Raw genomic sequence first — 70,854 nt, forward strand, 5'->3', positions numbered from 1 at the left:
AAATGACCCAGTTTCGTTCCTTTTTGTGGCTGAAAAGGAATCAATGCCCGTGGCTGTCCACGGGCATTTAGATTGCTCCCATGTCTTGGCAATTGTCACTAGTGTGCAGACTCCCATTCTGTGTAGAACACTCCAGATCTTCTTTTTTTAACTGAAGTATAGTTGATTCACAATATTGTGTTATTTTCAGGTATACAGAAAAGTGATTCAGTTATATATATATACATTTTTTGATTCATTTCCATTATAGGTTATTACACTGTATTGAATATAGTTCCCTGTGCTATGCAGTAGGTCCTTGCTGTTTATCTATTTTTATATATAGTAGTGTGTATCTGTTCATCCCATACTCCAAATTTATCCCTCTCCCCTTCCCCTTTGATAACCATAGTTTGTTGTCTATGTCTGTGAGTCTGTTTCTGTTTTGTTAATAAGTTCATTTGTACTATTTTTTAGATTCTACATGTAAGGGATATCCTATAATATGTATCTTGCTCTGCACCCCAGACCTTTTAATATTTTATGCTCTTCAAAATATTTTCAAATCCATGATCCAATATAGCCTCAAAACATCCCATTTTACTGGGTGGGAAACCGAGAGACAGAGAGAAAAGTGTCTTGCTTAAGGTCACACCCAAGTTAGTGGCACTTGAACCAGGTTCTCGGACCCTGAAGCTTGGGGCAGTCTCCCCAACCCAAGCTGGTTCCCTGTAGCAATGTTCGAGTGCCTCGTGTGAATGGTGAGCTCTCGAGGACTGACTGGGACTACTTAATGAATCCCGCTGCCTTGTCTGGTGCCTGACACAATGGAGCAGAGCCCAGTGTAGACGGTGTCTGAAGTGTGCTTCACCACGGTTCCACGGAACCCTCATATTCACTCATGAGGGAAGTACTGTGAGTGCCCCCATCCTGTGTGTGAAGAGATTGAGGCACAGAGAGGTCAAGGAGCTTGCCCCAGGAAGCACAGCTGGTAAACAGGGCAAAAGGGTATGAACCCCAGAGCCTGCCCTCTTTGCCCAGGAACGGTGTGCTGAATCGATGTGGCTGCCCCTTGCTCACATGATGCTCAGGGAAGATTTCAGTGTAGACCTCAGCCAGCCTGCCTGCTGTCCCCAGACAGGAGAGTTACCTGTCGGTATCAACCATAGGCTGCCCCTGGCCCCCCAAGCCACTGTGACTGCCGTCGACTGAAAAAAAGTGCGCAACCTAAAAGCTGAGGGTTATGTTTTATTCAGCAGACATTCTTAGGACTTCAAGCCCAGGAGGCAGCATCTCCAGCAACCCTGAGAAAACTGCTCCTAGGAGGTGAGGGGGGAGCTAGGATATATAGTTTTTCAATAAAGGGCAGGTAGTTAATACTATTATTTAGTATTAATTTATTATTATGACTATTATTTATTAACAGGCACAGTTAATAAAAGAAAACTAGATATCTCAAGTTAAGGAATTGAGCCCTTTTCTATATGGGAAGATGCAAGCGTCTGAGCTCACTGAAATCATTCCTTTGATATGCGCCTCAGCTATCTGGGACCAGTATCCTGTGTTTTCACATCCTGGGTTTCCTCAAGCTGCACCTTTGCGGGTGGCTGCTGTCTGCTGACTGCTAGATGGTAGGTATTCTTTGTTTCCTTCCTGAGTTCCCTCAGGCTTCACCACTGAGGATAGCTGCCTCAGGAAACTGAGGCTCAGAGAGGTTCAATGACAAAATCCCATGCCCAGGAGTCAGGAGACCCTTGTGTGTGGGACTGATGCCAAAAACTTGGCCTCTGTGCACAGGTGCCGAATCAAATCTCAGAGACAGAGTTTTGGGTGAACTAGAAAAGAATCGTTCATTCCTTTGCCAGGCAAAGGGGGACACGGCAGGCTCCTGCCCTTGAAAACTGTGTGTCCCATCCTGGGAGGATTTGTTGAGGAGTTTTATAGCAATACATCAAGGGTGGGGTTGCTGATAAGATTAAGGTGTGTGCAGGGCCTGCACTCCTTTTATCTGGTCTCAGGTAATTTCTTGATGAGCTTCTCTGGTCCCTTGAATCTGGACTCAGATGGTCTTCTCTGGAATGAAGAATGCTGACATCTTTCATTTGTTGGGGGTTTGGTTCTATAAAGAGCTTAAAGATATTGTTATATGTATCCCTTGAGGTGGAATCAGGACCGAGCCCCGAGGCTGCACTATTGTTTCTTGGCTGCCCCTCTCTTGTCTGTGTCCCCTCCCTTCCCTGATTAGCAACTGTTTGAATCTGCCCTTTGGGACTCAGGGAAGGTCATGGAGGCCGGAGTCTGTTCCCTACAAACAAGGAACGGAGGACACAGAAAAACTTCGGTGCCCAGGATCCCCACAGGATCATGCTCAGTTTCAGGACCCTGAACGCACACTTTTGACTACTATGTTAGAGCATTTCTCCTGCCAACCTTTCATGTGGCACATTTCCCCAATACAGTCAAGATGAACATACAGTTGTGCTTCTTGTTTTATTTTTCCATTTAACATGAGCTTTTTCACCTTGGTCACTTTGGTGTCAGTGGGGAATGGCAGACCAGCGTTGGTGAGGAAAAGCTTTTCCTCTCCCCTCTTAGGTTTAGTGCCTGGGGGTCTGCAAATTAAACTAAGAAAAGACAGATAAATAGGGGAAAAGGCACATGATATTTATTAATATTTACATGCACAAGAGTTCACAGAAAAGAAGTGAAACTCAAAGAAGTGGTTAGGCTCAGGGACTCATCTACCTTTTTTGCGAAGGAAAGAGGGTTTAGATTTCAAGGGACAGTAAATTGTAGGGAAATAACCTGGAAATATATGGGGGGGAAATGGAAGGTAAGAGCTATTTTAGTAAAGTCTGCTTATGCAAACTCATCTTGGAGCTGACTCCCCGTCTTTGATGATCAAAGTTGCATTTCTCTCCCTAGTTCAAGGGTGGTGGGCAGAGGGCACCTTCCTCAAAGGGAAATTTTTATCTGCTTTTAGGCAGGTAACAGGAGGAAAAAGAACTCTTCATGCATCTGTTAATTCTCAGTTGCCTTCAGCTCAAAATACTTCTATGCTAAAGTGGCATATTTTGGGTGGCATATTCTGATAACTTTCAAGGCCATGCAGCGGAGGAGTGAGAAAATCAGGCTTAACATTGGGGTCTTTTGTCTCCCAGCACAGTACTCCTTCCCTGCCCCCTTCCCTTGCCATGCTTGGGCTCTCCAGGAGCAGACCCCATGTTCCTCATCCTCCATTTCCAGGACCTTCTACAGCATCACCCGGCCCGGCATTTCCCCCATTGTGGGGCTTCCCAGAGGAGAGGACACATAACACTGGCCCACAGGGTGCCTCACTCTTTCCCTTCTGGTTCCTTCCCAATCCTTCAGACAACATCAAGGCCAAGGTGGTCTCAGCTTGGAGGCTGGGTGTCCTCAGCTCCTCTCAAGTGCTTGCTCTTTCACCCAACAACTATTGGTTGTGCATCTTGTCTGTCTAAATCTGTCACACAGAGTGAAGTACGTCAGAAAGACAAAAACCAATATCGTATACTAACGCATGTATGTGGAATCTAGAAAAATAGTACAGATGAACCTATTTGCAGGACAGGAATAGAGACCCAGATGTAGAGAAAAGACATGTGGACATGGCGGCAATGGGGAAGGGGTGGGTGGGATGAACTGGGAGATTAGGTTTGACATAAATACGCTACTATGTGTAAAATAGATAGCTGGTGGGAACCTGCTATATACCACAGGGAGCTCAGCTTGGTGCTCTGTGATGACCTAAATGGGTGGGATGCAGGGGGGAGGGAGGTCCAAAAGAGGGAGGGGATATATGTATACATGTGGCTGATTCATTTAATTGTACAGCAGAAACTAACACAACATTATAAAGCAATTATACTCCAATTTAAAAAAAAAAGAGTTTTATTTTCATGGTCACCTTCTGTTTATGACAATTGATGCTAGTTTTCCCTTTGCCAGGGTGCTGTAAGTTCCCTTCTTAAATAAATTTATTTAGATTAAGAAAGCTTTAAAAAAATAATAAAGTAGGAAAAGTGGTTAGGACTCTGCGCTTTCACCGCTGAGGGCGTGGGTTCAATCCCTGGTCAGGGAACTAAGATCCAACAAGCTGCGTGGTGTGGCCAAGAAACCTGAAAAAAATAGAGTAAAAATGAAATATTAAACCAAACGCCAGGAAAGGGATGTGTGAAAGGCTGGGGAATGTGTGAAAGGCCGTGTGCACACGTCCGTTCTCTACCCCCTCCTGTCTGACAGATGATGCAGTGGAGGCCCATAGAATGGGGTTTACACAGAGTCTGAGCTGAGATGTGGGTCTCCAATCTTTCAGTCCAGTGAGCTGGGCAGGCACAGGAGGAACAACCTTGGTATTAATGGGCTGGTCAGCCCTTGGGTTGGTCATGGGGATGGACTCTACCTGCTCTAGGTGCCAAGCATAGGGAATGTGAGGGTCATGGAGACCCACTGAGAGAGGAGAGGGGGAGTGTGATTCTCATCCAGATGCATCAGAATCTCCAGGAGCACTTGTAAAAAAATGCAGGTCTCTGGGCCCCGCCCCAGACCTACAAAATCAGATCCTCTGAGTGTGAGGCCCAGGAAACTGCATTTTAAGCAAGCCCCCAGGGGATTCTTGTCCGCCATAATGATTTAGAAACACACTGCCTTAAGCAGTGCCCCATCTGGGCTGGAGAAGGCGGCGCCAGGATGGCTTTACTTCCCGCCCCCGGCCTCTGCCACTTCCTGCTGAGCGAGTCACCTCTGGCAAGATATTTAACCTGTCAGAGCCTGTTTCCTCATCTGTACAGTGAGGCAGGGCCATGTATAACGAGGTGTAAATGAGAAAACGTATGTGAGGTTCTTAGCGCAGGGAAATCCAGAAAATGGCATCTTCCCATCTCCCCTTCGGGAAGCCAGGAGCTACCACAGCTGAGTTTTTTCTTCTACACTGTGGTTCCCAGACCTGGGGTGTTTGGGGCCTGGGAGGGGCAATCTGCCATAGCAGAACCAGGAGCACAGGCGGACTTCATCTCAGGGCTGGATCCTCAACAGGAGGGGACAGCCTTAGCTTCTGCTGGCCCCGGCCCAGCCCGGCCCCTGGAAGGGGCTCCAGATGAAGCGGCCCACCTGGAGAATGACCTTTGACCTCACTTCTATGGCCTTCTGGGAGTAGGGGAGTGTTCTTGGCAGAGAATGGGTGGCTGATTTCTGATAGTCTGAGGGAGGAAGCAGGGAGGTGATAAAACACGCCCCCTTTCCAATCTGGGCACCCCACCCCTTTCACTCTGTCTCAACCTTCTCACCAACTGGAAGCGCTCATCGGGAAAGAGATGAAGATTTGGTCAAAAATTCCCTTTCGTGGGAATCATAAACAGTCTTAAGAGGTAGGTGTTGTCACCCCCGTTTGATTGATCACAAAGTGAGGGTCAGAGGAGTAAAACCACTAGCCCGAGGTCACACGGCTGGGAAGTAGCCAGTTGAGAGAAACAGGGTAAGTTTCCCTATCAATCCTCATTCGTTCAGCAGCTATTTCACGTGCCTCTGGCGTCATTCTGGATCATTCTGGGTGCTGGTGAGGTGGTGGTCCCTCCCTGAGTTTGTCGTGTTTACGTCTTAGTGGAGCTCTGGGGTGATATAGGCAAGTGGATGAGGAAGTGACGAGGAAAACCATCAGAAACTGTGAAGCAGAGAAGATAAGGCAGGAGACAGGGAGCAAGTAAGGGCGGAGAGGTGGTGGCTTCAGGTTGGCAGGGCAGGGGTAGGGGGGGGCTTTGTCTGAGGGAGTGACTATCAGCTGAGCTTGGGGTGACAGAAGGGGCCAGTTTTGCAAAGAGCTCGGGAAAGTGCCTTCCAGAAGCCCCAAGGTGGGCACGGCTTGGCCAGGAACCTACAGCAGAGGGAACAGAGAGGCATCCCCCGCACCGCCTTCTCTGACCTGCTTCGAGTTTTCACAAACTGTCTTAAAATCTCTTCTTTATTTTAAGTGAAAAAAATGAGAGGGAGAGAGACAGCAGGTCCTGACTCTGGGTCATCCAGCTGGCCCGGGGTCAGGTCAGCTCTCGGATTGACTTTAGCAAGGATGTCAAGGACCCCAGGTGGGAACACCCTCATCCCCCCTTCAAGGCGAGGGGGCAGAGACAGGGGCCCCAGCCCCACCTGCACAGCCCAGGAAAGAAGGAAGGAGCAAGATCCAGCAGAAAAAACTGGCAGAGACATGGAGAAGTCGTCGGCCCATCACTGCCCTGGGCTGGGCTCCTGCCCTATGGAGGTGGAACCCGACATCCAGGTGAACAGAGGACCAGCCCCTGGTGGGAAGGGGATTAGTGCAGGATAAAGTGCTCCAAATGTGAGGGCTCGAACTGAGAGCAACTGTTATTGTCAATACGATTATTACTCACCATACCTTCCTCCAGGATCCCTCCTTGCCATACCCCAACCTCGCTTCCTTGTCCCTGGGGGTAGCTGCTCCCCTCTGAGGGTCACGGAGGGCTGAGTCAGCAACTGTTCTAATAAAGGGTGTGGGAGGCAGGGTGAGACATGGCCCTGGAGCCAAAGAGAGCCGGGTTCGGATACCAGCCCTGCCATTTATCAGCAGGTGACTCACCCTCGAGTTTCAGTTTCTGCAGCTGGAAAATGCAGGTGACAATCCCAGTGTTCCGAGTGAGCTAAGAGGACCGCGTGAGTGGGCGCCACAGGCGCTCAGCGCCAGGGGTTCATTGTCCACCGCTCCCAGCCCCTGCCTTTTCCGAGTCTGACTCTGGAGGAAAGAGGAAGCATGGCGTCTGTGTCCTTCCATCTGCTTCCTTCATCCTGGGGTCTGTGAGACACGAGGTGGAGGACAGAAGCTGCCTGTGAGCCTCTCCTTCCTTTGTGCCTCTTATCCAATTCCAGTAGCTGGAAATTGGCCCAGAATGAGAACTCACAGGGCAGGAGGTTCTCCCCTTACTTTGGGGACTCTGTCCTGGCTACCCTGAGACCCCATCTGCCCATCCCACCTCATGGTCCAAAGTCCTATGTCTTTACCAACCTGGGATTCATTCATTCATTTATTCATTCAACAATCTATTGATCACCTACTATGTGATGGGCAGGCACCAACACTAAGGTGCTTGGCTCACAGAGGGTTCTCCAGGCAGAGTCCTCCTCCTGACCCAGCCCTGGACTTGCCCGTCCAACACCAATCCCATCAATAACCCCAACAGCCCTGATTCTGGCAGTTCTCCTCCCCTCAGGGACATTGACAGCCCTGATTCTGGCAGTTCTCCTCCCCTCAGGGACATTGACCTTGTCCCTTCTCAGGAGTAAATAAATCCTGAGGAATCTAAACCAATCATGGTGATTCCATGGTGGTCTGGGGCCACCATGGCTTAACGTGGCCAGTCCTGAGCCAGAGGTCTGCTGGGTGGTGGTGGTAGGGCTTACTAAAGAGAGACACGGAACAGACAACACTTTCTCCTCTGGATGTTATCCTTCCTTGGCTTGAGGGCTGAATGATGGCTGCCATCTTGGAGCGGGAAGGGGAGCCACCCAGAGGACAAAGCCAGCACAGTGAGGGTGGCCAGCCGAGACCAGGAAAGAAACCGGTGCTGATGACATCATCAAGCCACTGAAGGGCCACCTTCCTCCTGGATGTCTTGTCATGTGAGGTGATAAGTGCCCTCATTGTTGAAACCCATCGAGTCACAGTTTTTGGATGGAAGCTTCCTGATCGGTACAAATGGGAGGGGGTGCCAGGGAGCAGAGGGGGAAGAGATTGGGGTGGCATCCTGGCTCTGCCTTTTGTTGGTTGTGGGACCTGTGGAGGTTCCTGTTCCCATTCTGAGCCTCAGGTTGCTCAGCTGTAAAATGGGGATAATAATGTCCGTATCTGCCAACACTGATATTGTCACAAAGCCACAGAGCCTAGCACAGGGGACCTCTGATGGGCAGGTAGGGTCGCCAGCTCTTGACTGTGTGTCTTGAATAAATGGACCTCGTGTATCATCATCTAACATACACAGCTTTCATGCAGAAAGGAGAGAGGAATTGGGTGGAAAGAGGGCAACACTGATTAACTATTTTCTCCTCCTGTTTCATTCTGGGGGTGACTTCAGATCTGGCCTCTGCATAACGACAACAACAACAACAGTAATAACACAGTTAATTTTAAAAGAGGGATTACTATGGGCCAGGCACTGTGCTAAGGCTTAATATGCATTAATCTTGTTTAATACATTAGCCTCATCTTCTTTTCTTTTTAGTATTTCCATCTATACTTCACACACGAGGAAACCTAGATTTCTCATATAAGGTCACCTGGCTGACTAGTGGTATAATGGAATTTTTTTTTTTTTTTTTGGCCGCAGGGCGCAGGTTGCGGATCTTAGCTCCCCCACCAGGGATCGAACCCGGGCCCTTGGCAGTGAGAGAGTGGAGTCCTAACCACTGGACCGCCAGGGAATTCCCTGGAATTCGAACCCAGCACCCATAGTTCTTTATTCCTATTACGGTCTCCAGCATGAGCCACTGAGCTTCACATGGAAGGAAAACCCCTTGGTCAGCTGTTTCACAGATGTGTGTTACGGGCAGGAGGGTGTGGGTGGCTCCAGGTGCCCCAGCCGCGTAGCTGGAAATACCGCTAATCACATATGAATGACAGATTGTGACTCCTTATATGAAAATGTTATCCATCCATCCATCCATCCAAAGTTAGTTTCCCTAAAAGCCAAGCCTGAGATGGGAATTCTTGTGCAAGTGAATGATTTATTGAGGGAGTGGTCTCAGGAGAAACCTGTAGGAGAACAAGGAAAACAGGATAGGCCAGGGGACAAAGCAAGACATCTAGCCTGACCCCACGAGGAGCACTGGGGCACACAGCGTGTGACCCAGATGGTCCTGCACGAGGCAGGGGGCAGTTATGCCCTACATGGTATTATTCTCCCAACTCATTGGTTAGAGGTGGGCGGGGTGGGGTGGGCGATGGGCACGGTAGCTCCCAGCAGCCAAGGGCAACCCTCAAGAGAAGGAGGCCGATGTGAGCACGTGGCAGCCAACACCTGGCTTAGCTGGCACGAACGCCACCCGCCCCCACCACCATCTCTCCATTATGGGCTCCTTTGATCTCAAAGCATTGATTGAGCACCTATTACGTGGGGCAGCAGAGGAAACAAAGATGAAACTGATGTGGCCTCCATCTTCCGGGAGCTCCAGTCTGGCCCAGGGAGGTCAGAGCAGTCTGGACCATCATAGGCCACTCAAGCGAGAGCTTGGCAAGTTGTAGACCCATACAGTGCTGTGGGAGCTCAAAGGCGGGTGTGAGCCCTTAGGACTGGGGAGGAATCAGCCAGGGAGGACTCCTGTAGGAAGTTGCCCTTGGACCCCAAGGAGCCTAGCGTGGGCTTAGCCACCTGGAGACGGCAGGACAGTGGAGCGTCGCTGTAGAAGTCCAGGCTGAGCAAAAGCCTGGCAGCGGGAGAGGAACGGGTGCCTGGAGGACACATGGCCTGTGGACCAGGTGCCTGGAGCAAAGGGGGTGGGCTGCTTGGTCCAGCCTGTCAACAGCAAATTGACACTTGCCACTGGCCCTTGCCAACTACCTCTACAAGGACTCAATCACGAGCTGCTGCAGCCTCTGACCTTCAACACCCCTTGAAAGGAGTTCAGGGTGGAGAGCAGAAATGAGGCCCTCTGTGCTCTGGGAAACACTGGCAGAACAGGCCTTTAGATAGTTAGATATTTTCAGGAGCTGATTTTATGAGCCCAATACTTGCATCTCCTCAAATCTAGAAAAGCACTAAAATACTTCACGGTGATTTCTGTTCCTCGTGACTGGCCGTAACCTTCACGAGACTAGCAGCAAACTTCTGCAAAAAAATGTGCTCGATGGCCTGTGCTCCCCCTTCACCAAAATCACATATATATTGATCTTCCCCCCTACCTCTTTGGAGCAGTTTCTCAGAGCTATCTGAGGTGCTGTCTCCCAGGCTATAGTCCTCATTTTGCTCCAAATAAAACTTAACTCGCAGCTCTCATGTTACGTTTTTTTTTTTTTTAAGTCGACAAGCCCTTCCCTCAAGTATTTACGGAGTCCCTTCTGGGTTCTGGGCACTGCTTTGGGCACCAGGGATGCAACTGAGTCCAAGACAGACACAGGCCATGCCCGCAAGGATCCCCAAGCTTCCAAGGGAGAGGGACACAGTGCCAGACAGTGCAGGTCCCAAACTCCGCCCCTATCCTGGGTGGTGGAGGACCTTGGGGTTTTAAGAAGTAGAGTCATGCAGACAAAAAGATCAATATCACCCTTTAGAGAGGCCACTCCAGTGGCAGCTTGGACGGTGCATTGGACTGGTGGGGGGGGACCTGGGGAGGGGGGTGCCTGGAGCGGCAGTAGAGGAAGAATCTGCTGCACCTCGCCCCCAGACCCCACGCCCAACGCCCGCCGCTTTGGCCTAAACACCATCCCTGGGGGCTCCCTGGCCTTGGCTTTTCCTAAGACCCCATTCCACCCTCAGGGGAGACAGCTGCTGCCTTGGCTGGGAAGATTTAGAAGGTCCAAGAGGCAAGGTGGGGGGATGTGGGGGAAGGCCAAGACCCTCCCTTTTCCAGGGAGTGCTTTAAAGAAGCCAGGCTGGTTCAGGGGTTAGATCCTGGGGGGGTGGCAGTGGTCCTGCAGGACTTCCGGAGCTCAAGAAGCCAGGAGCGGGGTAGGGGGCGTGGCACGGTGCAGGGGGCTCCTCCTAGCACGTGGGGGTCTGGCCCTTGCAGCTGGGCCGCCAGTAGTAACGCAGGTGGTTCTTGTAGGTGTCCAGGTTCCGCTGCAGGCAGAGCGCCAGCTCCTTGTCACAGGTGCACAGCTGCTGCTCACACCAGCTCCCCTTGTCAGCTGCGGGGTGGAGGAGGAGGGCACTTAGCATCTATCCCTTCCCCAGCCGGGGCAGGGGTGTCTCAGGGCCCCTGGAGGGAGACGCTGATGGCAGCTCAGCCCTTTCATGGCTTTTGGTACACTTGCCAGCTACTCTGACTCTAGCTCTGTGACCTTGGGCGCGGGCCATGGCCTCCCTGTGTGCCATTGCTCCTTTGTTTATTCATCCCTTCAGAAAACAGTTGAGCACCTATCCTGTGGCAGGCCCTGGGGGGAAAGGACTGAACAGAATGGACAGGTGAGGTTCACACCCCCCTGGGGAGGGCAGATATCAGAGAACCACAGAAATGAGTGCCAGCAACTGTGCTACCCGGGAGTGAGGAACAATGCAGGGGCTACGAGATGGGAAACAGGTGGGATCTGACTCAGTGTCAAGAGCCATTTGAGCTGAGATCGGAAGGGTTTGCCCCCATTCCCGAAAGTCAGGGTGGAGGAGGGGACTGTTCCAGGCAGGTGGAACAGCATGCGCAAAGCCTCTGGGGAAAGGACCACGGTGCTTCAGTTTCATGATCTGTAAAATGGGGGTAAGAAGACCTGGACCTACTGTATAGCACTGGCAACTGTACTCAATATTTTGAATAACCTATAAGGGAAAAGAATCTGAAAAAGAATATATATATATATATATATATATATATATATATGTATGTATATATAAAAGATTAAAGCAAGAAGGCAAAGCCCTCAGCACATAGTAAGTGGTCAGTAAATGTTGACTATTACTGTTTTTATTGTTAAGTTCTCAATTAACAGTGACAGCTAATGAGCCCATTCAACTCCCAGCCCTGGGACCTGCCACCTTTCTCTGTGCATGAACCCAGGGGCCAGGTGACCTGGGTTACAGCCCAGGTTTCGACATTTACATCTGTGTCACCCTGAGCAAACAGTTCACTCTAGTCTCAGTTTCCTTGTTTGCAAAATAGAGATCACCAGGGTGGTGCTGCCTCCTGGCTGGGCTGCTCTGAGGACAAATGATGATGAAAAAATGAACAGTAACGTCGATAGCCTGTGTAATTTATCGAGCATGCATCTGCAGGGCCCATTGTGTCTGCTCTTATTTTAGTTCTTGAATTGACTTTATGGAGTAGAATACTGTTATCTTCCTGAGTTTCCAGAGGAGGTTCAGAGAAGTTAAGCAACGTGTTCAAGGTCACACAGCTAGTTAATGGTGGGTCAGGGATCTAAGCTGAGGTCTGCCAGCCTTCCAGATCCACAAGGGGTCAAAGCCCCTATTGGACCTCTCCATACTCCTACCCCCATTCCTGCCTCTCCTCCACAGCCCAGCTACTGCCACTGGACACATGAGAAAAACACAGAGGTTGAGTAGCTTGTGCATTGTCACACAGCACATTAAGGCAATGCAGGCTAGAACTCTCTTCCTCGGCCTCCAACTCCAACCCCGAGGCCTGGGCACTCACAGCACTGGATGTTCCCCTGGGAAGACTTGTAGCTGTAGCGATCCAAGTGAATATTGCATTTGTGGTGCTTCAGGTGAGCGTAGCAGCAGTCATGGATGTGGCAGCACCTGGAGGGAGAGGACACGGGGATGGTGGTGTTGATTCCTTGGCCAGCTCGGGTCTCTGGCTATCCCTGCCCCAGAGCAGAAATCGTGTGCCTATCTTGGAAGAGTCAAGGCCTGCAGGGTCTAGTCTTCTTTCTAGCTAACTCTTATTGTTTCCTGTGTACCAGGCACCTGTGCTATCTATGAATTCTCTCTTAAGCCTTTTGACCACCCTATGATGGAGGTGCTTGCATTATCCCCATTTCACAGATGAAGAAACTGAGACTCTGGGAGGTCAAGCCACTTGCCCAAGATCACACAGCCTGTAAGTGGTGGATGAGGGGACTGACCCCGGGCCTGGCTGGCTCTCATCCCTCCTCTGGCTGATCCCTAGGGTTGCTGTGAAAACCAAATGTGATCATGGCAAAAAGAGGTAAGACTTTTAAAAAACAATGTTCAACGGCACTGGGGAGTGTGTGGGTATTCTAACTAGTTTGGGGTTGAGAGTACAAGGGGGCCTTTAGAGATTCTGGGGAATCCTCCAGAAGGGCTGGGGCTGGATTGGAGCTCAGCGGAGTTCCTAGCACATAGTACCACATGAATAAATGGATGGAGAGGAAAGGGGAGGGTCCCTGGGTAGGGGCAGGGCATGATTGGGAGGAGTTACCAGTCTGTGGCATCTTTGGGTTGGCCTTTGCCACCAAATCCGCAGTGACAGCCATAGAGAAAATAGGAGAAGATGGGTCTCTTCCCCGTCACTCGTCTGATCATCTTGTTCAGGTCCAGCATCCCGCCCTGGGCTGGAATCACACCTGTCAAGGAGCCCAGCCACAAGGAGAGGACATGAATCTAAGTGGAGGCCAGTGGGCTGCAGGCCTGGCACCTGGATCAAACCAATGACCTTGGATAATAAAATGACAACAGGGCTTCCCTGGTGGCGCAGTGGTTGAGAGTCCGCCTGCCGATGCAGGGGACACGGGTTCATGCCCCGGTCCTGGAAGATCACACATGCCGCGGAGCGGGTGGGCCCGTGAGCCATGGCCGCTGAGCCTGCACGTCCGGAGCCTGTGCTCCGCAACGGGAGAGGCCACAGCAGTGAGAGGCCCGCGTACCGCAAAAAAAATAAATAAATGAAATAAATAAAATAAAATGACAACTAACACTAAGGTTATTGAAAATATAATGATAGTTGGTGAGTGCTTACCATGCATCTTTTCATCTAGTGACATATTGACTCCATCCATCCCATGAGATAAACACTTTTTTTAAAAAAAAAATAAATAATCCTTTTTCTTCTGGTGTATTCTAGGTGTATGGAAAAGTTGTCAAGATCATACAGAGAGTTCGTATATACTCCTCATTCAGTTTCCTCTAATGTTATTGTCTTCTTAGATAATCGTGGTATATTTATGAAAACTAAAAACCCAACATTGGTACTATAAGTACTATTTTTAATCCTCATTTTAGAGATGAACACACTGTGGCTCAGTAACTTGCTCCAGGTCATAGTAGTTGGTAAATAGAAGAGCCAGGATTGAAACCCAAGGCAGTCTGGTTCTGTTCTCTGTCTCTGGGAATTGAGTTCACATTCCATAATAGGAAGACACCCTTCCTCTTACACTCACCCCACCTCCCCAGACCCCCAGCACAGCCTGTAGAGAAATCCACACATTAAACAGCATGCATGGCTCTCGTGGGAAGCAGTGTGATTTAGAAATCAATGATCTTCTTTTCTTTTTTTTTTTTTTTTTTTTTGCGGTACACGGGCCTCTCACTGTTCTGGCCTCTCCCGTTGTGGAGCACAGGCTCCGGATGCGCAGGCTCAGCGGCCATGGCTCACGGGCCCAGCCGCTCCGCGGCATGTGGGATCTTCCCGGACCGGGGCACGAACCCGTGTCCCCTGCATCGGCAGGCGGACTCTCAACCACTGCGCCATCAGGGAAGCCCCGAAATCAATGACTTTCATGGATATTTTTCATTTCAGTCATAATATCTGCTGGTTAGAGTTGATCATAAGGGGAATTTATTTTATTGGGAGAGAGGAATACATTATGTTGAGTTAGGAGAAATAAAATATATTAAGTCAATGAATTCAGGGGAGAATTTGGGAGAAACAGACAAGGTAAGAGGGGACTGGAATGTACCTGTGTGCAAGCTGGGGAGATGATCCAAGGACACAGATGGAGCCCAGAGTCTCAGGGAGACTGGGCTGGGGAGGCCCCCTCAGGTGACCCTAGTTTTGGAGCCCCTCCCCGCCAAGTAAATGATGTTATAATGAAAGCGCTACACTCAAATGAAGTAAGTAGTAAACCAGGGATGAGCCCCAGATTGGGGAAGGTTGGGATGGGAAGAGGTGGGGTTGGGATGAACTCATGCAGCAGACCAAGGGTTCGATCACAAGCAGGGTGCTTGCCTTGGGCTGTAGGTAAAAGTGACTGGTGGTGTCAGGGACTTGCAGGCAGGTCGTGTCCCCAGCATGTGGGAATCCACAATGCCACTGCTGTTTGCCACGGTGGCTGTAGATGTACGGGTGTTAAAGAGAAACCTTGCTAAGTTTTGACCATCCTAAGGAATGACCCCAGGCCCTCTGGACTTCCGGATTCGGTGATAAGGCACCAGAAAGCAGCCCACTGCCAGGAGAGTTACCGTCCACCCTGGAGGCCAGCCAGGGACCTGAATTCAGAATCTCGCCTTTTTGCTGTACCTCTGTCCCCCCTAAGTCTAGCCCTTTCCATTTCAGCTTAGAAATAGCCACACAAATAAACTCACGCCTGAAGGATGCAGCTGTTCCTTGCCAGGCAAACAATAAATTCAACTTTGATTCAGAATGCTTTCGGGTGGTCTTATTTCTCATAATTTTACAGTGAGGTCAACCCAGCCCTGGGAAATTGAGGAGCTCAACTTGTGGTCATGAGGGCTTCAGGCACTGGCTTAGCTTGACAGAAATACCTGCCTGGGTTACTTTTTTCCATCCTCAGTTGTCACTGAAGGGGATGGAGCCCTTTCTCCCAAGGGTTAGCGGCAGTGGCAGGAGGTAACATCACTACTATCTCGTGAATGTGCTGTGTGTTAAACTATTGCTCGCTTACTATTACTTACACTTGCTAAACACTTTGTAAACGTTTTCTCATTAGAGTCCTTCTAACAACCCAATGTAAAGGTTGCCATTGTGCCCACTTTACAGATGAGGATATAGAGGGGTAGGGGGACTTGGCCAAGGTCATACGACTGGGAGGTGATGGGCCAGCATCTGAATGCAGGTTCATCTGTGTATTTTATCTCTATACTGTATTGCCTCTTTGCATCTGAGAGATGAATTTCTGCAGCTTGATTGCAATTTTCCTAATGGTTTTTACGGTAACCTTGGAGATGTGTTCCTCTTGAGAATTTGGAAGTCCCCAAAATAACACAAAACCACATTTAAAAATGCAAATCCTTTCTCAAATCACATATTTTGAGATGGCTCAAGAAACAAAAACGCCAGTTTGCCAGGAACCAGATTTGTACATTTGATCTGCTAAAGATCGGATGGTAACTGCCCCATCTCCCAGCGGTCAACAGAACACTCTTCCCAGGTTCAAGGGAGATAATGAACATGCAAGAGTTCTAAAAATGTAGAGTGCTGTACATAGGTAAGAGATTGCTATTATCTGGTCAAAGGGACAGAGGGGAGCAGATCCATTTCTATAATTTGTGTCCGAAGTACCAGAGGCATCAGTTCAGCTGGACCACAGTTTCTGTAGTTTCCCGCCTTCGTATGCCACACAGCTTGGCGGTCCAGAGCTCTCTGGCCAAAGCCACTGTTCCAGGGGACTGACAGCCACGGATGGCTCCTTGCAGGAGGCCAAAGAGTTGGGGACTGCGAGGCCAGGGCAGTGAGGATCAGAGCAACAGCTCAGCTTAGGAAAGAGATATAGGGCATCTCCGCTTCCCTCCCTGCCTTCCCAGCTGTGGGTCCTGTCCCCACTTACCAGCAAACACCACCAGCATGCACAGCGAGGCAAGTCGCATGATCCCAGCACAGAGCAGTGGAGGCAGCTGCTGGAAGTCCCCTTCCATGCTAGCAGCTCTTTATATCAGATGCAACCCTACTGGATGCATGTACCCCTCCCAGCTCTGGACGAGGTCACCCATACTCTTTGTTTCCTCTTTTCCGGCAATGAGGAATTTTATGATTTTTGTTTCTAATATCTGTTTTTTCAACTTTTTGATTGCAGTAGAAACATGTTCAGCGTAGAAGATTTGGAAAACATAAGCGATGAGAAGAAATTTAAAATCACTTGTGAATCCATTCATCACCATTCATTTTTTAAAAAAAATTGACATACAACATTGTGCAAATTTAAGGTGTACAACATATTGATACATTATATATTATAATATGAGTTGTCATGGCAGCAATAATTAGCACTTCTATCATGTCACATAATTACAATTTCTTTTTGTGGTTGGCATAATTAAGATCTAGTCCCTTAGCAAGTTTGGCGATTATAACACAACATTGTTGTCTATATTCACTCTACTGTCTCTAGGACTTATTTACTACTTGTTGCAAGTTTGTACCTTTAAACAACTTTGGTCCTATCCCTCCCCATCCCCTACTTCCTGGTAACCACCATTTTACTCTTTGTTTTTATATGTTTGGCTGTTTTAAATTCCACATATAAGTGATATTATACAGTATTTGTCTTTCTCTGTCTTACGTCTCACTTACCACAATGCCCTCAAGGTCCATCCATATTGTTGCAAATGGCAGGATATCCTTCTTATTACGGCTGCATAATGTTCCATTGTGTACATATATATATATATATATATATATATATATACTCACATACATGGCATCTTTATCCCTTCACCCGTTGATGGGAGCTTAAGTTGTTTCCACTATTAATACTTTGGTGTATGTCCTTCTGGTTCTATTGCTACATACATCTTTCCACACTTTTCCCTGACCGAATTAGGAAAATGCTACAGGTAGTACTTTGTAGTCTGTCTTTTCATTTGCTAAAATAACTCGAACATATTTCTATGTTGTTAACTATTCTCCTGCAGAAATGTTTTGAAAGGCAGCCTTGTATTCCATTGTATGACTATGCTCTTCATTTAACAAATCCCCTATTCATGGGCATATAAGTCAATTTCGTACTCTTTTAGACCATACAGTGGTGCAGTGAAAGAAATCTTTGTTGTTAAATCTCAGTTTCTGCCCAAAATTGTTTCTGTAGGATCTACTCCTTAAGTGAACTTGCTGAGTCAAAGCACGCACACAATTTGAAGGCAATTGACGTGTGTTGAGTGTGTTGACTACTTACCCTGCGGAAGGTCTGCCCCAGATTACAATGGGAATCCTAATGAGGCAAATGGTGTGGACCCAGCCCAACTAGGGTGGAGATGCTGATGGCAGGACACACGTGGCATTACAAAGGGATGGTCTGCCACAAAGGCTCCGCTGGTAACCTTCCAAGGTTTGGTGGAGAGTCCGTGAGACCAGAAATTGGGTTTCTTCCGTGCCCGTCATATAGCTGTTCAAGAACACAGTGCATAGGCTGACCTCTTTGCTGCTAGCTAATCAGTCCACCCAAAAAAGCGAGACACTGCTAGGTATTCTCCCTCTCCCTCTCCCAGCCCTCTTCGCTCTCTCTTTTCAATCTAATTTTCCTCTGTTCCTAGACTCAGTCACCAACTGATCATCTCCTATGTGAGAAAGCAATCTGCATGCAAAATAATGAAGCAGCAAGTAAATGAAATGTCTCTGGCATATTCTTTGACACTCCTCCCCTCTGTGTGCTCAGTAGTCATTCCCTGGTGCTCTTACCAATGTGGGACCTTACTGTACAGTCTTCTAGATCTGGGGTCTTGATGGGACATAGGACTTCTCTCCAGAGCCCCAGCTTCCCCCAGGCTGGTATCATTTCGGCAGGAGCAAAAGTAGCCAGGACCTCTCTCTGCTGCTTCCAGAATAGATGCTACAAAAAGTTCTCAAAATCTGCTGTCCCCGATACTCCCAGAGGCCCCAGCGCACAGCTGAAAGGCTGAGTTTGAGATCAAAGGGACTGTGTTAAAACTCTGGCTTCTTCTCTTACCAGCTGTGGGACCCTGGGCAAATCACCTGACCTCATGAGCCTTGGCTTCCTCGTTTGCAGAATGGGGACAATGTGGGGGCAACAGTCCCTCCCTCCTCTGATTGCTGTGGGGTTTAGAGAACACATGCACACAGCACACCACACCAAATCTCACCCACAGAGACGATGCCATTATGGTGATCACAACACGGGCTATGTAGCATCACGTGGAGGTGAAGAGGCCGAGACGTGGGATTCGAACTCAGGCTGCCTCCCCAGTGTTCCAGCTGCTTCACTGGGAGAAAGCTGCTCGGCTCCGTCTTCCATTTCCTCATGTGTGAAATGGGGCAGTGATAGTGTTACTGAACCGAACTTGGGTCTGCTTGCCAGCATACAGTAAAGCCAATCTACTGACCTCGGGCTGTGGTGAACCAAAGTGCACCGTGTATTGCAGGGTGCCAAGCAAGGAGTCCAGGCCGCTAATGCTCAAAAGGCTTGAATTCCTCTGGTGGCTTTCAGGGAAAGGTTTTTAAAGACAGGGTGAGGGAGAGGGGGTTGCAGGGTGTGTGATCAGCTCATGGACATTCTTCTGATTGGTTGGTGGTGAGGTAATTGGGGGTCAATCTCATTAACCTTCTGGTTCCAATCATTTGGAGTCAGCTGTTAATCCTATCCACTCTATCATCTCAGTGTATTTTTTTCTCCCTAGAAATGTGACCTGGGTTTTTAAAAAAATATCTTCTATGTTTCTAATTTAACATGCTCAAGCTTTCCTCTATCTTCTTAAACATATAGAATATAGTTATAACAACTGTCGTAATGTCTTTATTTACTAATTCTATCATTTGCATTGTCTCTAGGTCTGTTTCTATTGATTGCTTTTTTTTTTCTTATTACGACTTTTAGGTCACCATTGCTCATTGTTATAGAAAATACTATGGGGAATTCCTTGGTGGTCCAGTGATTAAGACTCCACAGGGGGCACTGGTTTGATCCCTGGTTGGGGAACTAAGATCCTGCATGCCTCCCAGCATAGCCAAAAAAAAAAAAAGAAAAAGAAAAGAAGAGAAGGCACTATGATAATAAAGCTTTGTCTATTTTTAAAAGGGGGTTTCTCTAAAGTAGGTTTCCAGAAGTGAAACTGCTGAATTAGAAGGTTGAAGCGTTCTTAAACTTCTTCCTCTTTCTGAAATTCGTAGGAATTTAGAAACTCCCTTGCTTCTGGTTCCATCAGCAGCATATAATAGTTAGAACTGGTCATTTCCTGAGACTTGCCAGAAAGTCTGTATTTTTACTTTCCTGGAAACAGTGGGGAGAACACTTGGTGATACTATTAGGCCACAGTCCATCAATATCTCCAAGTGGTGGACAGAAAGGAGCAGGAGAGGACTTAGACACTGAAGTGTAAATTCTATTAAGAATAGTTACCATCAGCTGGGGCTCAGAGAGGTTAGGAACCCGCCTAGCATCATACAGCAGGTACGTGGCAGAAATTGGGTTAGAATAGAGGTCTGCCAGAGCTGCCCTTACTACGTGCTAGGCACTGTTCTAAGTAAATGTAAGCAGGTAGTGCCCTAATCCCCATTTTACAGATGAGTCCTTTTACCCAGGGGCTACTTTCTTGCCCTCCCAACATAGATGGAGGTGGAAATGAGAAGAGCTGGCAGAGCCTGGAGACTGCTGCCCCCAGCCTCAGTGCAGAGAAGAAGGTGGACTCCCATCTCCTAAGAGACACCCCCATGGGTTGAGAACATGTCCTTTCAGCCAGTGACCAGCGTCCTCCACTTGATGCAGCCCTCCCTGCAAAGCCCCATTTACTGAAATGATCCCATTGCCTGAATTCCATTCATGATGAAACCTGCCAGAGGGGGTTAGAGATGCAGCTCAGGATTACTGAAGGTTTGCAGGGGAAGAGGAAATTTAAAGAAGCTGGGCTTAACTACAGATTATCATACTAAGTGAAGTAAGTCAGACGGAGAAAGACAAATATATGATATCACTTATATGTGGAATCTAAAAAAGAAGAAAAAGATACAAATGAACTTATTTACAAAACATAAACAGACTCACAGACTTTGAAAACAAACTTATGGTTACCAAAGGGGAAATGTAGGGGGAAGACACAAATTAGGAGTTTGAGAGTAACATATACACACTACTCTATATAAAATAAATAATCAACAAGCACCTACTGTATAGCACAGGGAAATCTACTCAATATTCTGTAATAACATATATGGAAAAGAATCTGAAAAGGAATGGATTTATGTAGAACTGAATCGTTTTGCTGTACACCTGAAAATAACACAACATGGTAAATCAACTCCACTCCAATATAAAATAAAAATTAAATTAAAAAAATAAAAAGAGGAAAACAGGTTAAAAAATAAAGAAGCTGGACTTCCTCAGGGTCTTCTGAACTTCATCTCTGATACCATCTGGCAGGGGGCGAGGAGGGAGGGAGAGATTTGAGATTCCTTTGTTGGGTAGTGACCCACTTTTCTCCCGCTGCACCCAAGCAGAACTAAAGTAAGTGAATTAAACAACCAGAAACCACTCAATGTCTGTCTGCTGCAGAATGGTAGATGGCGTGATTACACCACATCGACAAACCACAGCTACACATAACAACCCGGAAAAATCTCACAAACATAATGCTGAATGAAGAAAGCTGGACACAAAAGAGTACAGGTTGTAAGAGAGATTTATATGACCTTCCCAAATAGTCAAGCTAATTGGCGCTTTTAAAGATCAGGACAGGGGCTTCCCTGGTGGCTCAGTGGTTGAGAGTCCGCCTGCCGATGCAGGGGATGAGGGTTCGTGCCCCGGTCTGGGAGGATCCCACATGCCGTGGAGCGGCTGGGCCCGTGAGCCATGGCCGCTGAGCCTGCGTGTCCGGAGCCTGTGCTCCGCAACGGGAGAGGCCACAACAGTGAGAGGCCTGCGTACCGCAAAACAAAAACAAAAACAAAACAGAAAACAAAACAAACAAACAAAAAAGTCAGGACAGTGGCTACCCATTGAGGGGCATGGTGACTGGAGGGGTTTCTAAGAGGGTTTCGGGGGTGCTGCTGAGACCCTGTCTCTTTGGGTATTGGTTATATTGGTGAGTTCATATTCTGAAAATTCATCTAGCTGTTCACTGTTGTTTCTTTTGGCCACACCATGTGGCACGTGGGATCATAGTTCCCCGACCAGGGATCAAACCCGTACCCCTCCAAGGGAAGTGCAGAGTCTTAACCACTGGGCCAGGGAAGTCCCCAGGCTGTTCACTTTTGATTTGTATATTTTCATGTATATGTTATACATCCATAAATTTGAGTAATAACAATAATAATGAAGATCATGACAGTAAAAGCAAGTGGACTCAAACTTCACTAGGAAGTATTGGCTTGGCCAAAAAGTTCATTCGGGTTCATTTTTCCCGATTGAATTTTTTGGCCAACCCAACACTTCAGATACCCTTCTAGATGATCACATATCCTTCTGGACGATCAGATAATCTTTCTAGATAACGCAATATCCTTCTAGGTGATCCAGTATCCGTCTAGATGATCAGATATCCTTCTAGATGTTCAGACATCCTACCAGATTATGAACAACTGAAGTTGTGTAGTAGAAACAAATTTCTACTTTGATATCAGGCAAATCCGGCTTCGAATTCTAGCTTATTCACGGCATTACTTTGATTACATTACTTCATCTCCCTGAACCTCAGGTTTCCCATCTGAAACTGGGACCAGTCACGCTTCCTCTGAGGCTTGTTGTCATGATTACAGGTAGAACGGTTGGCACACAGTAGGTGGTCAGTAAATGCATGGCACCTGGTGACCCCTCCGCCCAGGAGAAAAGAGTTTAAAGTTCTGACCTCCCCTCACACCTCAGGCCCAGGGACTCTTGCTTCTAAAGGATGGAGTTGGTCACAGAGCAGGGAATTTCCACTTTGACCTCTCAGACAAGTGGCCATAGAATTATTTTCAAAATCACTCAAAATCCCCCTCCAGGCAGCTTCAAGATGGTCATTGCTTGAAGGTTCTCCTTGTTTTCAGACTTGGCCTGGGCCCCTGCTGCCTTCCTCAAGGTCACATCATCCTGGGGGGCAGCAGAGCCTGGGTGTTCAGGAGGTTAGACAGGCCTGGTGTGGATCCTGACTCCCCCTCTGCTTTCTCATCTGTTAAGTGGGCTGGAGGAACATGAGAATGTCCAGCTATCAGAGTTCTTGTGAGGATTCGGAGACATGGGGCACGGACGGTGCTTGTTGCAAACGGCAGGTGTGGGTGGGGCCTGGTACCACTTTGCACAAGTTGAATTGGGTGCAGGTGGTTTGACCTGCCTCAGGAGTTGGGGGGTGTGACTGTGGACCCCAAGAGATTTGTCTGGTGGCTTTGGCCGGAGCCCTGTGGAGAGAGCTCTGCAGAAACTCCAGGCGTAGTTTCTGCAGAAACTCTGGTCACTGGGAGGGGCTCTGCAGGGCACAGGGGACAGAGGGGTGCAAACGTGGTGCAGGATGGGTGTGGCTCTGAGGCTGGAGGGTAGGGAGACCCCACTGGGCCCCTGAAGGCCTACAGCTTTGGGGTGCTGAGGCCTCCAGGAACAGCTGTGGAGGTGGGTTTGGGGAGCAGAGCAGAAGACTGAGAGCCTGGGGTTCCCAAGGCTACCTTGGAGACTCCCAGAAATAGCGGCAAGATTTTACTTCGTGGGGACTTAGGGAGGGGCTGACTTATGTGGGCCAGACAAGAGGCCAGAGGCATTTCTTACTGTTAATCTGATTCCCCCAGGGGCCCACAGCCTCTTGAGAGATGGAGTATTTCCTGCCATATCAGAAAACAAAGGATGTCAATGTCATCAGCGATTGCAGCCCCCCAGCGTGAGCCGGTGAACCCTGAGAAAACTCAGGAAGGGAAGACTGCCTGCCATCTAGCAGCCATCAGACTGCAGCCACTCACTACAACGAGCCCTGAGGAACCTCAGGATATGAAAACACAGGATACTGGCCTCAGATAGCTGAGGTGCATATCAAAGGAATGATTTCAGTGAGCCCAGACTCTTGCATCTTCCCATACATAGAAAAAATGCTAATTCCTTAACTTGGGATATCTGGTTTTTTTAATTCACAATAATCTTTTGATCTTCCTGACTACCTGCGCTTTGTTGCAAAACTCCTATGTATTCTAGCTCCCCACCTCCGGGGAGCAGTTCTCTCAGGGTTACTTGAGATGCTGCTTCCAGGGCTTGAAGTCCTAAAAATTCCCACAGAATGAAACAGGACTCTCAACTTTTAGGCTGTGAATGTTTTTTTTTAAGTCGACACTCTTGAGACCTGGTGGAAGGGTATACCCAAGAGACACACCATTCACTCCATAGGAAATAGCAATGTTTTGCCTTTTACATGAGGTCTTTGATCTCACCATGTGTATGGTGGGTATCATCTGTCCCATTTGCGGATGGGGTTAGTGGGGCTCTGAAGGATCAAGCCACTTCTCAGGCAGAGCACCGGCCAGACCCAGTCTCCTCACTTTCAAGTCTGATTCTTTTCCAGTGGGGCATCGCCATGGGCTATATGCACAATGGGTGGTGTTATGGGCTGAACGTGTCCTCCCACCCTGTAAAATGTATATGTTGAAGTCCTAGGCCCCAGTATCCTATTTGGAGATAGGGTTTTTAAAGAGGTAATTAAGTTAAAATGAGGTCATTAGAGTGGGTCCTATTCTAAAATGACTTGTGTCCTTATAAGAAGAAGAGATTGAGACATAGACAGGTACAGAGGGACAAAACCATGTGAAGACACAGGGAGAAGATGGCCAGCTGCAAGCCGAGGAGAAAGACACAGGGAGAAGATGGCCAGCTGCAAGGCCTCAGAAGGAACCAACCCTACTGATACCTTGATCTCCGACTTCCAGATTCTAGAACTGTGAGAAAACAAAATTCTCTTGTTTAAGCCCCACACTCTGTGGTGTCTTGTTATGGCAGCCTGATCAAGCCAACACAGTTGTTAAGAGAGCCCAGAAATAATAATGGATGCATAGGCAGGCTTCCTGGAGGAGGTGAGCAGCTGCTAGTCATTGCCCTCTTTCTTCTGCTTGGTCCTCTTCCCCTCCCCACAATGTCCACATGCACCGTGCCTGCAGTAGAGACCTGGTCTGAGGGACTGGCCTGGTCCTCAGACTGCTGCCTGTAACCAGGCTTTCCCTGACTCACAAGGCTGAGCCCAGCTTGTTGCCTCAGTTTCCGCCTCCATAAAATGGGAATAATGTCCTTTGAAGCCTCCCTCTTCCAGGGTCAACTGCTTAATGATTAGGAATTATTTGGCGATATAGTCATTATATATGTGTGTGTATATATAAAACATTTTTGTTATAAATGTAGAAGCAGTATATGTTTCTTAACTTTTTGTTTCTTTGAAAGTCAACTTTATTGAGGTACAATTTCCACAAAATTTGGTATAGCCAGTCTTTTTAATTTCCGGATCTCCAATAAGTATGTAGTAGAATCTTGTGTGGTGTTCATTTTCATTTCCCTAATGACTGATGGTGCAGAGCATCTTTCTCCATGCTAATTTGTCAATCAATATCTTCTTTGGTGAAGAGTCTGTTCAAATCTTTTGCTCATTTTTAAAAATTGAGTGGTTTGTTTTCCTATTATTGAGTTTTGAGAGTTCTTATATATATTCTGCATACAAGTCCTTTATCAGATGTGTGATTTGCAAATATTTTCTTCTGGTCTGTGATGTGTCTTTCTGTTATCTCAGTAGAGTCTTTAGAAAAAGCAGAAGTTTCATTTTCCTGAAGCCCAATTTATTGTAGGCTTCATACCTTCTATATTCTCTTCTGTATATCATGCTTTTGGTGTTGTACCAAGAAATCTGCGTAATCCAAGGTCACAAAGATTTTCTGCTACGCTTTCTTCTAGAAATTTTATACGCTTAGGTTTTACATCTAGGTCTATGATTCATTTTTTAAAAAAAGATTTTTAAAAAGTTTTGGTAGAATATACACAACGTAATATTTACCATCTTAACTACTTTTCACACTGTCGTGCAACCATCACCACCATCCAGCTGCAGGATTCCTTTCCTCTTTGCAAAACTAAAACTCTGTACCCACTAAACAAGAACTCCTAATCTCGCCCTCCCCCTCCCCTCCTCCCTGGCAACACCATTCTTTCTGTCTCTGAATTCGACTCTCTAAGTACCTCATACGAATGGAATCATGCAGTATACGTCCTTTTCTAACTGACTTATTTTACTTAACACATGCCCTCAAGGTTCATCCAAATGGCATGTGTCGAAATTTCCTTCCTTTTTAAAACTGAATAATATGATCCATTAAAAGAATAGCTTGGGGCTTCCCTGGTGGCGCAGTGGTTGAGAGTCTGCCTGACAATGCAGGGGACATGGGTTCGAGCCCTGGTCTGGGAGGATCCCACATGCCGCGGAGCAATTAGGCCCGTGAGCCACAACTACTGAGCCTGCGCGTCTGGAACCTGTGCTCCACAACAAGAGAGGCCGCGATAGTGAGAGGCCCATACATCGCGATAAAGAGTGACCCCCGCTTGCCGCAACTAGAGAAAGCCCTCGCACAGAAACAAAGACCCAACACAGCCAAAAAAAAAAAAAATAGAATAGCTTTACAGAAATATAATTTGCATATCACATCATTCATTTGAGTGTATAATTTGATTTTTTTTGGTATATTCACCGTTATGCAACCATCACCACAATCTAATTTTAGAACATTTTCAACATCCCCCAAAGAAACCCTCCCCATTAACAGTTACCAACCTCCTCTACCCCACACTCCCTCCCCCAAGCCCCAGGCAAGCAGTAATCTGCTTTCCGTCTCTACAGAGTTGCCTAGTCTGGAATTTCATATAAAGGAAATCATATAATATGTGGCCTTTTGTGGCTGGCTTCTTTCATTTAACATAATGTTTTTGAGGTTCATCAATGTTATAGTTCGTATCAATATTTTATTCCTTTTAATTGTTGAATAATGTTCCATTGTATAGATATTCCACCTTTCATGTATCTATTTATCAATTGATGGACATTTGTTTTTCCCTGCTTTTTAGTTATTATGAATGATCCTGCTATGAACATCCGTGTGCAAATTTTTGTGTGGGTGTATGTTGTCATTTCTCTTGGGTACATACCTATATACCATATATATAGCCATCCTAGTGGGTGTGAAGTGGTAACTCATTATGGTTTTGATTTGTGTTTCCCTAATGACTAATGATGTTGAGCAACTTTTCATGTGCTTGCTGGTCATTTGTTTATCTTCTTTGGAGAAATGTCTATTCAAATCCTTCGCCTATTTTTAAATTGGGTTGTTATCTTTATTGTTGAGTTATAAGAATTCTGGACCCAAGTCCCTTAACAGACATATGATTTGCACATATTTTATCCTATTCTGTGGGCTGTCTTTTTATTTTCTTAGTGGTATTGTTTGCAGTACAAAATTTTTTATTTCGATGAAGTTCAATTATTTATTTATTTATCACTTGTGCTTTTTTTGTAGTATCTAAGAAACAATTGCCTAACCCAAGGTCAAAAGATCTACTCTTATTTTTTCTTCTAAGTTTCTTCTGAGTTTTATAGTTTTAAGCCTTACAGTTAAATCTATCATCCATTTTGAGTTAACTTCTGTGTATGGTGTGGGGAAGGAAACCAGTTTCATTCTTTTGCATGTGGATATCTAACTGTTTCAGCACCATTCAGCACTTCAGGTCTTTTTGAAGACCTCTTTCCCTATTGAATTATCTTGGCACCCTTGTTGAACTGTGATCCATTCTGGTTAATTTTTGAATATGGTGAGATGTATGGATGAAATTATCTTTTTGCCCTCCCTCCCTCCCTTCCTTCCTTCCTTCCTTCCTTCCTTCCTTCCTTCCTTCCTTCCTTCCTTCCTTCCTCTCTTTTCTTCATATTGATAGTCAATTGTTCCAGCACCATTGTTGAAAATCCTCCACCAGGGCTTCCCTGGTGGCGTGGTGGTTAAGAATTGCCTGCCAATGCAGGGGACACAGGTTTGAGCCCTGGTCCGGGAAGATCCCACATGATGCAGAGCAACTAATCCCGTGCTCCACAACTACTGAGCCTGCACTCTAGAGCCCACAAGCCACAACGACTGAGCCCGCGTGCCACAACTACTGAAGCTCGCGTGCCTAGAGCCTGTGCTCCGCAACAAGAGAGGTTACTGCAATGAGAAGCCCGCACACAGCAACGAAGAGTAGCCCCCACTCTCCACAACTAGAGAAAGCCCGCATGCAGCAATGACGACCCCATGCAGCCAAAAATAAATAAAAGAAACAAAAAGAAAGAAAATTCTCCACGGGATTGCCTTTGCACCTGTGTCAAAAATAAATTTTCCATAAATGTATAGGTCTAATTCTGGATCATCTATTCTGTTCCATTGATCTATTTGTCTATCTTTATACCAATCTACACTGTCTTGATTAAAGTAACTTTATAAGCCTTAAAATCAGGTAGTATAAATCCTGCAACTTTGTTCTTCTTTTCAAAGTTGATTTGATATTCTAGGTCCTTTGCATTTCCATATGAATTTTAGTATCAGCTTGTCAATTTCTACAAGAAAGGTCTATTAGGATTTTGAATGAGAGGGCATTGACTTTAGAGAGCAAATCGGGAGAATTGGCATCTTAACAATATTCAGTCTTCCGATTCATAAACATGGTCTTTCTTGATTTCTCTGGGCATTGTTTCATAGTTTTCAATGCACAAGTCTTCCATATATTTTGTCAGATTTATCCCTAAATATTTCATATTTTTGGATATTATTGTTAAAGTATTTTTTTCAATTTCATTTTCCAGTTGTTTATTGCTAGTAAATAGAAGTACGATTTTCTTGTATTTTCATCTTATATCCTTCTCCCTTGCTACTAAACTCAGTTATTAGTTCTAGCAGTTTTTTTGTAGATTCTACAGGATATTTTTTTTTACATGGACTATCATGTTTATGCCAATAGAGACAATCTTACTTCTTTTCCAATCTGAATGCCTTTCATTTCTTTTCTTGCCCTAGTGAACGGCCTAAAACCAACAGTAAAACATTGAATAGAAGTAGTGAGAGTGGAGATTCTTGTCTTGTTCCTAATCTTAGATGGAAAAGTAATCAGCCTTTCCCCATTAAGTACGATGGTAGCTGCAGGGTTTTTTTTGTAGATGCCCTTTTTCAAGCTGAGGAAGTTCCCTTCTATCTCAGTTTTCTGACAGTATTTTTCAAAAGTCAGGGACAGATGTCAGATTTTGTCAAATGGATGGGTTTTTTTGAATTTATTAAGGGGTTTTCTTTTTTAGTCTGTTAATAGGGTCTTTTTAGTCTGTTAATCATTGATTGATTTTTTTAGTATAAAACCAAACTTTCATTCCTCACTTGATCATTTTGTATTTTCCTTTTTATATCTTGTTGGACTCTGTTTGCTAACATTTTATTAAGAATTTTTACATCTATGTTCATGAGAGATATTTGTCTGTAGTTTTATTTTCTTGTAATGTCTTTATCTGGTTTTGGTGTCAGAAGAATAGTGGCTTAATAGTATGAATTGGGAAGTATTTCCTCCACTTAAATTTTCTAGAAGAATTTGTGTAGAATTGTGTCCTCCCAAAATTCATATGTTGAAGCTAACCCCCATTATCTCAGAATGTGACTGTATTTGGAGATAGGGTTTTAATTGAGTTTAAATGCGGCCATTAGGGTGGTCCCTAATCCAATCTGACTGGTTTTTATGAGAAGAGGAAATGTGGACACACAAAGAGACAGCAGGGATGTGCATGCACAGAGGAAAGACCATGTGTGGAGCCGTCTGCAACCCAAGAAGAGGAGCCTCAGAATGAACCCAACCCTGCCGACACTTCGGTCTTGGACTTCTAGCCTCCAGAAGCGTGAAAAAGTGAATTTCTGTCGTTTAAGCTACCCCGTCTATGGTCTTTGTAATGGCACCCCTAGCAGTCTGATACAATTAGTATTATTTCTTCCTTAAGTATTTGGTTACATTCACCTGTGAAGTCATCTAGACCTGGGGTTTATTTATGAAAAGGTATTAAACTGCATGTTCAATTTGTTTAATAGAGGTAAGGGTTATTTCCAGTTGAGTGAATTCATGTTTTTCAAGGAAAGTGACTGTTTCATCTTAGTCATTGAATATACTGCCTTACATTCATTTTAACACAAAAAAATGACAGACAGTAAAACCACCAGTTATTCTACTGTCTAAAAATAACCACGGCTAATGTTTTGCTGTATATCTTCCAGATAATTTTTATGCATGTGCCCATCCACCCCTCAACAACCGCCCCCCCTTTTGTTTTTAGTTTCCAACAGTCTTTTTTTTTTAATTGGGGTATATTTGCTTGACAATGTTGTGCCCACCCCGCTTTTCTTTTGTTTGTTTTACAGAATTGCCATTACCTTTAATATCCAGGTTTTTTGTATCGTTAAATCTTTGAAAACATAATTATGGATGGATGGTTAATCATTTGCTTAACTAATTCCCTGACTTAACGTGCTTCTGATGGAGGAGCGTCTAAAGAACGCCACAGTCAGCATCCTCTTTCATTGGTCTCTGGGAGCTACTCAGGTTTATATCTTGGTTTATAGTCCCAGAAGTGGAATTACTGGGTCGACCAGTCTATTGTTGACTTTAGATATTGAGCACTCTGCGATTGGGGGAGGAGGGGGGATGGAGGCGGAGGGAGGGGGAGGGAGGGGGAGGGAGCGCCCATCCTCCCCTCAAGGCACCAAGCCCAAAACCAACGCAGCCAGTGGGAGTGTGTGATGAGAAAATGGCACAGGACTATGCAGAGACTCTCAGGGCCTCCTCCACTGCTCCCCCCCCAACCCCAGCCATGGCCTCCTTGGCATAGATCTAAGTGCCTCCTGGTTACCTGCATGTTGGCGGCTGTATCATCAGTATGCGGACTGGACTGGGCCTTACTTCTTGGTTCTTCCTCCTTTGGAGTGAGTTATTAACAGGTATCTGCAAAAATCAAAGCGAGTACTGAACTGTGCAGGCAAGTGAAGGCAGAGACCAGCCTTACCCTTCCATCTCCACGCTCTGTTCTCAGGGAGCTCACAGTCTGATGCGGCAGATGCAGCCCCTGTCCCAGGAGAACCCCTGGCTTTTTTGGAGGAAATGATAGTCCCCTGTTCTCCAGGATCCCTGGTTTGAGTGCAATGTCAAGACCCACAGACCGAAACACATACAGGTGCCTACAAAAGACTGTATAAGCAAGCGCAGGTCAACACCTTCCACGCAGGGATGTGTGATTGGACGCAGGGGGGCTTTTCTAGGATAACTTCCTGGGAAAGAGAAGGGCCTGGACCCGCAGAGAGGAGGTTGGGCAAGGGAAGGGTGAGGGCTGGGAGAACGGGGAAATGACACGTGGGATTGGCCAGCCAGTTGGTTTGGTAGAGCCAGAAGTGCAAGCTGGAAAAGCTGGGGGTAGGAAGGGAAATGCTGGTGGGGGAGAGGGGCGGTTCCCGTCTGTTCTTTGCCAGCAAGTTTGGGACCATTGGGAGGGAAGGGCCAATGGAGACGATTTGGAGTTTTCACTTCCAATGCTACTCTTCTTCCCCCCTCCCTTTTTCCCCTCCCATCATCTCAGTTCACCTCAAGGCTGGAAAACAGGCCTCTGTTTGGTAACAAAGAGGTCTTTATCTGAGCACCTGCCGCATGCCCCCGCAGCACACAACACCTGTAATCTGTTATTATCTGCGAGCAGAATCCTTGCTCGGTGATGCCCGGTTATACACATCTTACAGCTGAGAACACAGAGGCCAGGGAAGGGAGCTATCCTCCCAGGATCTCAGAGTCAAGAAGTCAGGGTGCTGGGATCGGAGTCCCTGTCTGTGCAACGGTCCCCACTGCCAGGGGCTCCCAGGGCTCCAGCCTCCCTCTGTTCCTCCCTGCCCCATCTTTCCCCCACACATGCCACTCCCAAAAAGAGGCAAATGGCACTGACCCCCAGGCCACCAGGATCTCAACCAGAGGTGACTGGGCCCCCAGGGCACATTTGGCATGTCTGGAGATAACTTTGTTGTCACAAGTGGGGGTGCGGGGGGGAGGGAGGAGGAGAGGAGCATGGGGAGGGGTCACTACCAGGTCCAGTGGTGGAGGTTAGGGATGCTGCCCAGCCCCCTAGGATGCCTAGGGCGGTCCCCACCGGAGAGGTGTCGGGTCACATGACAGCGGTGGTGGCACAGAGTAGCCCAGATCTGCAGGCTCGCCCTTCCGGATGTGAGCTGGGGGCTTCCTGCTGGACGCGTGTGCCCGTGCCCCTCCAGTCTTAGCCAGAGGTGGGCACCAGCAGCTTGCAGATGTGGGTAGGCAGTTCTCTGCCGATTCTGGACTAAAGCCCTTCCAGATGTGAAGGGATGGCTTACAGATGTGCGCATATCCACACGGAGGGCCTTCCGGGCAGAGCCTCTCCTTGACTCAAACTTGCTTGGTCTCCTTGAACTCTTCTTCTCTAGGCCTCAACTTCTGGGCTTCCGTGTTCATCTAGGCGTTGTCCAGTTTTAGCATGCCATCTGCTAGGTCACTTCAGCCAGGATCCCTCATCCTTGATATCTGATGGGGTTCCTCAGCCCCCCGCCCCCACCAGCCCCAGGTGATGTCTGGTCACCCTGCCTCCCTTCAGCAAGAATCCTATTAGGTGGGTTTAGCCAGAATCTCCCCAACCCTGATGTTTCCTCCTGGGAATTTCCCATCCTCTGACCCCCACGCTGTTGCCTTGGCTACAAATTCCCACTTTTCTTTGTTCTCTTTGGAGTTGAATCCAATCTCTTTCCCTCACCGCAAGACCCCATCATAGCAGTCCCTACGCTATACAATGGCCCCCTTGAATAATTAGTCTGCCTTGCTGTCCTTTAACAAGTGTCACTGGATAATTTTTTCCTCCTTTTCAGATGGGAAGAGAGAGAACTTTGGGCTAATTTCCTTTCAGATGCCTGGGGAAGGGCCACCTCCTCTTCACGCCCCGCAGGCCCGAGCACCCTGGAGTGGGCGTTACCCGGCAGCTGTGGGCAGGGCCGTGGGGGGAGGTGGAACGTCCTTTTTCTAGGCCATGTGTCACCTGCATCCTGCCCTGGGGCATTGCCCCGGCACTACTCTGCCACTGCAACAACGAGAAGCTGGGGCCTGCTCCCCGGAGACTTCGGGGTGGATCGTGGCTCTCCTTGAGAGCCCTATGTTCCTGGCCCCCCAGAACCCGGAACATGGCAGATGGGGCTCAGGCCAACCCCAGAGAGTTCAGGAAGAAGGGGCTGGTTAGACACCCCTCTGGGTGGAGGGGCCCGAGCCTCAGGGCCTCTTCTCCTTTGAGAAACTCCAGGTACATGCCTGCTTCCCTGGGATGGAGCCCTCCTTGGAGAGCAGCAGGGATGAGGGTGGGGAACTGGCTCCTAGAATCCATTTCTTCAGAAAGGAGAGCTCTGAGTCTCTGATGGTGGCTGAGCTATGTCATGGCCTTTTTAGCACTACAAGGGCCTTTGGGATCATCTAGCTAATCCTTATGGGCACTTGAGGCCCAGAGAGACTAAGGGATCTATGGATGGTCACACAGCATTTTGGAAGTAGAGCTGCAGCTAGAACCCAGGGACCCAGGTCTCCTGGCTCCGGGAGCAAGAGGCAGCCAGCAGGTTGGGTCACGTGACTCCCTGGCGTGCATATGGAAAGGGGTTGGTTCTGATCTGTGACAAGGTCCAACTCCATGAGACAGGAGCTCCCTGTCTTGGAAGCTGATTCTTGCTCAGAGTGGGAGGGAAGGAGGCTCCTGGTGCCTGTGGGCTCTGCCATCCTGGGGTCTGTCCCAGGAGGTGGGAGGTGCTCAGATCTTCCTGGAGGAGCTAATCACAAGGCAAGGGCAGCAGGAAATGGGGCATCAAGAGATGGCGTTGGGCTTCCCTGGTGGCGCAGTGGTTGAGGGTCAGCCTGCCGATGCAGGGGACGTGGGTTCGTGCCCCGGTCCGGGAAGATCCCACATGCCGCGGAGCAGCTGGGCCCGTGAGCCATGGCTGCTGAGCCTGCGCATCCGGAGCCTGTGCTCCGCAGCGGGAGAGGCCACAACAGTGAGAGACCCACGTACTGCAAAAAAAAAACAACAAAAAAAGAGATGGCGTTGACCACACCTGTAACGAGGTCCAGGAGGGAGCCACAGGCCAGGAACCCCACACAGGGGGAAGGGACGGACCCAAGACCAGGGTTTCTTCCTCTCTCAGGTCCTACCTGGGGATGAAGACGTTCATCACCATCGCATCCTGGCCAGCTGAGGTGACTGAAGGTGCTGGGAAACTCCTCCTTCCCCGACACCCACAGCCTTTCTGCTGTGACTCACCCACAGGCCACAGGACCTCAGGCCTGCCACTGGGTCTCTGCTTCCTGGCTCCGCCCCTGCCTGGCTTCATCCCTTCTCTGGGGCTCTTTACTCCTCCAGGCACCTGTAAACACACCCGGGCGGCCGGCATTTACTATTTACGGGCCTCAAGGATGCAGGGCCCACAGCTGAACAAGCATCGTAAAGTGGCGGTGGTGGCTTGGCGTCAGGGCACTTAGGGACACCAGGGTGCTTGTGTACATAGGAAAACGTGTTTGTGTACGTGTGTACATGCAGAGCTGGTGAGCTTGCGTGCAGATAGCCGCATGTATCTATGTGTGTGTTGGTGTGTCTGAGCACGTGGTGATGTCTATGTGTGTAACACACATCAGGATGTTGTGTAAGTGTGTGTTCACAGTGGCGTGTGTGTCTCTAGAGCGTGTATGTGAAAGTAGGCTGTACACATCTTCACACGGCAGGTGTGTAGCAGTGTCTGGGTGTGAGATGTACCGGAAGACATGGAGCAGGTCTGGGGGCCTTCTTCCTTCTTCTTTCTGGGGGGCCCCACCCCCCGGCCAGCTGAGGCTCCTGACACACAGGCAGGCGTCCTGGTGGCAGTTGCCCTGTGTAGGCGGAAGATGGGCTGAATGTCCCACCGGCTTTCTGTCCCCCTGTTCAGCATTCCCTGAACCCAGCCAGGTTTGAGACGAAGGAAGAAAATATCAGAAACGAGATAAGGTTAAATGTGGCCAGACGTGAGAAACAGTTGGTTGAATTCAGGCGAAGTGACTTGTTATTTAGAACGTAACCCCTCGAGTTCAGCCGGGCCCAGGGGCCTGGGACAGAGGCTGCAGCCTGAGTGAATGCAGGTTTTGTTTCTTCCACTCGGAGTGGAACGTGCACGTGGCCGCTCTGGGTGCTGTGTGTGTGTGAGAGTGGGAGTGCGTGTGCATGTGTACGGGCATGGGGGGTGAGTGTGGGTCTGCTTGTGGGACTGTATGAGTGTGGGAGGTATAGGGGAAGGGCAGGCCTGGCTCAGGGGCACAACAATCCCTGGGAGGGGGCACCATGGGGGGAGCGAGGGTCTGGTGCGTGCCAGGCCCCGAGAGCGGGCCTGCCCGATCTCTGGGAGCTGGGATTGTTATTCCCATTTTGCAGATGGGAAAACAGAGCCCCAGGGAGCTTTAGTTCTGAACCTGCCTCTGTCTGACTCCAAAGTCTGTGCTCTTCTCACTGAGGCATGTGGAGGTGGTGAGTCCCTTGTCATCACTAGCGATGTTGGACAACCACGTCTCCAGAAACAAGTAATTTCGGTCTTTGGGTTTCCATCAAGTCTCCGTTTCTGAAATTCTTAGCTTCCTCCCTCTCCCAGTACATTTCCTCTTTCAGGCCGTGGAGCTGGATGGGGGATGTGGAGAGAGTTAGGATTAGGCTGAACTGGGTGCCTAGCCCCGGGCACAGATGGAGGAGCCCGGGTTGGGGAGGCATCCCAGCTCTGGGGCACACAAACTTGGGTTCAGGTCTGGGCTCTGCCACTTCCAGGCTGCATGACCTGGGCAAAGCTTCACCTTTCTGAGCCTCAGTTTGCTCATCCATAAAATGGGATGACAGCGGCCCTCCAGCCTGTGTGGGTGGTGGCCTCAACCAGGTAAGGACCCAAATGCCAGGCTTGGTGTTGACTCAGCAGTGAGCCAGCACATCTGGGAGCCCAGGAGGCAGGGAAGCAGGGGAGGGGAGAATATGTCCCTGGGGTGAGCTGCCTGAGGATGCCGGGAAGCTGATTTTGCTGGTGTAGGAAAGGTTGTTGCACTACCTGTGAGACAAGGACAAAGGGGAAGAAATATATACGTGTGTGTGTGTGTGTGTGTGTGTGTGTGTGTGTGTGTGTGTTCATTGAATGATGCACTGGCCCCAGGGCCATGTGGGGACGCTGAGTCCCTGCTGGGAGCTGAGGAGCCAGGCCAAGCCAGAGGGGCCCAGAATCGTGTTCAGAAGAGCATGTGGCATTTGTGAAGCCCCTTAGAGTATATAAGGCACTGGGCTCTCACTGGCTGGGTCCAAATTCTGCTTCACCTCTTTTCAACCATGTCTTCCTGGGGAAGTTACTATACGCTCTGGGTCTCAGTCTCCTCATCTGTAAAATGGGGATAATATCAGCACTCTATAGGGCTGCAGGGAGCCCTTGATGAGTTAATGCATGTAAGGGGCATAGGACAGTGCCTGGCAAATGCTATTATTATATTCTCAGGGCCAAAGGGCTCAGTGTAAGGATTGTGTAACGCACCATACCGGCTGCTTTGAAGATTGCACCCTCCTCCTGCTCTGCTCTCCCTCTCCTGCTCCCTCTGTCCCTTCCCCTTTCCCCAGCCCTGGGGTGTTGGAAGGACAGCCAGTCAAACAGGAGAGGCCACGCACAGGGCAGGGAACTCACAGCACCCCCTGGGTTCTCGCGCAGTCCTGCCCACGGCCCACAGCAGCCTGCTCAACCTCAGGTCCATGGTGGAAGCCAACACAGGGAGGAACGCCATCTTGTCCTTCGTGGGCTACGGCTGCTACTGCGGGAGGTGGGGGGGCGTGGCCTGCCCATGGGTGAGGTGTACTGGTAGGTCCTGGAGAGTCTGGTCTGCTGGAACCGGGCAGGGACAGTAAAGGTCAGACTGTCTCCATCTCTGAGAGGTGGGAGACGCCCCTTCCCCCAAGGAGGAGGCTTGTTTGATGAGTTAGTGGCCAGAAGCCTGACCTTTGACCCGTGTCCTCCTCAACCATCTTGGATATTTTCTTTTCTTTTCTTTCATTTTTTTTTAAAGTGTATAACATTGTGGGTTTTCTTTTTTTAATTCTATCATTGGCATGTTTATTTTATTTTTATTTCTTTTGGCCGCGAGGCTTGTGGCATCTCAGTTCCCCAACCAGGGATTGAACCTGGGCCCTCGGCAGTGAAAGTGCTGCGTCCTAACCACTGGACCGCCAGGGAAGTCCCATCTTGGACACTTTCCATTGTCCCTTTCCAAGGTCTTGGGCTTGGAGGCATTTGAACTTCCGTTCTCACCGGAAGGCGCCTTTGACCTGTCTCCAAATACACATGAGAGCAAAAGTCACACAGCTTATACTTGACAAAGGCAAGGGCTGTGACCACGGCCCCTCAGACTGGAGGCTCAGGTGGACAGGACTGTGCTTCCTCCATCAGACCGGGAGTTCCTGGAAGCCATGGCTTATCCTTTGCTCCTGTCTCCCCCCGAAGCACCAAGTCTGGTATCAGCAGAGGCTTCATAAATGCACGTTGACTAATTACCTGCCCTCCACTAGAGGGGGTGGGACAGCCACACCACATTTGCTTCCTGTCCCCCATCCCCAAGCCCCACTTAACTCTCCAGGCCTTTGTGTCTCCCTGGCCATCGTGCACAGCCAGGTATAGCCCCTGCATCTAGCCGGTCTCTTCCTACTTTGACTTCACTCAGGCCCCTCCCTCCCACCCTGACCCCTCCTGCAGCTGCAGCCAGGGCTCCAGGGGGTCGGGGGGAAAGCTAGGGCTCTGGGCGGAGGGCAAAGGGAGGGGATCGCAGACAAGAACCTGGGGCACTGGCCTGGTTCTGCCCGGCTGTGTGACTTAAGGCCAGTAACTGCCCTCTCTGGGCCTCAGTCTGAAGGTCTGACTCGTGAGGGACAGGAACAGATGATCATGATAGAGGTCACTGCCGGTGGGAGAGGGGCCAAGCCTGGCTATGCCTGCCTGCTCTCCTTTCCCCGCCCCTACGTGCTGCCATGTCCACGACTGCTGCTACCAGGAGCTCTTTAAATTTTTTTTTTTTTCCTCTCTGCGGTACGCGGGCCTCTCACCGCTGCGGCCTCCCCTGCCGCGGAGCACAGGCTCCGGACGCGCACGCCCAGCGGCCACGGCCCACGGGCCCAGCTGCTCCGCGGCATGTGGGATCCTCCCGGACCGGGGCACGAACCTGCATCCCCTGCATCAGCAGGCGGACTCTCAACCACTGCGCCACCAGGGAAGCCCCAGAAGCTCTTTGACCTGGGCTGCCACACCTATGTGGACCATTACGACTACACTATCGAGAACAACACTAACATTGTCTGCAGTGAGTCCCTCTCCCACCATCGCCCCTTCCCCTCACGGAAGTGTGTACTGCCAGCCCCCTCAGCCTGTGCTAGGGCCGTGGGCCAGGTTACCAGATGAAATACAGGATGCCCAGTTAAATTCAAATTTCAGATAAACAATGAAAGATGTTTTTATGTAAGTATATCCTAAATACTTTAGTTTTATACTAAAAACTAAATGTTAGCATAAAATTAGTAAGTATTAGTATGAAATGAAGAATTAGCATAAGTATATCCCATGCAATATTGGGGATATACTTATACTAAAATATTTATTGTCTGAAATTCAGATTTAACCAGGTACCTTGTTTTTCGTTTGCTTGTTTGTTTGCCGAATCTAATAACTCTGGCTGTGGCCCTGGCACATCTCCCTGATGTGCTCGGAGCCCCCGGGCCTGAACTGGCCCCCAGGTGCCCCAGTCCCTGAGATTCCTAAGCTTCGGAGAGCTTAGGGAGTGATCCTGATTCAGTGGGTCGGGTCTTGGTGGGGTCCAGGACTCTCTGTTTTTAATCAGATCCTCAGATGATCCTGAAACTTTGTGTCAGGCTGGCATGGGAGTCAGGGGACCTGGGTTGGAACCCATGTTCTCCCAGCATGTATGGCCCTGGGCAGGGTCTTTCCCCACCTGGCCTCAGTCTCCCCATGGGCACATTGAGGGGTTTGGATCTGAGCAGACCCATTCCCTTCTAGTTCTGTCATTGGGACCCCAGCAGATGACGTGGCCCCATCCTAGACACCCAGGGTTTCTGGGGATTCGAGGTGCCGGAGCCAGGCCTGGCAGGTTCCCTCCTTTACCATGGACGCATTCCCCACCTGAGGGGCGCAGCATCAAAGCTGATGGCCCAGGTGTCCCTGCCCAGCCCCTGCTAGTGCCCCACCCTGGGGTAACAGGTGCCCCTGGCCCAGCCCCGTGGGCAGCCCTGGGCTCCCTTTGTCTCCTTATCTTCACCAGGCTGTGTGTCATCCCTTACTAAGAGCTCACAAGCAATGCCAGCTTTGCAAAGATACTCAAGACTCCTGTTCTCTGGGAAGGAGTCTGGTGGGGAACTGGGCACATCTGGGGACCCTCGGCAGCCCAGGGCTGTCTGGTCCTCATATTCTGCTGTTCAGATGTGTGGTGGAGGGTCTGGCTTGAGAGAGGAGTTCATTAAGCAGTTCATGGAGAGGAATTTCCCTCCTCAACCCCCAAGACAATGGACTAACCCAAGCAGTGGTTTTCACACTGGGTTCTGGGGATTTCTGGGGTCATCAGGTCAACTGCTGTGAGAGCTAGTGGGGGGTCGGTTATCCCCGGATCGGTGGTCCAGCTGCCTCTTTAATGTATTTTGTAGCTCTAGTGGCTTCTCTTTCAGCTGTTTAAAAAAAATTTTTTTATTCTTTTTTATTTTGGCCGCACTGGGTCTTTGCTGCGGCATGCGGGCCCCTCTAGTTGCAGCTCTCGGGCTCAGTTGCAGAATGAGAGATCTTAGTTCTCCAACCAGGGATCGAACCCGGGCCCCCCCTGCATTGGGAACACAGAGTCTTAACCACTGGACCCCCAGGGAAGTTCCCTCTTTCGGCTGTTTGATATATTAGTCTTTGGCCAAGAGTTTCATGTCAGAGAAGGTATTCTGCTGATGGAGAGTTTGCAAGTTTGCAAACAATTGGGCTAGTGGGTGGTTCTCGAGAGGTGTTCCCCGAACCTGCAGCATCAACAGCACTTGTTAGAAGAAGCTCTACGGGTGGGGTTGGGCAGCCTTGGTTTTCAGGAGCCCTCCAGCTGATTCTAATGCGCACCTAAGGCTGAGAACTATGGGGTAGATGATTTCTGAAGGCCCATAACAACTACGACAGCATTTGCTCCCTGGGACGCACTGAGCTAAGCTCTTTATAAGTGTTTTTCTCACTCCGTCCTCACCACGAACTCCCTCCAGGGTGGGTGTGCTGTGATTCTGTGCTTGAGAGAGGCCTGCGATGGTAGAAAGTAACTGGGCTGGGGGGTGAGTTCCTGACGCCTGATTTCCGTCCCAGCTCTGCCTTGGGTTTGCTGGATGACTTAGACAAACGCACCCTTTCCTGGGCCTCAGTTTCCCCCTGTTGACATTGTTCTGTTGGGCTTCAGGGGTTCTCTGTTTCCCATGCACCAGGGGCACCTGGAGGGCTGTGAATACAGAGGCTGGGCCCCGAGTGTCTGAGCCTGCAGGCCTGGGGTGGGCCCGCTGACGGTGCTGGTGCTGTTGGCCCGAGACCCCCTTCCGAGGTCCACTGTGACCTCAGAGTCTGTGTCCCCACAGGCGAGCTCAACCAGACAGAGTGTGACCAGCAGACGTGCGAGTGTGACAAGAGCGTGGTCCTGCGCTTCCAGAAGCAGACGTACAGGGAGGAAGGAGCGTGGCAACTACCTCAACACCTACCGCCAGAGCCCCACGCCCAACTGCAGCATCTACGGGCCACGCCCTCCGCCCCTCCCTAGCGCCCTCTGGGGGCTGACAGAGAGGAGGGTTGGAGGTTCCGGTCCTGGGGACCAGCCAGATGGAGCAGGTGGAGGTGGGGGCGGGTCGGGGGCCCCTGGGCTGCCCTCCTCGGAGCCCTCCAGCAAGACCGGCCCCAGAGGACTCAGAAAGGCCGGGGCCCTGGCCACCTGGCTCCTCCAGCCCAGACCTGGGTGTGGCTTCATCCTGGACGTGGCAGGGGGCATGTGCCCTGTTGGGGTCTCTCCCGAGTGTGGAAGGCAAGACCTACGAAAGACTGGGGGCCTCTGAGGGAGGGGGGCCTCTCACTGGCACTAGCTTGACGTCCTCAGCCAGGCCCTCAAGGCTGGGGCCCGGAGTCTTCGAGAGCCAGACCTGGGGCGGCCAACATGGGCCCAGAGCTTGGCGTGTCCTAGGACCAGGTTCCCAGGCAGACAGAGCGCTGGTCACAGGCCTGGTTCTGGGGCCCCTCGGCTGCTCCCAGGGGATGACTCAGGGTGAGCCCTGCTTTGGGAGCCTTGCAGCCCTCCAAAGCCCCTTTGGCAGGTGGCCCCATCCTGGCCTTTGTCAAAGTAGCACATGAGTCCCAGCCCAGACCACAGGATGGTCACGGGGCTAACGTCCCAGGCCTGAAGTCTGGCCTCAGTTACCCAGAGGGCCTCAGAGCACTGGGCACTGGCAGAGCCCACATGCACCGCCCCCAGGCGCACACTCAGATGTGTCCCCACCACTCGGGTCCTCTGCCGACCCATTCATGTCAGAGGCACACCCTGGCTGCCGCCCTGCAATGCTGAACTGCTCTGAGGGGCGCCCCGACCCTAGGCTGCCCGGGTCCCTGACAAACGCGGGAGGGGGAAGCCCCAGGCCTCCAGGCGCTCCCCCTGCATCTCTCCCCGCGCAGCAACCAGGCCAGGGCGTGGAAGGGACCAGAGCACTCTTCCCCCGGGCAAGGAGAGGCGAGGCTGCAGCCTGGCCACAGAAGCCCTCTCGATGAGGAGGAAACCGGGAGCTGGGACCCACCTCCGTGAAGAGGAGACAAAGGCAGGAGAGACCAGGTCCAGGCAGGAGGCTGTGGGGAAGATTCCAGAAGGCAGCAGGATGTGAAGAGGGAAGGGAGGGGAGAGAGTGGGAGAAGTGACACAAGGTGAGGGCCAGACGTCCAGACCAGAGAGGTCGTGGCAGGAGAAGAGGGAGCAGAGGAGCCTTGGGGGTGGGGTCCCCCCTGGGGCCCAGGTTCCCGCTGGGGCTTGTGGGATTACGGGCAGAACAGGGGGAGGGTCAGGCCTCAGCGGACCCGCTTTCCTGACTCTGCCCCAGCACTACTGTTTCCCCAGCTTCCCAGTCCTTCCTCAACTCGCCTCTTGACCTCAGGGTCAGCGGCCTCCAAGTAGCCAGCGCGCCCTGCCTCGCTCCACCCTCTGCCTTCAGCCAGCGTGAACCCTGAGGGCCACTGACCCCCCGGGACACCGAGAACATCCGCCAAGAATCCCGACCCACCCTGCAGCCGCCGAGGACCACTGGCACGGAGGGAGGGACAGTCAAGACGAGCACAGGCGGGGAGGGACGTGGGGGTAGGGAGAACATCTACAAAAAAGACGGTAGGACTGGACAGAGCCCCGCCAAGCTGCAGCTTCTAGAAACCCGCCTTGGGCTCTGGAGGCAGCTGTCACTGTGTGTGGGAGGCCTCCCTGCTGCTCTACCCCTGCTGTCCTGCTGGCCGTGGGGTGATGGCTGTGGTCCCCCGTGGGCCCGCACCCGACCTGTCCAGTCACCGAGATGCTCTCAGGAGCCCACCTGCTCCTGAGCTGACCCCATAAACTCTGAGCTGAAGCCCCGCCCCCCAGCAGGAATGGAGCCAGGATGGGGCCCCCAGAGGCGGGGCAGCCGAGGCCTGGGCCCCTTGCCTGTGGGAGCCTGGGTCTCCGGCTGTGCCCCTCTACCCGTGCGGACAGCCTCCCCTCCTAAAAGTCTAGGTGTTGGGACGGGATTCTGCTGCTAAGGGGTCCTGCCTGCCCCCTGCCTCACCCCAGACTCTCCCAGATACTGCAACCCCCAGAGATTGTCCACAGGATGTGGCACCCCTCCTCAAACTAATAAAGGCCTCCTACTTCCACTGCCCACTGCTGAGTCCTCCTTGGCAAGGCACCCACTGGCCAGGGAAAAGCACAGTGGCTCCCTCCCGGGTCTCCAGCTCTGGGGAAAGTGGGTTCCCTGACCCTCAGCATCGGGCAGGGCCTATCCCTTTCCCGCTCCTGGTCTGGGCGAAGCAGCCCTCCTCCAGCAGAGACAAAACTGTTGGGAGGGTTGGAAAGTGGGGCTGTGGTCCAGCGGTCGGACAATGATAACAACTACTGGGCTGAGTACTTACTAGGCCTCCATCTCCACAATGCTCTCCCTCTGCCCCATCCTTTTCTGTTGAAAAAACCGAGGCCCAGAGAAGGTAAGTAACTTGCCCAAAGTCACACAGGTCATTAGTGATGGGGCTGGGATCTGAATCCTCAGCATCTGACTTTTAATGTCATCTCTTCGCACCTTCTTAATGATGAGTTGGGCAGCTGGGGTCAGTGGGACAAGTGACTGAGAGTCCAGCAGGGCGCCAGGTCCTGGGTCCTGGCCTTAGCCTCTTCCCTGTGATGGGCATCAGTTTCCCCAAGTGCAGAGAGACCAGAGCCAATGTTTCAGATGCTCCCCAAGGCCATGGGTTTTCCTGGGACTTCTAGGGGTGATCTCTGGGGAAGGGGAGGCTGAGCAGATGGGGGTCTGAGCCCCCCACCTCATTCTTCCATGAGCAGCCGTGCTTTTCCTGTGTTACATATTGATCCTTCACATGAGCTACTGTAAGAAGAAAAGAGAGTCTTCAGCTAACGTTTTGAAAAGCCCTGGACATGATCATCCATTGGTTCATTCATTCAATGGACTTATCCCCATGGTCTCCTATGGACCAGGCATGAGGCTGGGCTTCGGGGTAGACACCACTTATCAGACACAGCCTCTGCCCCCAGGACCCCACAGCCTGGGAGGGAGAGGCAGACACGTGGACCGATACCCTTGACATAGGGTGCGAGGTGGTGTCAGGGGAGCACGAAGGATGCAGCCAATCCTGGAAGGGGCCCCCAAGGGGATGGGGTGGAGGTGGGATGGTGTATTTGATGCCTCTGGAGGTGGCGAGGGGGAGTGGGGTCACAGTGTTTGAAGAAGGGCTCTTTGCTTCTACAGTATGCGTGGTCTTTCTCTCCTCAAGTTAGTGAGGTCTTTTATGCAGAGGCTCGAGGAGGGGGCTGGACTTGCTTCCCACTGGTCTGGGGGCTGCCACTAATCAAGACTCTCTCCTTGACCAACATTTAGTCAGGCTCCTCTGAGATCTTTTCTCAGCTAGGTCTCAACATTTGGGTTTCTATTGCCCCATTTTAGCAAGAATCCTGCCATGTCAGTTTAGTGAGAATCCCTACCCACCCTCAATACGTGATCAGATTCCTCATCCTCCACCAGCCCCTGGGTGATACCTGATTACCCCACCTGCCTTCTGCAAGAATCCAGTTAGGTCGGTTAAGCAAGAATTCCCCAGCTCTTATCAATTTTCCACCTCCCCCACCCCCTGCTATAAACCCTCACTTAAGAAATGTAAGGATTTGAAATTGTATTTGGAAATGAGCCCGATTCTATACTGGTCCCTATTGCAATAGTTCTTGAATAAAACCTGTTTTGGCCGCTTAAGCTACTGTCCGGCTCTGGTTTTCTAGGAGTTGTGACTCAGATGGAATCAGATTCATCATTGGACCCCGGGATCTCTGCCAACTAAAAGTTGTCGCTTGCTATTCTTGTTTCTATAAGAATGAACTCACCAGCCACTGCAGCCTCTGACCTTCAACACCCCCTGAAAGGAGTTAAGGGTGGAGATCAGGAATGAGGCCCTCTGTGCTCTGGGAAAAACTGGCAGAACAGGTCTTCAGATAGTTAGATATTTTCAGGAGAAGATTTTATGAGCTCAATTTCTTGCATCTTCTCATATCTAGAAAAGCACTAAAATCATTAACAGAGACATCTGTCTCCTTGTGACTAGCAGCAACCTTCTTGACTAATAGCAACTTTTGTCAAAATGTGTGCCTGACTGCACCAGAATCACACATATTCTGACCCCTCCCCCCTTTACCTCTTTGGAGCAGCTCCTCGGTGCTATTTGAGATGCTATAGTTCTCATTTTGCCCCAAATAAAACTTAACTCGCAACTCTCACGTGTGCATTTTAAAAAATTCAACACCTCTCACTTTCAGTGGGAAAGTATAGCACAGCCTCGTGGGTTATTACATTACAGTCCCGTTCATTGTCTTTGAGCTATTTTTCGCCTCTTGGCTAGATTCCATTTTCCTTTCTGCTTTGTTACCTGTCTGTAAACGGAATGAATCCTGCCATCCTGCACATTTGGTTAATTCTTCTAATTTTCTCCAAAATCTGGCTACAACTCTTCAGATGAATGTTTCCAATTTTTCTCCCACCCTCTTGACTTGGAATCACTGAGAACTAAAACCCAACTGCCCAGATCCTTACTGGGACTTTCTAAAGAAGCCCTATGAGCTGAAGATGGATGCGTCCACGCTCTTGTCCAAGAAACAAACGTGACCATGACACTGATGTCGGTGCCACCACCAGAGATGATGCAAACTGCAAGCAGGAAGACCGATGGATTGCCACTGCTCTCCTCACTTCACCATCCACAGATGCTTCAAGCTCAACATCTAGAAGTCTCAACTGGCTGTCCTCTGAACCCAGAAACTGGGTTTAGTTGCTCCGATCATTAATCTTTGTTTTTCTTTTTTTCATAGATATCCCCCTCATTTAAATGCTTGATGGTTCACACCATCGAGAAAATACCCTTTACTACCAAGTCTCAACAGATGGTTCCACTGGTCACTAAGGAACAAAAAATGACCAATCGAGAAAGGAACTCATATTGTTCAGAAGAAAGAAGATCTCCTCTTTCTCTGAACCAGAGGAGGGACTGGCAAAGACTCTCCCCTTGACCAAACTTTGGGCTCCTCTGAGAATTTTCTCAACTTGGCCTCAACATGTGGGCTTCTGTGTTCATCTTTGCATCATTCTTGTGTTTCAGCAAGAATCTCGCTATATCAGTTTAGGGAGAATCCTTACCCTTCCTCAATATCTGATCAAATTTCTCACCTCTCACTAGTCCCCAGGTGATATCTGATCGCCACAACCTGCCTTCGGCAAGAATCCTGTTAGGTCAGTTTATCAAGACTCCCCTACTCTCTTAGCGATTTTCCAGCCACTGATTACCCCCACCCACCCTGCTCCTTAGTTAGAAATCCCCACTTTTCTTTGTTCTATTAAGAATTGAGCCCAGTTCTATACTGTCTCTTTTCCCCCACTGCAATAGTTAATAAAATTACTTTTACTGCTTTAACTTCTGTCCAGTTCTGATTTTCTACAACACACCATCTCTGCCCAGACCTAGGTCAGTCTTCCATTCTCAGAGAAGCACTGCCCCTTGCCCCCATTCTTCAGACCCCCCCCCACCCCAGGGAGTGGCTGTCAACTCTTTTCTAGAACTTGGGCGACACCTAGTGGTCATGATAGGTCACCACCTATGCTTTGCTCCACACCTCCTGCCCCTCTGGGTCTGAACCCAAAGGGAGAGACCCTGCCCCAGGCTGGCAATGCCCAAGAGAGCACTAGGAAACCATCACTGTCACCTCCACCTTACCATTGCCATCGACACTGCCTCTCACAAGGAGCAGACTGGGTGCAACCCTGGCTCTGCCGCTCATGGGGCCACTGGCCTTGGGTTAGTTGCCTCACCCCTCCCAGTCTCCATCTCCCCCTTCTGTAAAATGTGTGTAATAATGAAGAGCGCGTCGTTGGGTCTGAGGACCACGTGAGGCCGCAGAGGAGAATGCTCCCAGCACAGGGCCTGTGCGGGGACTGGAGACTCAGTGCTGGAGACTGGGGCCCTTGACTGCATGTTGGGCCAAAGGTCCTCAGGGCCAGGCCGACAAAGGGCAGTAGGTGGAAAGAAGGAAGATTCTGATGAAGTGTTTGGCCTGGGACATTCTCCCCCAAATGGAAACCTGGCAGAGCAAAGCTGTGGTTTACCAAGAAAATCCGGCTCTCTACACGTGGGTGTTGGGGGGAGGGGAGGGGAAGGAGAGAGGCAGAAGGAGAGGGGAAGGGGGCAACTTAGTGCCCCAGCTGCACAGCCAGGGCCCTGGTGCCTGTCCGGCCCTGGTCTCAGCTGGGCCCGGGAGGCACCTCTCTTCATGCTCAGGACCGACTATGAATGCAGGGAGGCGGCCCTGTCCTCCCCAGCGGTTGTCATGGCAACACTGCTGTCAGCTTCCCCAGCTGTGACTTCTAACAAGCAGCTGATGCCAGCAACTGTGACAACAAGCAGAGTTGGGCGTTAGGAGGCAAGGGTGCACAGTACAGAGGTCTGGGCATGCGGCCCTGCAACCCTGCCAAACACCCTGCCTCCTGGGCTGGCCATCTGGTCCCTCAGCATGTCGGGGCCCTGTGAGTAGACCAAGATTTATTAAGCACTTACTGTATGCTGAGCACGGGGCTCAGAGCTCTGTGTGTGCCATCTCACTGAACCCTCCTAGCAGCCCTATGAGGTGGGGGCTGTTCATAGCTTTGTTTATAAAAGGTGGGAACTGAGGCCCAGAGAAGCCAAGTAAGTTACTCAAGGTCATGCAACACAAGCAGGGTTTGAACCCTGACTCCAGAGCCTTAGCTTCAGAGAGCATCCCTTCAACCCCTTCATTCTGAGAAAGGGAATGGGAAACAAGAAATTTAGAACTGGGACTTCCCTGGCGGTCCAGTGGCTAAGACTACGTGGTCCCACTGCAGGGGGCATGGGTTCGATCCCTGGTCAGGTAACTTAAGATCCTGCATGCCGTGCGGCGTGGCCAAAAAAAAAAAAAAAAGAAATTTAGAATCCGAAGGCATGGGTTCCCATTCCAGCCCCACCTGCCTGCTCAGACCCTCCATTTTCATCTGTGAAAAGGGAATGAATAATTTCTGAGGTCTCACTGATGATCTACAAGTTGGGTGAAAAAAAGCTTCAGGAAGGGTCAGATGTACACAAATAGGAACCTGGGGCCCAGGAAGAGGAAGGGGCTTATGTGAGGGGGTCCTCACCCCAGCTTCCTTCTCTCCGGCCTCCTAGCTCCCCTCCTTCCAGCCCGCTTCAACCCCACCCCTGCTTCACACTCATCTCAGCTACGGGCTGCCCCTCTCCCTTGCCTGCCTCCTGGCCTTTGCTCAGGCCGTCCCCTCTGCCTGGTGCCCTCTCCCTCCCCTCTGCCTTGCCTGGCTGCCTTCCACCTAACCTTCAGGTCTGGAAGCCTCTGCTGACCGGCAGGTCTGGATGCTGTGCCCCCCAGGTATGCCTGCGTCCGGGCTCCCTGCCCCTCACTGTCTTGTTATCACCTGGTTACTTGTCTGTCTTCAGCTCCAATGTGAGCTTTAGGTGTCAGGGGTGTGCCCTCCTATTCCCACTGAATCCAGTGCACACTGGATACTTGTGCACTGGGTGAATGAATGAATGAAACCACACAACGACTTAGCGGCTTGGCCAGAACCAGAACCTAGGCCTCCCTCTAGGGCAAGGGTTTAAACCCCGGGGGAACAGCCTCCTCCATTACCCGTCCCCCAAGTCTCGCCAGTACTGGATTCCTTCCCAGATGAGCTCGGAGAGGGGAACCGTAGGGCAAGGAGAGTCAGCCTGGGCTCTAGTCGCTGCTCTGCTATGCGTTAGCGGTGTGGCCTTGAGCCGCAGTCAGTTGGGGACTTAACAGCAACCGCCCGAGGAAGGTCGGGTGTACTATGCACAAAGGGAACGCTGTGCCTGGACGAGCTGAGCCTCAGCACCTGGAGGCCGCTTGTTGCAGCAAGCAAGGCTTGGGGGGCACATCTGGGTTCCCCTTCTCCCCGCTCAGGGTCCCGGGGCCTGGGCCTCGCCCCCTGCCCCAGCTCTCTGTTCTCCCACTGGATGTGATTTCGCTTCCGGATGAGCTCAGTAATGCCTGGCCCGTCCCAGGCACCCCGGGAGAGCCTCTGTACTCACTGACCCAGTCACCTCTCTCCCCGCCAGGCCAGCTGCCCCCCCGCCAGGCCCCCAGCCATGCCCACGCTGCTGCTTTATGCCAGACTCCCCACATCTGCTCATCCCCGCGCCTTTCACAGCTTTGCAGACACCCTGGCAGTGGGGATGGGGGACAATGGCTCTGCCTGCCATGCACACAGTCACTCCAAAGCGGTGACAGCCTTTCCCTGTGGGGCACTGAGCCCAAAGCCCACCCTTGGTGGAGGGCGTGCCCACTGCTCCACCCCTCCCTGACCGCCTGGCAGCTTCACCCAGACGGCAAGAAATGCAGCTGAGGAAAAGGTGCAGACGCAGAGCTGTCGCAAAAACGCATCTACACTTGACTGTCTGTCCCCTTTGAGGCAGGGCGTTCACTCCTACAACAGTGCCGAGGTGGAAGGAAGGGACACGACTGCGTCCCCGCGATCGCCACAGCCCTCCCCATGTGAGTCATCACGCGCCCTGGTCTCCGCCGTCCACCGTCTGCCTGTTTTCCCCTGAGGACACTGAGCTGCCCAAGCTCTCCCAGGTGGAAAGTGGTGATGGCTCAGAGCACTGGGAGCCCCGCTGCTCCCAGGACCGAGCCCAGACCTCTTAGAGTGGCCGCAGGCTCTCCTTGACCTGGCCTTGCCTGCCTCATCTCCTGCTCACTTGAAAATCGACTCCCACATTCCATGCTCCCCACTCTGAGCTAATGCCATCCCTTCGCATTGACCTCACGTCATTCAACATATACACGAGGGATTAGAAAAGGACACAGATCCTTGCCCTCAGGAGCTCATCTTCCAGTGGGGAGGCAGAAAACGAGCAGTGGTATCCATGAGTGTATGATGCATGGGGAAACAGAGAACAGGACGAAGGGGATGGGAAAGGCCAGCGGAGGGTGGGCAGTATTAAGGAGGGGGGTCGCATAAGCTTTATCAGGAAGCTGAGATTCCAGCAGAGACTTGAAGGAGGTAGGGAGTCAGGCACGTGGGATGCCCCTTCTAGGCAGAGGGAGCCACTGTGGGCAGGGTCCTGGGAGGGAGCGTGGCCGCCATGTTCAAGGAACAGAACAGCATGGAGGCCATTGGCTGGGGTGGAGGGAGTGAGCGGGAGAGGATAGGAAGCGAGGCTGCGTGGGGATGGTCATGGGGGTTTCGGGGCTGTGGAAGGACATCGGCTCTTACTCAGAGGCAGATGGGGAGGGCGTGAGGAGAGGAGTGACGCGATCAGACTCCAGGCACCCTGCTGACCAGCTGCTGGTGGATGAGAGATTGCAGAGGCTGAGGGTGGAAGTGGAGAGAATGATGTGGGGCAAGCCGTAGCCCAGGAACGAGGCGATGGTGGCTCAGACCAAGATGGCAGCCCTGAAGGTGGCCCAGGTGGTTCTAAATTTTTCCCCTCTCATCTTTGTCTTTTTAAAAATGTGTACATTTTACTGAAGTATTTTATAAATACAGAATCTAAGTGAATTTTGAAGGTGCCAACACATTAGATGTGGGATATGAGAAAAAGAATTTGACATGCATGTTTTTGGCTTGGGGGAGGGGCAAACATGGAGGACGGCCCTTCAGCTGATCTGGGGGGAGACGTGGCAGTGGCGCTTTCGAGCAGGTTTGTGGAATCACCTTCCATCCCTCTACCTCACTTGGTACCCCAGCTTCCCCTTATCTTCAGCTCTCAGGTGAGACGCCAGACCCTCAGCAGTCCTCAGGGAATGCTGACCCCCTGCCCCGATGGTGCTCATGGCTCGTGAGCTGACCTCAGTTCCAGCATCTCCCAGCCTGCCTTGCGATCACCCGCTGACTTGTGTTCTGTCTGATCTGAGCAACCTCGAGTCGGATGCAGCTTTACTTCTCTGCTTTAGCACAGGGCCTGGCTTGCAGCAGGCCTTTGACGTGGATTTGTTGAGGGGATGAGTGATCGCCCTTCCAGGAGAGGAGGCTTTCCCAGTGAAAGCCAGCGACATCCCTCCACAGTCCCACCACCGTCCTGTCCTCCCAGAATCAGGGCATCGACGGGAGCAGTTCGAGACCACCACGGGCCCCATTTTACAGATTAGAATCGAAGGCCCAGGCAGTGGACCACGGCCTGGATCTCACACTGAAATCCCTGCCCCCATGCCGAGCCCAGCCCTGGCCTCCCTCCCTCCACTGTGTCATTTGGCCAGTCCTGAGCTGGTCTCTGTTGTGGTCTGGAGTCCCCAGGGAGGGGTGGTGCCCAGCCACCCTGGTTCCATGCCTGCCTTTCCATGGTCACTCCCCTCACCGCCTTTTACAACCTTCACCGTGACGCCCGTCAACCCCAAGTTTCCTTCTGCAGTAGCGATTACTACAGCGCGTGGGCAGGTGGGAAAACAGACCAGTTTCCCCTGTGACCTGCCAGTTGAGCCAGGCAGAGCCCCGGAGCCCTAGTTCCCAGACCCTCTGCTGACCACCCACCTCTGGCTTCCCTGTCTTCACACCTGTGACAGCATCACTCAGTCCAGATTGTAAGTGCCTGAACTTGAACTTCTAAAAGCTGCTCTGGCTCTCAACTTTCTCCCCAGGATATTTACACCTGATTCTCTGTTTGTTTTCTTTAAACGTCTGTATCCCTACTGCCCAGCTCTGTGCCTGCCGCCTAGCAGAGCCTCAATGAACTTTTGTGAGTGATTACAGCCTCTGTGTGTTCTCCGGTATTGCATGAGGATGGCCTTTCTCCTCCCAAGCCTCTCAGGTAAGGGGCAGGGGCACGTCCACGCTGTTCATGTGGCCTCCAAGCTCGGCACAGTGCTGAGAACCCCAGAGCCTCGGGTAGTGAAGACCAACGACATCAGTGAGTTACACCGCATGGCAAACCACACCAAAACTTAATGACATTAAACGGGCCCATTACGTAGCTTGCACTTCTGCAAGGTGGTGGTTTAGCTGGGGCTCAGCTGGGCGGTTGTTTTGGTCTCAGCGAGGTTCTCTGGTGTCTCTGGTCATCCGTGAGCTGGCTTTGCTGATCCCTGCCAAGTGCTCTCACAGGTCTGAGGTCCTCAGCCAGCCAGCTGGCCTGACGACCCTGATCCAGATGGGTTCCTGCCCTCCTGCAGGTGGGCCCAGGGTGTTTCTCATGGCAGCGGCAGGTGTTTCCAAGAAAGAGGGGATGTGCGTTGGGCCTCCAGAGGCCTTGCTGGCGAACTGGTGGACCATCAATTCCACCATGTTCTACTGACCACAGTAAATCGCAAGGCCAGTTCAGAGTTCAGATTCGGGGGTGGGGAAAACAGTCTACCGCTTGATGGGAAAAGCTGAGCATGACATCGTGAGAGGTGAGGATACAGAGAGGTAGGAAGAGTTGTGGTCATTTTTGCAATCTACCCCCGGGCATCAGAACGATTAGCATCCACCCTGACTGGACCACTTTAATATTTATTAGAATTTATGCCTTATAACCAGGGACTTCTAAGTGTGGATCAAAATCTTGGATACCCCCAATTCCTTCTCCCTTGCCCTCTTTCTTCATTTCTTTGTTATCTTCCTGGCGTGACATCCAGGTGGCAGCTGTGGGAGCTGATGTTCTCATGCTCTGTCTCCTGGGAGGTGAAAAGGGCATCGACTTTTTCCTACCTCGGGGTTTTCTGGAGAAGGCAGAACTCCAGCAAATGAGAAACAGAGTCCAAGTGTGCTTCTCGGGTCCTTGGCATGTGGCCGAGACCTTGTTTTCCAGGATCCCTGCTTGGCTCCAGCTGGATCTGGGTTGTGGGTCTGGTTCCCAAACCCGCCCTGTATCCTGATTTTGACGTGGGGATGGAGGGAGAGTTTAAGGCAGATCCTGGGGCCTTTCCCTTCCTGGAAACTTCCTGGGATGGGGGTAGGCGACTTCTCTCTACCCTGTCACCTTGCTTTATTGCTTCCTAGTCTTACTGCTATTGGAATGTACTATTTATGTGTATGTTTATGGTCTGTCTCCCCCCATAGAAAGCCAGGATTCTGTCTTTTCCACTGTTGATCTCCAGCCCTCTAATGCTGAGTGACAAAGGAGTATCCCAGACCAGACCGACCAGGGACCCACGGCCTCACTAGCATTGGAGTTTGCTCCTGCCGCAGCGGGGCCAGCTGGAGAAGAACCGCTTGAAGTCTGGGCAGGTTCTCTTTGAAGCGGATTGCGTGTCACACTCGCAGGCTCTTAGCCCACAGAGGCAGCCGACACCAGGACCAAGGGCGCATTCAACTGAAGGGAGACAGAGGGTCACAGGGGGCTTCCATCCACTCCCAGGGTTTGATTCTAAAGTTGGGGAGAGCTGGGAGCTCGCTGCAAGGAGTCAAGGGTTGAAAATAGAAAGGAAAGGAACTGGGAGTTCTTTTCTTTTGTCCCCAAGCCGTTCCCCCACCACACCGGGACATGCCCCAAGGAGAAGCCTGGAAGGAAGTGAGAGAAGGCAGGTGTGGGCTGCACGGAGGGGCCCTGGGTTAGTGCTGCCAGGCAGCACCCAGGCCAAGGACACGAAACCTATTTTATCAGAACTCAGCCCCTCCTTCCAACAGCTTACCTGGTTTCTCACCTGGATGTCGCAGGCATCTTCAGTGTAAGATGCCCCAAAGGAAGCTCTGGATGTAAGGGTCCCCTTCCGGCCCCCCGCCCACTGAGCTGGTCCTCCACCCACACTCTCGGCTTGGGAAATGGCAGCCCCTCCCACTCAAGCCAGAAAACTAGCAGCCGACCTTGATTCCTACCCCCCTTTCGCTTTCACAGCCCATCCACCCGAAGTTCCATTGATGTCTCTATGTTTAGCATATTTCACTCCTCCCTTTTCTCTCCATCTTCTTGGCCACAATCCCAATCTCTGTCATCACCAGCAATTCCACCCTAATGGAAAGAAACAAACAGGGACTGTCTTTAAAATTTTTTTTTAAATTTTATTTATTTTTGGCTGCGTTGGGTTTTCATTGCTGCACACAGGCTTTCTCTTGTTGCGGCGAGCAGGCTTCTCCTTGCACTGGCTTCTCTTGTTATGGAGTACCGGCTCAGTAGTTGTGGCACACGGGCTCAGTAGTTGTGGCTTGTGGGCTCTAGAGCGCAGGCTCAGTAGTTGTGGTGCATGGGCTTAGTTGCTCCATGGCATGTGGGATCTTCCCGGACCAGGGCTGAATCCCTGTCCCCTGCGTTGGCAGGCAGATTCTCAACCACTGCACCACCAGGGAAGTCCAAGACCATCTTTAAATGTAACTTGAATTAGGATCACTCTGTTGCTGAAAGCCCTGCTGTGGTTTCCTACTATTTGGGCAAAGACATCCCAAATCCTTGCCATGGACTCCAAAGCAGGCTTGCCATGATGGGGTCCCCGCCAACCTCTCCATCCTCACAGACCTCCACTCTCTCACCTTCACGCTGCTCCAGGACCAATGGCCTCTTTATGTCGCATGTTTTGTTTGATCTTGTCCCAGGGCCTTTGCACTTGCTACTCTCTTTGTCTGAAACACTTCTCTCCAGGATTTTTAAGTGGCTGGGTCCATCCCACCTTTGGGTCTTGGTCAGATTTCCTCTCTTCAGAGAGGCTCTCCCTGCCCACTCCTTCTAAAGCTTCTCCAGCCACTCTCCCTCACATCCCCATTTGTTTGATTCACCACACTTTTCATATCTCTTATTTCTCTTACTTGTGTCTGTTTCTCATCAACAAAGTGTAAGCTCTGTGAGACTGGGGCTTTTTCTGTCCTGTCCCTCCCAGTATCCCCAGCTGGAATACTATGCTGGCACATAGTAGGTGCTCAATAGTCATTGAATAAGTGAATGAAGGCTCAATGGGCCTTTGGGATTGAGTGTCTGCACTGTGGCCAAGTGACCACTAGGGGGGCATCTTTCATTTAGTAGTCAGAGTTATAGTGCTCTGTGCATGGGTGCATGTGCGTGTGCGTGCGTGCGTGCATGCGTGCGTGTGTGTGTGTGTGCGTGTGTGTGTAGGGGACGTCTAAGGCAGCCTCCTTCTAGATAACTCCACTCCATTTCCACTCTCTTTTGAGGGTTGTGGGGGTGAGGAAGTGAGGTGGCCAGACTCCCTGATGTGTTGGCCCTGGGCAAGTTAGTTTCAGTATCATTTATAAAATGGTGATAGGGCTTCCCTTGTGGCGCAGTGGTTAAGAATCCGCCTGCCAATGCAGGGGACAGGGATTCGATCCCTGGTCCAGGATGGTCCCACATGCTGCGGAGCAACTAAGCCCGTGCACCACAACTACTGAGCCTGCGTTCTAGAGCCCGTGCTCCGCAACAAGAGAAGCCACCAGAATGAGAAGCCCACGCACCGCAACGTAGAGTAGCCCCCGCTCTCCACAACTAGAGAAAGCTTGTGCACAGCAACGAAGACCCAATGCAGCCAAAAATAAATAATTTTTTAAAAAATGGTGATAAAAGCAATAGTATCAAAAGTAAATAATGGTGTCTACTTCACAAGATTGCTGTGAGGGTTTTCACTGGTGTCGTTACAGATGGAGTGGTCTGGATGTGCTCAGAACACAGAGAGGCCTCTGTAAATGCTTGTTATTATGACGATAGTGCACCCTTAGCTTCACATGTTGGAAAAAGAAGGGCCCTTTGAAACTGGACCAGTGCTGGCTATCGTCTGTTTGTTTGCTTTTCCCCCTCTCCGAAGTCTACAATTCCTGCAGGAAGCTGTCCTCCCACATCTCACTGGAGCCTGGATTTCTCAAGACATGTTGACACCCACCCTACGCCTCAGCTGTACCTCTCCACTCACCCTCAGGAAATGTGCCAGGGATGGTTCCTGCCGCTCCCACTGTTCCTGGCGCCTGGATCACCTTTGCCTTCGCGCTCTCCCTTCTCCATCTGTGACAATCCTTCAAGACCCATCAGGCCCCAGCTCCTGTAGGGACTCCCTGAGAGCCTCCATGTCCAGGTCTCTCACCTCCGCCCAGCATGCCCCTTGCTGCCCTCCCCCCGGCAGCCACCATGGTCTGCAGGGGCTCACCGGCTTGTGTGGCTGCTGCCCTTGGTGGGGCCCAGGGCTGCTTGGGCACAGGGCCATGCCCCATCCAACCTCGCTTCCCTCTCAAAGGGCCTGGCACCTGGTGCTCTCACTTACCCGGGTGCTGCTTCTCTGGAAACTGGAAGCGAGGCACTTTTCTCACCCTTTCCTCTTTCTCATCCATCTCCCTTTCTGTTTATCTCTTTGTCTCCTGTTCCTAGTCTGTAACATCTCTTCTTTCTTCCATCTCAATTCACCAAACCTCCTTCTTCCTTTCTCACCACCCCCTTTCCTGCTTTGTCTTCCGCTCTTTTCCAAAGCGTGGAGTAGAATTCTCTCCTGCTGTCTAGTTCTACATCTAACAGCTTGCCCAGGGTGCAGGCTGTCAGGACCGACCTGGAGCAGCGGTCTATTGCTGTGGACATCCCACAGCCATTGTAGCAACAGGCCAGTCATGGGCCGGAAGAAGAGGCAGCTCTGGGCCAAGAAATGCCATGTTTGGAAGTCATCTTTTAAAAACAAGCCTAAACCCAGATCCTGCATCTTCCAATTTGCTGATGGGGAAACTGAGGCATGAAGAATGGAACTGACAGCTTTAGGATATGCTTTCTCATTCCATGAAATATACCTCCACCAATGAGACAAAGCAAGAAGGTCTACGTTCCTGCCTGGGCTAAACCAGACTTCCTGCCACGCTGCTACTCTCTGTGCCCGGCCTCCGGCCTGGTCTCTAAACTCTCTCCTTGGGAGCTCTTGTGGGTTTTTTTGTTTGTTTTTTGGGGGGTTTTTTTGGTTGGTTTTTTTTTGCAGTACACGGGCCTCTCACTGTTGTGGCCTCTCCCGTTGCGGAGCACAGGCTCCGGACGCGCAGGCTCAGCGGCCATGGCTCACAGGCCCAGCCGCTCCGCAGCATGTGGGATCTTCCCAGAACGAGGCACGAACCCGTGTCCCCTGCATTGGCAGGTGGACTCTCAACCACTGCGCCACCAGGGAAGCCCGGGAGCTTTTGTTTTGAAGTTCAGGGCTCTAAATACCACCGAGCACTGCTGACTCTCCAGTTCTCACCTCAGCCTGGACATCTCCTTTGAGCTCTAGATGCCAATAGGCTTGTGTTCACGTGACTCCCTCTTGGGTGTCTGATATGCATCTCAAACCCAACATGGCTCATGCCAGGCTCTTGCCGTGTCTGCAGAGTCTGCTCTCCCCCATCTGCACAAGCTCGTAGGTGCACCACCATCCATCGCTGCTCAGACCAAGAACCTCAGAGTCAGCCTCCCTTACCTTCAAACCCCACATCTAATCCATCAGCAGGTCCTATCAATCTGCCTCCCAAACACATGCAGCATCTGGTACTTCTCCCCAGCTATCAATCTGTGCAATGGTCGCTTCTCCCCAGTGCTACTGAAACACCCCACTAGTGGCTCCCCGTTTCTTCCCCTGCTCCCCAACGTCTCTGTACAGGGGCCAGAGTGATATTTCTGAAGCAAAATCTGAGCAGATCACTTCCTGCTTTAATGCTTCCCCTGCAACCGAAGGAGAAGGTGAGCCCCTCACCCCACGGCCAGGCCCCACCGGCCTCACCCCCCAGCCCCTCGTCTCCTTCCGCACTAGCTAAATGCCACCTCCTTAGAGAGGCCTTCCACAGCCACAGAAAGTAGCCATCCTCGCCGCGCACCCACACCCCCTGCCCTGCCGCCCACTGCCATGCTCATCCTTTAGCTTGTGGCCTTATTTTAGATGCTTCATAGCACTTGTCACTACCTAAGTGTATCTTTCTTTCTGAATATTTTATGGGCTGTCTCTCTCCCTGCACACAGGCAGGGAGTTTGTCTTTTCATTGCAGATCCTCAGCCCCAGACACGCTGTAAGCGCTCCGTCCCAGTTTGCTACTGGCTCACTGGCTGGGCTTCCACGGCCTGCGGGGCAGTGAAAGAAGCCCCCATCCCAAGAAACAGGGAGTGGGTTTCTCGGTCCAGATCTGCCACCTGCATGTTCTAGCATGGCAGGCAAGTTGTCCCTCTCTGAGCATCTTCTCTCGGCTTTCAAATGAGGGTACGGGTGCTTGCATGGACTATTTCATGAATTTTTTTTTCATTCACTCACTCATCAAACCAACAGGTATTGAGTTCCTAACCTGTGCCTGCCCTTTGGCTAGGAAGTGCGGAGGTACAGGTCTGAGCGAGCGGACCCCACACTGCCTAGCTCTGGGCATCCTCTGTGGCCTTATGGGGATAAGCGCCGCCCCCAACAAGTGCTCTCCGCTCTCCCGGAATTCACATTCCAGTCGAGGGGAGAATCGATGCATAAATAAACAAGAAAATGAGATGATGTCAGGTTGAGACAGATGCTAGGAGAGGAAATGGGTGATGTGTCAGCGAGCGGAGGTCTTGTGAGGAGGAAACTCAGTAGCAAAGGAGGAAGATCTTTGCAAACTACAGATTCCAGTGGTTACCTGCTTCACCCTCCCCCTTTGGCAGAGGGAGAAGTCACAGGCTCAGAGATGGAGGTGATAGTGATACCTCTGGCTGGAACCTGGGCTCTGCTGCCCACGGCCGGGCTCCCCGCTGCACTACAGATGCATTCATGTGTGGGTGGAGGGGGCGTCACCACTGACAGATCTTAAAATCCCTTGCGAATGCCAAGTACTTATGTAAGCCCACTCAACAGAGGGCTAATGACCTCCCCAGTTACCTGAGGGGAGCCTTCGCCCCTCGGCAAATTGGCCCCAGGGCTTGGGTTCCAGGCCTTTCTCCGCACTGAGATCCCAGTGACATTTAGAGACACGGGCGGACCAAGTTGTTTTTCTCCTTTCCCTTCCCTGCTCACACCAACTGCATCCCGGAGCAGCCACTGGTTGCTAGGCAACCTGGGACCAGGCTTGGGTGCGGGATTTCAGAACTTGGAGGCTGGGGAGGTGGTTAACCCTTGCAAGGCAGCTCCTTGAACTGCAGTATAACCGGGGGTAGAGTGGGCGAGCTTTTATCCTATAAGGGGTTAATAACATTAGCTCAAGGGGAGGCAAATGCAGAGGAGATGTTTCCAAGAAATCTCTCAACAGTACTAAAAAAAACTCCCAGTGCTTTCCCACAAAGTAAAGGGGAAAAGGAAACTGAGATTAAACAAAAGAAATCTCAACTTCTAAAAGGAGGCGCATTAACTAACTAAGCACCTGCTCTGAGCTGGGTTACTTTAGTCAGTCCTTTAGTGACCTTATGAAGTTCTGATTAGTATCTCCATTTGACAGATGAGGAGACTAAGGCCCAGGGGGGCTGTGCAATTATCCAGCTAGAAAAGGTGAAGCTGGGATGCAGGCCCAGCTCTGCCTGACTCCAAAGCGTGTGCTGTCTCTGGGCCCCTTAGCAGGGTACGTAGAGCTAGAACAGAAAGATCTGGGTCCTTGCAGAGGGGCAAATTCCTTCTGCTCTTCTTTGCCCCTTGGGACAGGGCTGAACATTCTGACAAGCCTGTTGTAGATAATAAGATATGCATTTGTGTGAGCCCCCAGCCAAGAGCAGCCCCATCGCCCTCCCAGCGGCCCCATGCCCCTGGGGAGGATGGTGGGAGGCAGGGGCACCAGCTGGGGTCAGATGACCTGGGTCTGAATCCCAACTCTTCTTTCCATGGCTGTGTGGCCTTGGCCATCTCACTTAACCTCTCCGAGCCTCAGGGTCCTCCTCGATAATGGGGGGAATAATGCCCACCTCAAAGGTTTATCACGGATTCACAGTGCTGAGTGCAAAGCATCTGTCAGATGCTCATGAACTGTAGCTGTTGTTAGTGCACCTATTTTATGGATGAAGAAACTGAGGCCTAGAAAACTCAGGCTAGCAGTGTGTTCCAGAGCACTAGAAAGCCTCAAGACGTATGAGTTTTAATCTTGCCTGTTACCTTGGATCAAACCCTTCCCCATCTCTGGGTCTCAGTCTCCCCATTGCTACAATGAGGGTTGGGGTTCGGATGGTCCCAAGGGCACTTTTAGCTCTGGAGAAGGCCAGGACAGCAGGGCCTGCGGCTGGCTGCCTTGTTTTGTGCCCCTGGCCCTGGCACAGCACTGGCCCTGGATGGGCACCCAATGGGTGCTCAGTTGATACTGGGCAAGTGAATGGATGTGTGCGGGGTTCACTTGGGGTCTCAGCACACACTGGAATAGGGGTTTGGCAAGGTGGGGGTGGGGACAACAGGGGGGTCAGCCTGGTCCTCACTAGCTGGGTCAGCTGAGGAGGGGGTGCTGATGTCCTGGTGAGGACGGAGAAGCATCTCTCCATGCTAACTCCCTAAGCAAGATGTTGAGCTCTGGGAGCCCTGGTCAAGCTTCGGGAGCACCTGGCTACTGCTGCTTGGCAGGGGCCAGCATCTGCAGAAAGCGGGGCCAGCATCTGCAGAAAGCAGGGCCAGGCCACGAACTTTCCAGTCCAGCTCCCGGCCCCTGCCTGCCCCTCTCACCACCCCCCAGCCTGGTGTGCCAAGCAGAGAACGTTTCCTGTGCCACCTCCTGGGGCTCCAGCCTCTGCCCCCAGGTCACTCTGCTCCATTTCCTGGGGTCGTGGGCTGCGCTCTGATCCCCACCTGGGAGGGTGAGGAGGGTTGATAAGGAAGCTGCTCTAGGTGCAGAGAGCCCGGGCTGGGCCCCCGTGACACAGGAGCAGCGGGCGGAGGCTTGGCCTGGGCCTGAGACCACAGTGCGGGAAGGTCCTCTGCACTTACTGAAATTCCACTTCCCTCCTCAGAACACCGTTTCCCTCCTTCCTTGGTCCCTGTGCTCTACAGGGGCATCAGAGGAGAGAGCTCTTAGAGCATACTTTCTCTCATAGTGATGCTTTTCAACCATTCTAAGGTAACACTTAACATGACAGATGTTAAGATCAAGGCGAAAAGAGGTGAGAAGAAACCATGTGAAAGTGAGACCATGAGCTGGGCTGAGGGGAGTCAGGGGCAGCTTTTCTGTGTGCCTCTCTGCCACCAACCGACAGCCAGGCTTGGCCCCTGCCTTCCACCATGTGGAGCCACGAGGGGTGGGAGGAGGACGTCAGAAACTTGGTCCCTGGCCTCCAGAGGGCATCATATGCCGAAGCAAACAATCCTCTGGGGACAACCTCTTCCAGTCACCCCCTCCCCCGCCCCTCCAATAGACCCTGATCCCTCCCCATCTCCTGGACATGGCCTTGGGGGCCTCACAGAGGGGACGCCTTGCTTTAGGTCTGAGGACGGTCACAGCCAGAGAGCTCCAACACAGGAAGTCTCCTTGAGCTCACATAAGAAAAAGGGGGGTCCCTCCCCATCGGTGGTGTGCTTGGGGGGGCCGAGAAGCAGACTCCGCTGAAGCTGGTCTCCTGTCTGCAGGGGCCTGAGCCATGTTTCACCACTGGGACCGGGGAGACTGCGCCACCCTAACGCTCAGTGTGTCCTAAGCCGGAGCCCTGGCTGGGGGCTCTGGGAGATGAGTGGAAGGGAGGTGGTTCCCCGGCCTCGGGAGAAGACAGGTGATCTCCAAGACACACTCACAGCTCTGAATAAACACACAAGGGGAGGACAGTGGTTCACGCAACTCCCCAAGGCCAAGCGGAAGGCGAGTCGCACATTCGAAGGGGCATTCAAACCACCGGTTCCGCTGAAATGAATGGCGTTCACGACAAGGCCGTGGCCCAGCACCTGCGAATGGGCTTGTTCTTTAGATCCAACTTGCCCTACACACCCAGCAGTCCCAGAACATGCTCTGGGAGATCAGGGGCCCCTCCCCACGTGCTGGACACTCAGCACTTGCCCACCCTGTCCTTGGCCCTCTTCCTTGAATGGCCTCCGTGACACGTGGGTTCCCTTCCCCGTCCCCCTCCTATTGACTTTGGTGTCCCCCCCTCCCCACCCCCGCGCTTATCCCAGTGCTTGGCACGCAATCACCCTTCGCAAATATTTGTTCAGCCGAACGACAGCTGAGCTGCTCTGTTAACACAGGACAGACATCGGGAAGAAGCTTCTCAACGGCAGCAGCTGCCACGCGAAGCTGCAAGATTCACTCTCGAGTCAGCAACTATTTATGGAGCACATGCAGGACCCTGGGCGGGGGCGGGGGCGCTGTGCCCTGCACCCCGCCTCTGGAGGGAGCTGGGGGCACAGCTGCGAATGGGGACCGGGGAGGCACCGGGCCAGGACTCTCGGGTAGCTCTGATTCTCGGAATTACAGCTCTCCATCCCAAAGCACTTGGAAAAAAAATCTCATTTCCCCAAAATTCTCTGGGTCCACAAGGCTGACCTTAAGGAAAGGCCCAGTTTCAAAGACATTCCCTACAGGGAAGGCAACTCACAGACCACGGTCCCGTTGGCCACGCGGAGCCGGTAGCCGTTCAACACCAGCTGGCAGCTGAGCTGCTTCAGTTTCTCGCAGCAGCAGTTGGGGGCCAGGCAGCACCTGGGGGCTAGATGGAGGGAGATGAGAGCTTTCCTGAGGGTGGCCCTGGGGGACTGGCTGGAAAGGATTCACATGGCTCCTCCCTCCAACCACCCACCCCCCCACCCCGCCCCCGGTAAGAAGGTGTGGAAGGCAGGGAGGTAACTTCCTGATGATATTAAAAATCACAAAAAGAGGGCTTCCCTGGTGGCGCAGTGGTTGAGAGTCCGCCTGGCGATGCAGGGGACGCGGGTTCGTGCCCTGGTCCGGGAAGATCCCACATGCCGCGGAGTGGCTGGGCCCGTGAGCCATGGCCGCTGAGCCTGCGCGTCCGGAGCCTGTGCTCCGCAATGGGAGAGGCCACAACAGTGAGAGGCCCACGTACCACAAAAAAAAAAAAAAATCACACAAAGAGCCCTCCTCTACCTACTGCTGTCTCATGAGTGCCTCCCAGTAACCCTAGGACGTGCAGTCCTTGTCTCCGTTTTATAGGAGAGGAACTGAGATCCAGAGGTGAATTTCCCCGAATCATACGGCTGGAAGGTGATAGAGTCAGGACTCAAATCTAGGTGCCCATGACTTATTCATTCATTTAATGGCTTTTGACTGAGCGCTGAATATGTGCCCAGCCCTGGGAGAGGCTCTGAGTAGAAAGGGTCAGCACATCAGACATAATCCTTCAGTCTTTGCTCTCCTGAGGCTCCGGGTTGGCCAGGGGAGGGGTGGGCGTGCCAGCAGGGGAGAGCATGGGAGGAGAGAAAACAGCTGGGGGACGGCCTCAGCCCCGCTCTTCCACCATGTCTGAGTGGCAGGAACACAGAGATCTGGGGCTGGATTCTAAGACACGGAAAGGATCAGCTTCTGGCCGATGCCCTGGGCTGGACGCTCTGTCTTCCTCACTCACCGTCCCCATCCACACGTGGGCTCTTTGCCACTGGTCATCGTTGGCTAATAGTGTTAAAATTCTCACCAGCCCCAGGACTTGGAAGGGGAGGCACAGAGTGTCAAAGGGCCCGGACTTTGAAACAGGCAAATTCTGGTTCAAACCTTGACCCTGCCACTCAAGGGCTCTGTGTCTTTGGGCTCTGCTGTTTCGTTTAGTGGGTCCCTCACCGTTGTCACCTGTAGAATGGGGATGGTGGCGCGGCCTCGGCCATGTGCTGGGAGCATTAAACCAAGCCCTGCATGCAAACCACCAACCCCGGGGCTCAGGATGTGACGGGCATTTCATCAGTGTCAGGTCCCCTCAAGGGCTCTGGGGTCCTTCCAGCTGGAACATTCCATGGTCTCAGGAGCCCGACCGGGAGGAATCAAGCTCCAGGAGTGATATTCACGCCCTACTATGGGGATATATTTATCCACACTACGGTGAAAGTGACCAGGAACATTTTGCTGCTTCTTTCTTCAAATAAAAAGACACACAAACCACCCTGTTTCCTACCTCCCTGTTCCCTCCCCAGATTAACACCAACCTCCCCCTTTTCTGGGAATTTGCCCTCCCCCACCCCCATCCTTACAAGTAGGCCTGGCAGCCAAGTTTGTGCCATGTGTCCTCACCCAGATGGACAACTTTTCCAAACTGGGCCACTTGGATTCTCTTTCCTGGAAAATGGAATTAGGACTGGGAGACAGTTGGTCAGTCTTGCTGCATCTGTAATCCTAAAAACTGGAGGCCTGAGAGAAGACCACGTTTACCATGAGGACTGAGAGCTGAACATTCTAGAGCTCTGGGCAGGGCTGACCACATAATCTGCAAAGCCTGGTGCAACATGAAGACGAGGGGCCCCTTATTCAAACATTGTCAAGCATTTCCAGAAGGTGACAGAGCAGGTAACCTCAGGCGGGCCCTGTATAGGGCATAGGCCACAGGAAGCCAGCCCCAGCCTTGGGTTCCTCAAGACCACCCTCCCACTCCCATTTAGTTTTTTTCTTACCCTCAGGCTCACCTGAATTGGTTTCGGTTCCTTACAATGCAAGGGTCCTAACACCCTCTCTCTCTTCAAGAAAATGAACCGGCAGGAGGCCTCAGAGCCTCTGCACTCACCTGGCAGTGTCATCCATGGGGACCCCTACGCCCCCAAGCCCGCAGTAGCAGCCGTATCCATAATTTGAGAAGAAGGCTCTCTGCCCTGTGATGTGTTTGACCATCCTTTGAAACTGCCAGAAGCTGCCATGGGTGGGGGCCATCACTGCCAAGGAGAAAATAAGGAAGAAGCGAAGATGCGACGAGAAAGATGCTGCTTTCAGGTCCCCTAGCCAGAGCGCTTAGCATTCAGATATCAGGAGATCCCCTAAATGTGGTGCCTGGGCATCAGCCCCTTTAACGGGGACAAGACAGGGTCATGCTTACCGCGTCACACAGCTAGTGTCTCGCTAGCCCAGGATGAGAACCCAGTTTCCATGACATTCAGGACAATGCTATCAACTCCAGTCTTCTCCCCAAAGTAAAAGACCATCATCCTGGGCAGAAACACTCTCAGATCTGATGTTATTAATGAGAAAGGTTCAAAGCCAGAAATGTAGCCCTTGCAAATACCATCAGGCATGTACAACCTCACAGGAGAAACAAAATACTCAAGAGGCAGAAAAAGTTGTCGTCAATCCATTTTTTTAATGGCAAATACACATGGACCTAGCAATTTTTACTTCTATAAAATGCTTAGGAAAGTGAGGGGGGAAAATTATATATATATATATATATAGATAGATAGATATAGATAGATAGATAGATGGATGGATATATGTATGTACGTATGTATATATATATGTATGTATGGATGGATATATATATGTATGTATATATATATGTGTGTGTATGGATGGATATATATATATGTATGGATGGATATACATATATATATGTATATACAGGGATGTTTGCTGCGGCATCATTTGTGATATCAAAAAATTGGAGACTACCCACATGCCTATGGACAGGGAGATAATAACTAAATGATGTCTTGAAAACATACTACTTTTAGCAATATCACTAGGCAATGGGACTGAGGAAGTAGGTGGAGAAAAACAACAGGCAACATTTATCTTAAATACTTTTCTGCTGTCTGATATATATATATATTTTTCTTACAAAAAGCGTGTTTTACTTTTCTATTGAAATGTTTGAAAGGTACATATATAAAGGCCTAGAAGGATGTATATCAAACTCTGAAGAGTGCTTACGTCTGAGTGTAGGAAAAGGATCAGGGTCCGGGAAGGATGAGAAGGGCCTTTGTCTTGTTACTCCATATTCTATACTCTTGTTACTCTGTGTATTTTTCTTTTTAATTAAAAGCAGATATTAATTTTACAATAAAAATAAAATAAAAACATGAACTTGAAGAAGAAAACCGAAGACAGGAGGTTTGGGGAAATTTTCCCAGGAGCCTTCCAACCTCATACTGTGATTTGGGGTGCCTTGTTGTCACAAAGCATTGCAGAGGGGGCCAAAGCCTGGGGGTGGTCTCTGGGGCTGGAGCAGCCCCTGGAGAGAGGGCAGGACCACACTCAGACACTGCTCTTGGGGTACATGATGGGGGCTGCAGCAGTGGCTCTTCCTACACACGGGTCCCCTGCCTCTAACATCATGATCTTGAAAACTGTAAATTCCACCACTGACTAAGGGAAAAGGGAACCCCATTTTTGACATTTTGACTTAGGAAGCCCAAAGCGATTGCTTCGCAGCTGAAACAGATAGAAAAATGGATTTGAGCAAATCTCTACTCATCTGATCAAACCAAGGAGTCAAAGAGTTTTCCAACAAACCCAACACAGTTTCCTAGTAAGTCCTCTTTCACTTTGCAGAGGTAGGTAATCGGATCTCCTGGTAGCAATGACTTATAATTACTAAGTATTCCTTAGGTCACCGTAAGAATGGCTTTCTGATGAGAATTAATCATTCCTAAATTAGCTAGATATGTGTCTGCATTTTTGTCCTGGAATCCACAAGACTTTAAATAAAGGCAGCTAGCAACCAAATGAAAAAAAGACTCCTGAATGGTGTGTGTGTGGTAAAACAATTGTCAAATGCCCTCTTTCTTAGCAAATGGTTAGCAACCTTTGATTTTCTAGACGTTCTGTGAGATCCCAACACCAAGATCAACCCATTTTGTAGGAGAAGCAGAAGCAGGAGGACTTTGGTGGGGGGCCGTTCCACTCCCGATTCCCCTTTGAGTGACACCTGATTTCCCCTCACCTGATGCTACCTGAGGGGGGGGCCACCCCGGACACAGACACACAGACAGGACAGCGCCTTTGAGCTCACTCAGCTGTTACTACTTATGGCAGGAGACAAAGACCACGAGAACCCCGAAAACCTTCATTCCTGAGGAGACCTGGGGTCCGAGGCACCAGGATCACACTTTCCTCTGCTTTCCAGGGCTTTGCCAGCTGAACTTCTGTTTGGGGAGGAAATAACCAAAATGAGGGAGGCCACGTGGATGTGAAACCCCAAGCACAGTGCAGGCCTTCAAAAGCCCTCAGTGGAGGGCTCGGAGCAAAGAGACCTTTTTCAAACCTAATTATCTCTGAATATGATAATCCCTCGGTTATTTAGACCTAAATATAAAGATGAGAAGGGTTCAATTGTTTGAAAAGTGCAAGGTTTTTGTTTTTTTCTAAATTTCTTTCTTTGGCAACACTATGCCTTCATCTTTTTTTTTTTCTTTTGAAGATTCAGTATTTCCTCTGTTGCCAAGTTGACAGGCAAATGCTATATGGCTCGTGTTGGAAATCCAGTGTGGGAAAGTCTGGCCCCATTTGCATGGTAGTCCCCCTCTGTTTTCCTTCCTTGATGCCCAGGTAACTTATTCATAAACTTAGCCCCTCTGAATCTGGCTTTCCTCTCCTAAAGAGACTAAAACTGGGGCTTCCCTGGTGGCGCAGTGGTTGAGAATCTGCCTGCCAATGCAGGGGACACGGGTTCGAGCCCTGGTCTGGGAAGATCCCACATGCTGCAGAGCAACTAGGCCCGTGAGCCACAACTACTGAGCCTGTGCGTCTGGAGCCTGTGCTCCACAACAAGAGAGGCCGCGATAGTGAGAGGCCCGAGCACCGCGATGAAGAGTGGCCCCCACTTGTCGCAACTAGAGAAAGCCCTCGCACAGAAACAAAAATCCAGCACAGCCAAAAATAAATATGAAAATAAATAAATTAATTAAAAAAAAAGAGAGACTAAAATTGCCTATCAGTAATTTCAAACATTTAAGAAATTAGTTGGAATCTAAAAAAAAAAAAAGATACAAATGAATTTATTTACAAAATGGAAATAGTCTCACAGACGTAGAAAATAAACTTATGGTTATTAAAGAAGGCAGTGGGGGAGGGAGGGATAAATTAGGAATTTGGGATTAACAGACACACACTACTGTATATAAAATAGATAAACCACAGGGAACTCTACTCAATACTCTGTAATAACCTACATGGGAAAAGAATCTGAAAAAGACTAGGTATACGTGTATGTATAACTAACTCACTTTACTGTACACTTGAAACTAACACAACATTGTGAATTGATTAAACTTCAATTAAAAAAAGAAAAAACACTTAGCAGATCATTGCATCATAACAATTTATTATTATTATTTTTAAATAAATGTATTTATTTATTTATTATTTGGCTGCGTTGGGTCTTCGTTGCTGTGCGCAGGCTTTCTCTAGTTGCAGCAAGCAGGGGCTACTCTTTTTTTTTTTTTTTTTTTTTTGCTGTACGCAGGCCTCTCACCACTGTGGCCTCTCCCACTGCGGAGCACAGGCTCCAGACGCGCAGGCTCAGTGGCCATGGCTCACGGGCCCAGCCGCTCTGCGGCATGTGGGATCTTCCCGGACAGGGGCACGAACCCGTGTCCCCTGCATCGGCAGGCGGACTCTCAACCACTGCGCCACCAGGGAAGCCCAGGGGGCTACTCTTTGTTGCGGTGTGCAGTCTCATTGCAGTGGCTTCTCTTTGTTGCGGAGCACAGGCTCTAGGCATGCAGGCTTCAGTAGTTGTGGCATGCAGGCTTCAGTATTTGTGGCACGTGGGCTCAGTAGTTGTGGCACATGGGTTTAGTTGCTCCGCGGCATATGGGATCTTCCTGGACCAGGGCTCAAACCTGTGTCTCCTGCATTGGCAGGTGGATTCTTAACCACTGCACCACCAGGGAAGTCCCATTTTTATTTCTAATAAAGTAAATTCTTTGTTAAAAAAAGAAAAAAGAAAAAAAGTCGTACATGCCAGGTGCTATTTTCTTTAAGGGCTTCATGGGTGTTACATTATTTAATCCTCACAATAACTTAAGAGGCTCTATTATCAGCTTAGAGATGGAGAAACTGAGGCCCAGAGAGTTTGGACAACTTCCTTGTGCTCAGACAGCTCCCTACTGCACAGACTTGTGGGGACCAATTAAATAATGCAAGTAAAACTGCTTGGCACTATAAAATGCTGTACCAGGCGACCACACCCTTCTTATTATTATATCATCTTACAGAAAAACCCGAACGAACTTTTTGGCCAAACCAATATTATTAGCAATGGTAATGGTAGCCATATCCGGCACACTTCCCACAGGACGACAGAGGAGAATGTGGGCTCAGGGTCCCACATCCTCACATGGAGCCCCCACTAGTTAGTCAACAGCTCTCTTTAAAAGCAAGTGGTTTTTATGCACTCCATCATAAAGCAGGCTAACTCTGATAAGGTCAAGACCTGGACTATGAACCCTAGCTCAGCAGAGCCTAGAGGATTTGGCAGGTGTAGAGCTTCAGCTAGGTTTGCACTCCGTGGCAAAGTTTCCCAGGAAAATTTCAAAACGAGCGACCTGCTGAAGCATCCTGGGAGAGTTTGCCATTTTTGCCCTCGTTAGCAAGTTTCTGGTGGACGCTTCGAGACCAGGCCCTGACCGGGCCTGGTCCCAGGCAGCCTTCATTTCAGATGCTGCACGGGATGTTTTTAAATGAGGTTCCATCTTACAGGCTGGTTTCCTTTGTCTCTTTTGAGTGTGAAAAAATAACTGTGTGGTGGTTTAGCCCATGATGAAGGGACTCATATCTTTCAAAAGATCGGGTGGTGACACTTTGGAGAGACAAAGAAAGGGACCTGGGTGCACATCTCAGTAATGAGATGCTGCAGACACCTTTAAGCACCAACTATGCGTTCTTCTCATGAGACAAGACTGTGGCCCAAGGTGGGCCTCCAAGCTGACCAGAGACCAAATAGGTAAATATAGACCATATATAGATCGAAAGTCCCATGTGCAGAAATTCTATTCATTCTCCATTGATCCCGAATGGTTGGCATAGCTTCTGGCAGGTCCTTTCTTTAGGGATGGGATATCAGCTGTTCCTGACACTGTCACTCATTCACTGGGAATTGCCTCTGTCTGGTCGAAGGTTATGACTCCGCCAGGCGATGGGGGGAGGAGTAGCCCCTGGTCGAGGTGATGATTTAAAGGGCCAAACCCCTAACCCGCAGGATGTTGAGAAAAGGGAACTCTCATGCACTGTGGGTGGGAATGTAAACTGGTGCAGCCTCTGTGGAAAACAGTACGGAGGGTCCTCAAAATATTAGAAGTTGAACTACCATATGATCCAGCTATTCCACAGTAATCCGAAAACGCAGATGACCCATATGTTCATTATTTTCAGTAGCCAAGGTATGAAAGCAACCTAAGTATATATATATATTTAAAATGAAATATTACTCAGCCATAAAAAATTAAAAATTTTGCCATTTGCAACAACATGGATGGGCCTAGAGGGTATTATGCCAGCTGAAATAAGTCATAAAAAGAAAGACAAATACCATCTAATTTCACTTATATGTGGTATCTAAAAACCAAAACAAATGAACAAACAAAACAAAACAGAAACAGAGTCATAAATATGGAGAACAAACAGGTGGTTACCAGAGGGGAGGGAGGTGGAGGGTTGGATGAAAGAGGTGAAGGGCATTAAGAGATACAAACTTCCAGTTATAAAATGTCACGGGGATGTAATATACAGCACAAGGAATATAGCTGATAATACTGTAATAATTTTGAGTGGTGACAGATGGTTAATAGATTTATCATGGTGATCGTTTCCTAATGCATTTCCTCAGTCACTCTGGTAACCCCCCTGAAATTAACATAATATTGTATGCCAACTATACTTCAATAAAAAAATAAATTAAAAAAAAAGGGCCGCCCCCTTGCGTCCTTCAGGACAGCTCTGAAAGGCCATCCCAGGTCTCCCAGAGCTCGCTGGGGGACCAGATGTGGCCTTAGCAACCGTCTCCACGTGTCAGCTTCTCCTGCTCTCCAACTTCGCCTGGTTCACATCTGCACAGGTGTCTCTCCAGGGAGCCCCCTGGCAATGCACTTCTCCATCGCAGAGTCTGTGTCCGGGGAGGCCAGTCTAAGCCTGTGCAGAATGATGAGCACTGCTCTAGTGGTTGTATACATAAATGCCTTTGAGCTCAGAGAAAGGAGCAGTGGACTCACCTCCAAAAGGACGGAGGCGTTTGAGGGGGCCTTGAATGACCTTACATTTGTATTCTGCTCCTACTTCCTCCTCACTACAATGCTACCAGGCAGGACCTATCACTTCTTCATTTGACAATTGAGAAACCAACTCAGAGAGGAGAGGTGACCTGAAAGTTCCACACGGTTACCAAGTGGCGGGGCCAGGACTAAGCTCTGTTCCCTAACTTCAAATCCACCTTGCTGGGCTCCCTACCTAAACCTCTTGTCTGGGTGGCATTTTGAAAGTTACAGAGCCTTTTCATAGATACTGACCTCCACAGCTGTGACTTAGGCAAGACAGACATGGTTCTCTCCCTTTGAGTAATCATTTACGGGTGCTTTGAATCGTGCTGAACCAAAGCTAAGAGCACAGGGCTAGGGGCCCAGAGACTTGATGAAGGGGGAGACGGAGGGAGGGAGGGAGGGAGGCATGACTCTTACGCCAGCCTCTAGGGCAGCAGCCAGCAAGTTGGCAGGTCCCTAGGAGTGACTCTCTCAAACCCATTACTTCATCTTACATGGGCAGTGATGAGACATTGGTTGGCTTTTCTCCCCATGGAGAAAATAAGGAGGAAAGAGCCTACAAGATCCACAAGTCAAAGGTCATTCTAGTTTGTTCACCT

General features: G+C 50.5%; 2 protein-coding genes across 2 annotated transcripts; one reads left to right on the forward strand and one right to left on the reverse strand.

The window, feature by feature from the left end:
- Positions 1–10,697: 10,697 nt before the first annotated feature.
- Positions 10,698–16,442, reverse strand: PLA2G2D (phospholipase A2 group IID). The gene is made up of 4 exons (XM_067722644.1): positions 16,355–16,442; positions 13,051–13,195; positions 12,301–12,407; positions 10,698–10,843 (listed from the first exon to the last, which is right to left on the reverse strand). Exons 1-4 carry the CDS (start codon positions 16,440–16,442, stop codon positions 10,698–10,700), a joined length of 486 nt encoding a protein of 161 aa, XP_067578745.1.
- Positions 16,443–32,685: 16,243 nt separating this feature from the next.
- PLA2G2F (phospholipase A2 group IIF) lies at positions 32,686–40,634 on the forward strand. The gene is given in 8 exon segments (XM_067729995.1): positions 32,686–32,801; positions 33,688–33,729; positions 36,200–36,344; positions 36,347–36,384; positions 37,537–37,568; positions 37,796–37,873; positions 40,167–40,258; positions 40,260–40,634. Coding segments are annotated over 8 exon segments (918 nt in total).
- The last annotated feature ends 30,220 nt before the right edge of the window (positions 40,635–70,854 follow it).

The sequence above is a fragment of the Pseudorca crassidens genome, chromosome 2 (assembly GCF_039906515.1).
Source record: "Pseudorca crassidens isolate mPseCra1 chromosome 2, mPseCra1.hap1, whole genome shotgun sequence".
Taxonomy (NCBI): Eukaryota; Metazoa; Chordata; class Mammalia; order Artiodactyla; family Delphinidae; genus Pseudorca; species Pseudorca crassidens.

What these genes read in the sequence shown, in the direction of transcription:
- PLA2G2D (XM_067722644.1), bottom strand. Translation starts at nt 16,442, where the DNA reads ATGGAAGGGGACTTCCAGCAGCTGCCTCCACTGCTCTGTGCTGGGATC. An exon ending in CATGCTGGTGGTGTTTGCTG is followed by an intron (nt 13,196 to 16,354) that starts GTAAGTGGGGAC and finishes GCTCCTTGACAG; the next exon opens with GTGTGATTCCAGCCCAGGGC. An exon ending in CCAGGGGAACATCCAGTGCT is followed by an intron (nt 10,844 to 12,300) that starts GTGAGTGCCCAG and finishes TCCACCCCGCAG; the next exon opens with CTGACAAGGGGAGCTGGTGT.